Here is a 72,089-nt window from a genome sequence, read left to right on the forward strand (position 1 = left end):
ATGTTTAAAAATAATGTCTGTAAAGGTTGTACAGTTTCATAGTCAGAGGGCTGTCTTGAGAAGTCGACATGGACAATTAACCTCTTCAGGTCAACTTCTTCAACCTTGTCTTCTTCTGATTCTCCCCTGTCCCACATCTTTGATGTAACATCTCTCCCTCCCCTTTCCTTTGGTTAGAATCAATAGTGGAGAACCTTTGGCCCTCCAGATGTAGCTGAACTACGACTCCCATCATCCCCAGCAAGCATGACCAGTGACCAGCTCCTACATCTGAACAGTACAAACCTAGGTTTGAGCAGTGCAGAAGTGGGTTCCTCCTGCTTTTCACACATGCCCCAAATCTTCTCTCAAAGCTGTATTTTTGGAACTTGCTTTCCCAGAAATTTGCGGACAGTTCAGTTGCTATTGTTTTGGAGATGAGGTTGATCACAGTCTACACACCCTTCTTTGAAGGGAGCCTAACTTGTGGAACCCAATAGCAAGTTATTAATACATTTTTTTTGTATTTTTTCGTTCTATCACCCAGACTTGAATTCTGCTTCGCTTACTCGTTTGGCTGGTTCTCATTCCCTGAAGTATTCCCTCTGGGGAAGGGATGGTTGTTTTACAGGGCTGTAACAAGAACACGCATGGCAGAATAAATTTCCTAGCTCATCAGTGTCTATTTTATGGTGGCCTAAATGTGCAGTCGCTGCCATTGTGGAAGCTGCAGCACCAAGCCGAGCTGGGAAGTCTATGAAGTTTCCCTCCTGTCCTGACTCTACTTCCAGGCTTGGCCATATATCCACTTTAGCTCATTATGTCCTAAGTGTCTCTGATATAGTGCACCCAGGATGGTTGTTAGGGCTATATCTACTGCATAGATCAAGTGAGCACGTTGAACAAACAGATGGTGGTTGGATAAATCAAGGTGTTTTCTTTTTATACTTGATAGGTGAGCTGACAGTGCCATGATAGAAGGCCCGAAAATAGCAACCACTGTTTGTTCTCAAAACTGCTCAGTGTAATTTCTCTTCTGCCACACTGATAAAAGGCAAAACCCTTTCTTCATTCACTTGAGGTAAATCTATTAAAGTAGTTTTCCCATTTGCTATCAGCATCAGTCAGTCAAAGGCACCTCTTGTATTGCTCAGAATAAAGCTTTGGGTTCTTTTACAATCAAGACTCAGATTACCTCAGATTTGTCAAAAGCCAGATACTTTGATCCGAGGCATATTCAAACCAAGTTTCTATTTGGGGGGGTGAATATTTGACGAAGTGCTGCCTTTTCATTTTAAAAAATGCTGTTTGGGGGTGTATGCAAATTCTCTTTTTTTAGCAGTTCTTTGGAAACTCTTTATGGATGACTGGCTAACTTGTGCCACATGATGAAGTGGCTGAGGTAATGGAGAGCTGAAAAGGAAATGTCAGGAATTCGCGCATGCAAATTTCACAAAGGTTACATGGATTCCATGAAGAGCACTATAGCTAAAAAGCCCTCATCGTGTTGTTGTTTTTAGGCCCCATGGGAATAAAAATCCCATTCTTGATCAGACTCAGTTAATGACTGAAAGGGAGAAGGATGGGTGAGGAAAGTCCCTGCAAGAGCATTCTGAAGTAAAAGAGTGATAATTCAGAAGCTTGGAGAGGGTGATTATGCGCCATTGACTGAAAGCAGAGCTTTGGACTGCAGTACCCGATCAGACTATGCGTATAAAAATGGATAGAATTTTGTTTCTAAAGCACAGATATGACATGGCTCTGTCCTTAAAGGCTGATTTTCACACTCACCCAAGTAAGGATACATTCCATGTGGTGGAGGGATGTCACCCCATGGCACATACAGTGTAATAGGATGATAGGAAACTGCCATACCCTGAGTCAGACCATTGGTCCATCTAACTCAGGACTGTTAGTGGTGTCCAAACTTTTTCCAAAGAGGGCCAGATTTGATGAAGTGAAGGGCCGTGAGGGCCGACCAAAGTTGTTAACCTTTTTTTCGGAATGAAGTTCTTGAAGTTTTTTAAGGATTTCACCCCAGGGAATAAACTGCCACAGAGGCCGGATTAAACTGACTGGCAGGCTGGATTAGGCCCCCAAAATGGACTTTGGACATGCCTGGAACATTTCTCCAGGGGTTCAGACAGGAGTCTCCCCCACGTCTACCTGGAGACTCCAAGAATTGGACCTGTGACCTTCTGCAAGCAAAGCAGATGTTCTATTGCTGAGACATGGGCCTTCCCCACTGCAATGTTTGGCATAAAAAGGTAAAGGTAAAGGGACCCCTGACCATTAGGTCCAGTCGTGACCGACTCTGGGGTTGCGGCGCTCATCTCGCTTTATTGGCCGAGGGAGCCGGCGTACAGCTTCCGGGTCATGTGGCCAGCATGACTAAGCCACTTCTCGCGAACCAGAGCAGCGCACGGAAACACCGTTTACGTTCCCGCTGGAGCGGTACCTATTTATCTACTTGCACTTTGACGTGCTTTCAAACTGCTAGGTTGGCAGGAGCTGGAACCAAGCAACGGGAGCTCACCCCGTCGCAGGGATTCGAACCGCCGACCTTCTGATTGGCAAGTCCTAGGCTCTGTGGTTTAACCCACAGCGCCACCTGCGTCCCTTAGTGTTTGGCATAGGGAAGTGTAATTAGTGGCACAGATACCCATGCACAGTCCATTGGCTTATCCACTTTCGTTGTACCATTCTGGTGGTAGGGGCAGCTGCCTTGACCTTCTCAGCCACGTGAGTGTGTGAACTGACCCCGTTGCACGCATATTTCTAGATCTAAGCCATGACTAACAAGCATCTTTTTGAGCTGCCACTGTGGACAGTCCACGGTACGATCTGAATTTGCAGCAATGTAAGCTTAGATAGGATAGGAAAGGAACTGGTACAGTATTAAATCTTTTGCTTTATTATATCATTTTGCCGCAAGCAACTACTGCTAACTTTTATGTAAGGGTCAGATGTAAAGCAGACAAATGCCATCTGCTTGGGAAAATTTGTGTGCCTTGTGATGTTTCTTCCATCTGCAAAACAAAGAAATAAGCTTTCCCCTAGAATGTATTCCCTATATAAAATGGAATTCTTCCTATATGAGATAATATAGATTGCAAGCTTAAATTTAAAACACTTTCCCTTTCAACATAATAAACAAAAAGCAAAGAACAGGAAGAAGCAGGCATGTAACTTTATAGCCTGCAAAATTGATTTCCTCCTAAAGGTTTTTCTTTTGGTGGACAATATGACATTTTGTCATCCTTCAGGAAAAAGAGCAATAAAACTATTCATAACAGGTTATATTTGGCTATGTGATGAAATTGGTTCAAATGTCATTAAATCAGACAATCCTCTATTTGCAAAATTTGGTTTCTTACTAGAGCACCACATCAGGAAGGAAGCTACTAGATATGAATGTCACACCTGGGACTCAGCAAAGAAAAAGTACTTTGTATGTGTTGTATATGCATTATAACACTGTGACACCAGATGGCGCCGTGGAGTTCCGTTTTTGCCAACCTGATTTCTCATTCAAAGTTTACAACATGTTTAACTGAAACACTTCTTTGATGTATCTAGATCCAGCCCTGGATTTAGAAATGCAAATATAACTATCTCATCTATAATGCTTTAAGGCAACCCACAATTTAGATAGATGATGGGGCAGCAACACTTTCAGTTTTGGGGAGGGAGGCTTGGACAACCTCTTTCAAGTGTCTTTAAAGTTTTGTGACTGCAGTGGAAGAGGTGGCAACATTAGTAGAAGACTGATTTCCCCCCTGAACAGAAAGCTTGTGAATGCCAGCCAGAGACTGGAAGAGAAGGTACAGTCATTGATCAGCACTTTGACAGTATTAATAATGCTGACAGGCTAGCATGTATACATTTGCTTAACTGAAAGCCTACTTTATCAAGGATAGAAATCCGAGTGTTGCTATTTATATTAAAGAAAGCATGTAAGTTTATTCCAGAATCCAGAAGACCAGAAATCTTTAAAAAGCAACAAATAAATTGCCATGCCAGGAAACTGGGCAGCCATTCTGGTCAAAGACATTAAGCAGAAACTTCAGGATGAAGGTGAAATAAAAGGCAACGCTAAGCCCCAGTTTAAGAACTATGGAAAGAACTTCAAAGCCAAGCAATTAAAAAGAGCAGAATACAGTGAAAATTAAAACTCAAGCTTGGATTTCAGGAGATGTGGCTTTGGATTCCGCCTCAGTTGCCACTGAAGTGTCATTAAGCAAGGACAAATATTCCTGCTATTGTCTGGGCAGGCTTCCTCTGATCAAGGTCAGGAGTCATAGCACTGGTTGGCCAACAAAAATGAAAGTTAATTGCTGCCATGGCGACCATAGCCTTTTCCCATTGAAACCTGGCACCACCTATGTAGATCTGGTGTTTTGATCTGAAGTAGGAGGAGATTGAGGGAACCTTAATGTAGCTCCATTGTCTTGGGCAGATCACTTCTGCAGGGATGAAAGATCCACGCGCAGAGACAGGAATCTAGATGGATGGCTTCTCTACTTGGTGTTCCTGTTGAAGTTCGGACCAATCCTTTGGAATGGGAAGATAGCATGTATTCTCCTACTTAGAAGAGCTCAGGAAGCTTCATGGTTAACCAAGGAACTGGGAACAAATGAAGAGAGATGGTTAGAGCAATAGCAGCAGAAAACACATCATGAATTCAACTGAATGCGGTTAACTTTTAGGATCTGCCCGAGGAATGCTTGACAGACTTGGTCTTTGTGAATTCCAGAACATCCAAACTGATCCACACCAGGAAGACCAGTTACCCTTTGGATTTTGCAGTGTGGTTATCAACTCAAAAAAATATGAAAATGTGCACAATGAAAAATGCACATTTTAGGATAAAATAAGTGTAGAAATACTGCAAGAATGCATATTTCCAAAAATGCATGTGCAAATATGAATGTTCATGTAGATTAAAAAATAAAATTAAAAAAATCAAATTAATGCAGAAACAGGACAGGGCAAATTTATGAATGTGCATATGGAAAACAGCCACGAGCCATGGCAGTGGGTGGTACTCTGTTAATAAATTCCTTTCAGCACATATTGTACATTTTCCTTTGATCTTAAATAACTGGGCAAAAAAGGGGTGGGATTGAAGAAGCAGAGGAAGAGACGAACAACAATTTTAAAAAATCACAATTATAAAAAAAAATCCAGGATCAGATAACAATGCTGTAAATGCAGAATGATTTAAAATAAAACAGCTAATCATTAGAAATAGCAAAAGCACATAAATGATGTGCTAATTGCATTGATGAAAGACAATAATCGTACAAAATGGTTGTAAAGTCACATTATTAATAGTATCATTAGAGCATAATGAGTATTATATGGTGGTTGATTAATAGCCAGCAAAAAGAAGAAAAAAGCATCTATTTTAATTTAAATCTTTATCCTATCAGTTATTTCGTAGTTCTTATTTGTATTGGTGAATTGCAAAGTATCATTCAGAATTAATTAGATGCTATTTAATTTGGAAATTTTTGTTATCACTATGAATTTTAAATTGCTATTGCCTCTTTTTTCTTTCGGCTTGGCTCAAACACTAATTTAAGACTAGTCTAGTCTTGGAACCATTGGGAATCCTTCCAATGCCTTCATCCTAGGACTGATGGGAACTTGTCGGAACCAGTTACAGCAGTTACAGCAGAAATATAAACATGGTTCCCTTGTTTTGGTGTGTGAGTTTGCAGTCTGTGGTCCATACACCAGCATTTTTAATGGCAATGCACCTCAAATATAGAGGTGTTTCTCCATCCATACTAGTAGGCAGTGCTTGGTGGGACTTCGGTGTTACTAGTCTATCCAATCAGCTCTGCCCATTGAAACCAGTCCCATTTGTTCCCAGCCAAGAAGGAACTAGGCAGAGGTGGAGATGGAAACACCACAGCAACAAAAGAGGGGAACTCCTCATTGTGTGGTGGGAACACACAGAGAGGGAAGAACAGGTTGCACAAAATAATTGGGAGCTGGGGAAGGAATCCAGAGACCCTTAGGACAAGAAGAAAAATCCTACACTCTCTTGTCCCCACTCAACTTCCGAATGGGATAACATTTTTAAAGCCTCCAGTGTTTCTCACTGAGGTGACATAGCTACAAATTTGAGAAGCAGCAAGGAAAAAGATGTACACCCAGATACATACATAAACCTCATTTGGTTAACATTTACTGGAAAGCAGGGTGTGTGATGCTCACACCAGCCAGACCTGTTCACATGCTTCTCTCTCCAGACCAACCTCAGCCTGACTTCCTGTTGCCCCCACCCCATGCAGCTCATCAAAGAAGAGAGCCCACCAGGGGCAAAGTTACAGCTTACCAAAAGGGTGAGAGAAGAGGCAGGACTGCTGCTCAGTCAAATACATCAGTCTGGTTAAAACAAAGCAGAGCCAGCCTGCAAGGTAATTCTTTTTATTACAGCTATTTTGAATTAGTTCAGATCAGTAGCAGGGGTGTGTGTGTGGTTAAAATAAAAGAGGCAAACCTACATCCTTCCTCTGGTCAGAAACAAAGCAGGCATAGGGTGTGGTACTATCACACAAATGTTAGCAGAACCCCCTACACACACACACACACACACACACACACACACGGTGCTCAAGCAGTTTCACAGCCAAGAAACATGAGGTTTTGCCTGGATATACTTCTCCTATCTGGACTTCCTGAGATTAGGAAAATCGCATTTTTTTGCTCAAAAACTGTGGGCTGCCCCTTGGATAGGGATGTGTGTGTGTCATATGAACCATGGCAATGAAAGGGGAACACAAACAAGTACAGATTAAACTCCAGTGGGGACAAGCCCAGAGGAAGAACAGGGATCTCTGTGCACTTATTATGCTTATTATTATCTGAATCACAGCAGCACGTCTGATCTCGCCACTGGGGAGGAAACATAGCAAAAAGACAACTCTGCCCAAACAAGTTTGCCATCCAAATATAAAGCAAGAGACAATTGGTGGTAGGAATCCACAGTGATAGGAATGGGCAGGAAGAGGCGAGGAATTGGCACAACACCGTCAGCTCCAGCTCCTTACTTGTTGCTTAGCAGAGGTAAGCTGGCACCAAGAGCCTCATCATGCAATGCTTTCATAAGGCAACAGCAAATTACTGCCTGCCCTGAAGGAGCATGGAGATGAAAAGGAATTGTGACTAACAGTGTGAGTCTCACTTAAAGGCCCATGGAATTATTCCTCAGGGAAAGAAGTTCCAATGTGCTGACTATAATGTGCTTTCAATTAAAAGGTTGGGTTGGGTTGGGTTGGGTTGGGTTGGAAGTGTCCTTCCAGATCTGAAAAGAACTAGGATCCTCAGTTTTTCTGTCCTATAACAATATTATGAAGACTGAGCCTGCCCAAAGAATCCTCAGTTATTAGGCAGAAATCAGGAAGGCGCTGAAGCTTTTTGCTCTCCCTAGAACTATAGCAAGCAGCTACAGAACTACGGTCTAAAACCCATCCACCTTTTGTCTCTTCAATCTGTGGATGGGATGAAAGAAACAAGAAAGGGCATCTCTCCAAGTCACAGAAAGGAAACCAACCGTAGGAGCTACAACAAAGGTTACTACCAACTACTGCAGATGATCATAAATAAGTAGCGCTAAAATGGTAATCCTTGTTTCCACACTTACTTCCATAAAATATGGTGGTTATCCCAATTTCAGGTATCAACATTTCCTTTAGTTGTGAATTTTCATCTGGCAAGCCTATCGGTTACAGATGCTGCAGAGAGCAGTTCTCCAGAGTTGGATCTCTAATAATGCAGCAGGGTAGGAGAACCTTCTCATACTGTTGCAAGAATTTTTGAAGAAGCATATGTCAGGGGTCAGCTACTGGCTGACCTTTCACTCAGCCCCCGAGTATCTCAAATGCAAAAAGAGAAGTGAGCAACTTGTGTGACAAAGTATCAGGAGCTAACAGGGCTAGAACTGATATGCTTCTGTTTTCTGCATTGCTGCTCAGTGTGGTATATTTTACTGGAAATCTTATCGGAAATTAAGTATTCTCACCTCTGAACAGACCCCACCCATCCAAGTTAGCCATTGAGCCCTCCTGGACATAAAGCGTATGAAAAACTCCCTATTCAGAGTGAGGCCTTATTTTAACAATAAATACCTCCTGGCTCTTATGTATTCTTGCCTCAGGTTCCCAGCTTTGTCCTCCAACCAGATTTCCTGGCTCAATTCCTGATTCTTCCTGGCTCCTGGCTCACCTCTGACAGGTAACATCTGCCTTCAGCTCATCTCTCACCAGTGGGACTTGGCAGCTGATTACTGGAGTTTCAACCTGTTGTCCCAACCTTGTGAGTGTCCTGCTAGTGGTTGGTTGGTCATTAATATCCTGCCCTTATTTTGATGAAAACAGTTATCATAATTCAACAGCAAACTGAAAGATGCCCTTTCCTTCTAATTGTTGACATTCTTCAGTGACTGCACCAGGAGATGCCAGATGGAAGGGTTCTGTTGGTCCCTCCCTCTGATGCTTCAACTGATGCTTTCTGTGCAAGCAGTAGGGATGACATATGGCCATCTGCCCTGGACTCCTCGCTCTGCAAATGGCACTTGATATTTTGCAGTGGCCATAGCTGGGACAGGATGATAAATGGAGGATGACCCTGGTTCCCCCCCCCTGCTGCTTCCAGTTGATAGATGGGGCAGGTGTTGATGGCATATAGATGAAGTGAGTAAATATCCCCGGGGTGCTTAGTGACCATCCTAAACTAGCTCATAGGATTCAATATGCCCTAATAGTAAATGAAGCTTATGAGATGGAAGGGCAGGTTGTTAGGAAATATTTGAAAGTCCTGATGTTGAAGGAATATGCACGAGAGCCATTCAATATGAATGTGGAACTCTCTGAGCCTTTACAGGCGACCCTGGGTAATAACCACTAAAGGGTAACTAAACAAGAGGTGTGTGTGAGTGTTGTTCTTTCCCTTTTACAATTTCATGCTATAAAAAGGGAAGTTATAATTGTGCTCATCTGGCAGATGTATAAACTAAGATAGATTTCAAAAAATTATCTTGCAGAGAAGAAGTTTGAAGCCTGCTTGTGCTCTATTCATTTCCCCGGCAGTTAAATATTTACTGCTACTGGACAATGCAAAATGTTTTCAAAAGTAAGGAATATTTTGAGACTTGAAATATCAGTGTCAGTGCAGGGTGTGTGTGTGTGTGTGTGCTAGAGAGAGAGAGAGAGAGAGAAGCGGTGCGGGGGGGAGAGGACTTAGACTTAAATGTACTGGCAATTCAACAACAAAATCCTTTGCATTTCCCTGAAAAGCCCGACTATTATCATCATCATTTTTATTTCATTACTCTGCCCCTTGTTACTTGTGATCAATTCAAATAACTTTAAGTCTGGAGAAATGAGTGTGAGACCAAAAGAGGGGATGAGCTGTCCTGTTTTGGCTTTTGGCAGTGCGACATAAAAGATAACCAGCTGTCCTATCACTGGGGAGTTGTTACTAATTTATCATTGGATGTGGTTGAAATGCTTAGAAATATTTGGCTATGTTTTTAATCAGCTTGCATTTTAGACCTTTAAAGTACAAATATGGATTTCAAACATGTCAAGGGAACAAATTAACTCCGAAAAATGGCCATTCTTTCCAAGGTTGCACCTGCCATGAAATTGCTCCAAGTTTGCATTTCCCCCTCCGGTCTCCAGCGTGTCATTATGGCAGATTGATCTCCGTCCTCTCCCTAGCAGCTCCCCATTAGATGGTTTTTATATGGAAATTAATAGAAGGCTGAAAACATTGCTTTTTCAGCTGCAATAGCAGAAGTCACTTTTGATTAAGCATTTCAAATTCAGCAGGCTGGAGTGATCTCTTAGCTTTATTTTGCTATTGTATTATCACTAGTGTCAAGTTTTGTTTCTGGAGCCATTTCTTTGGCATGGCTGCTCTATCTGTCCCTAATGGGAATTTCACTCATACCTGCCTGTGTTTATTTTTCTATAGGACTTGCTCTCATTTCAACAGAGGCCAGCCACCTGGTTTTCTGTAGAAAATTCAAGAGAAAACTGATGTATTCAGTGCTTCCTAATGGCGATTCCATGTTTTCCTTAGTTTACATGAAGGTACAAAATTGAGGTTGCAAGTATAGGACTATAAAAAGGTTATTCTGTTAAAGGCATCGGGTCTCAGACCTAAACACCAGCACACACACACACACACACACACACACACACAAACCACCACTAACATACCATATTGGCCTGAATATAAGCCTCACTTTACCCCCCAAATTCCGACCGTGAAAAGTTAAAGTGCGGCTTATATTCCTGACATTATGGTTTGCAGCCAGGAGTGTGGCAAAGCAGCGCCCACCCCACGCATAGTGCCCCGTCCTCTCCCCCAAGGCTGGGAAGGGAGAGAGCGAGGAAAGGCCGCTGCCAACACAACGCGGCTCCCCCCCCCCAGTATGCAGCCAGGAGCAGCAAGGAAGGGAATGGCTTATATTCAGGTATTTTCCTTTCCTCCCCCCCTCCCCAATTTTAAAGGTGCAGCTTATATTCAGCTGAGGTTTATATTGAATTAATGGTATTTCCTGCAGAATCTGGGAGAGTGCAATGGTATATATAAAGATAGGGCTGAGCACCCGACTGTCAACCTCTAAATCTCGGTTGTAGCAATGGCAGTATGTACCAATACTATATATTACATATGCATGTGGTCTGGATCATACACATATGCAGATCTGCCCAATTGCATTTCCAGTCACAATCATCTTTGAATTCACATGTGCCCACGGTCATCTAAAAATGCTCCCAAGTGAAGGAAAAGCACAAGCTTATACATCTACATGGGATTGTTGCTGTTGTTATAATCTCAGTAGATTTCAGCCCCCAGCGCACTCCCAATGATTTCATAGGAGCACACTGCCTTTCAAATGTCTTTGCTCTTGAGATGACAATCTATGCCATTCCCACACTTCATAATACTTACCAGAGATGGTGTTTGTGTGTGTGTGGAGAATGTCTCATTCAGGCTTAGTGGTATAGGCAGCCTTCAACATTTCTCTCTCTGTGTAGTGTGTCCAAGACATCTGGAAATCATGAGATGCACAATGGAGCATTGGTGATTGCCTTTACAGTGAAACATATTTGAGCTTCCCATAGTTGTGCCTGTTGGAATATTCCGTTCCACCTTAAGGACAGACGTGTGGAATTGTTGTATGTCACATGTCTGTTTACACTCCAGCACAGCTTGCTGGGAACTTCCATTTGTGTATAGCTTTTGCTTAAATGTCTCGCTTTGGACATGAAGGAGATCAGACATGTCTCCTTTTGTCCTGATGTGTGCCGAATAAACTGCTTGTCAATATGCTCACACAACTTCTCCTGCCGCTTCGGTTGTGTAGCGTTTACTCTGCTGAGTAGCGTGCCCCAGCTTTTGAAGCTCGGGTTGCAGATGCTGCACCAAGGACTGGAGATCTCCCGGCACACTGGCCGGTGGGCTGGAGCCAGCTGGGGACCTGCCAATTGCCCCCCTTTCCTTGGTTGCAGGTCAACAGTGCCCATGTTGTGTCCCATTCCCCTATAGTTTGTATATTCTACTATAATTCTTCACACCCATTTGGAAGGGCTGTGGCTCAGTGGTAGGGCCTCAAGAACATCATAATATTAGAAGAGCCCCCTGGATCAGGGAAACTGAAGGTGGAGGCAGATTGCCTTCTCCTTCAACCATTTTTCTAATCATATTTTAAAGCCATCTAGGTTGGTAGCCATCACTGCCCCCGAGGAGAGCAAGTGCCATAGTTTAACTATGCACCTTGCATGCAAAGCTCCCAGATTCAGTTCCCACTGAAATGGGATGGAAATGTCCCTGGTCAAAAACCCTGGGGAGCCAATCAGTCTAGGACTGATCAATAGTTTGACTCAGTAAAAAGGAAATTGTTATGTACTAAGCATACCTTATTGTGCTTCATGATCCCAGGATCACCCTGGATTGAAGTTCCCCCAAACATGCTGGGGGACATACTTAGTTTTAGTCTTAGTTACTTTGTATTCTCTCTTTCTCTGTGCAGAGACAAACTGCACTCCACAAGTCAACTGCGCATGGTGCTCCCACTGCCAACAAAGGAGTGGAAATGCCCACCGGGAATTATATCTTGCCGCAGTAGGCAATAGTAGAGAACCATACATTTTCAAATTAAACAAGAAGATTATTTTAAAATATTGAGCTTTTAAATATAATAATGTATTCTAATACAAAGATAAATCACAACCATTCAGTTTCCCCATTAGCATTAATATTTGATGTCACATCGAATACTTATCCTCTCTCTCACTGCAATCATCTTGCTTCCTACCTGCCTAATTTCATTGAATTTCTGCATGTCAGCTGAAAAGCAGCAGAAGTACAAAGTAGCTTTTCTGCATGGAGTCCATATTAAAGAAGAGACTCAATATTAATCAAAGCTGTGATAGAACTGAGAGGGTAAGATAACTATAAAATGCATGGCCAGTCACAGGACTGAAGGATTATATTCTGGCTACTTTATCAATGAGCTAGTTTTTCTTAGAAATTATGAACAGGGCAGTTTGGAAAACAGGAGAAGTTTCTTTTAAGCTGATTCCACAGTTAATCAAGTTGTAATTGAGAACAATGAACTTTTCTACCATCTTGGCTGGAATGAGGAAGGTGCTGTGGCAAATGTAAATGGCATCATTTAAACTACTTTTTCTGGAGAAAGCAGGACAAAGGTTGGCCGAAGCTAGGATGTATGAAACAAGAACCCCACAGTGCCCCCAGATACCACAAGGAAGATGCAAGATACAATGGGTGACAGGGTTTATGGGCCACAGTTTGTTTTCACTGGCATTGTGCTTAACTGTTTAACTGCCAGCTTCACTGTCACTCACTGTAAATATAATTGCTTCCCCAAGTGATAGCTGGTAGATATCATCATACACATTTTTGTTAGGGTGATCCCATCCCATCTCCAAGCAGCAGATCAAGAACAGAACTTGTCATTGCTCTTCATCGCAACACACCAATTTTCACAATGGACCAAAGTTCTGAATAACTTGGAATTCACCTAGTTTGCCCTAAATCTAATTGGCTATGTAAATTGTAACATCATCCAAATCACCATGTGATATGTGATTGGCTGATTGAGAACCAGTGAGATGTAGTGGCTAGAATGTTGGACTATCTCCCAAGATGCCAACATTCAGATCCTTATTCAGCTATGAAGCTCACTGAGTGCTCTTGTGCCCGTCACGATCTCTCAGCTTAATCTAACACACAGGATTGTTAAGAAGCTGAAATGGGGAGGGTGGAATAGACATCACTTTGAGCTCCTTAGAGGAAAGGGGGGATATCAATGGCAATGGCAATAATGATAATAAGCAGCTGGAAAAATCAATGGCACTGAATATAATCATAAAAGAAGATGGGGTCAAAAAAGAATATTCTGATCTCTCTCCACCTCTCTCCCTCTTTCTCTTTCTTTCTTTCTTTCTTTCATTCACACAACAACAGTACTATTTTGTGCCTGAAAATGGGATATGTGGAATAGTTGGCACAACCTTAGTGAGAAGATTAGTGACATTTTCTTTTAGTGACAGAATTGGATCAAGAAGATGTGATATTCTAGTGCAGTGGTAGCCAACTTGGTCCCCTCCCAATGTGGTGGACTACAACACCTAACATCCATCATGACTCACCCCAGTGATCAAGGCTAATGGGCTCTTTGGTCTAAAACAGGCTTCCTCAACCTCGGCCCTCCAGATGTTTTGAGACTACAATTCCCAGCATCCCTGACCACTGGTCCTGCTAGCTAGGGATCATGGGAGTTGTAGGCCAAAACATCTAGAGGGCCAAGGTTGAGGAAACCTGTCTAAAACATCTGGAGGCCACCACATAGGCTAACCCTGCTGTAGTGACACAAAGCAGTATGAAGACACACCATACTGATATGTGATGTAAAGGGTATATTAAGCCAGAAACATTGGGTTCAGTTCAGTGCCAAGATGCTTGCCAGACAGAGCTGAATAATTTGACATGCATTCTGGAAAGTGTAGTAGCAACCATTGTTGAGAAGGCATGCCTGACTGATGTAGTCACACACACACGCACACGCACACACACGCACACAAATGATGTTAAGCCATTATTTGGAGAAGTCATAAAATTACTATTTGAATATCCATCCATCAACCAGGCAGCTGCAAAAGCCAACCTATACATCATGGAGAGGTTGCAATTATGGTGACTGGATGTGCAGATATCTGAATTTCATAGCATCTCTATAGGGATTGGCTCGAGAGGGTGAAAGGGCAATTTGGGAATGGCTTTTTGAACATTTTGGCAAGACATTAGCCTGGCTAAATATCTGGTTGGTGTTTTTCTCTGCCTGACAAAGAGAGGAAAATGTCAACAGTGATGTTTAATGATTTGGGAAGGAACAATACAAGAAACAGACAGGAAAGGAACCTGGCAAATCTGGTCTGAAGGCAGTCAACTGCCACCTGCTATTATGCTGTAAATGAAAACAGGAAGACAATAATAACAAAGCACTGGATGGATGCAGAGAAAATAGAGCATAATTGTCAGGGGAGCACATGGCTGGGAAAATGAACAGACAATGAGAAGAGAAGAGATTCCCAGATTGTCACATAGCTCAAAAGCAGAAGCAAACAGCCTCATGATGGCCACTGATTTTATTACTGTGGTCTTTTTCACAGATCCACAAAAGTAGCATTCTCCATTCACTGGTGTAGCTAAGAATATAATCCCAATACCCTGAAATATGTTGAATTCATTGTAGAATTTTCTGCAGGTGCAATCCTTCCTACCTACCTCTAAGCAGAAAAACTGTGAAAATAATATGGCAGTAATGATTTAAGGGAGAGGAAACATAAGATTATTTATTTAAAAAACCACTTACAGCACAATCTGAGGCATGTTTTCTCAGAGGTACATTAAATCCTACTGCTCAGTGGGACTTACTCCCAGCTATATGCGTAATAGGGACATGGGTGGTGCTGTGGTCTAAATCACTGAACCTCTTGGGCCTGCTGATCAGAAGGTCGGCGGTTCAAATCCCCACAGCAGGGTGAGCTCCCATTGCTCAGTTCCAGCTCCTGCCAACGTAGCAGTTTGAAACCACACCAAAAAGTGCATGTAGATAAATAGGTACCGCTCTAGCAGGAAGGTAAACAGTGTTTCCATGTGTTGCTCTGGTTTCGTTGTTCCATTGCATCAGAAGTGGCTTAGTCTTGCTGGCCACATGACCCAGAAACACTGAGGACAAACGCCAGCTGCCTCAGCCTGTAAAGCAAGATGAGCGCCGCAACCCCAGAGTCATCTGCAACTGGACTTAACAGTCAGGAGTCCTTTACCTTTACCTTTTTATGTGTGTAATAGCCTTGCAACTTCAAAGGCTGAACTCTTAAGTATGTGGTAATAGCAAAGCTTCTTTGAGACTGGTATGGACTATCATATCATTAAGATTTGTTGGAATCCTTGAGGAGAAATTCATCATAATGAACCAGAGAAAGACTGTTTTGGAGACCTAATTACAACAATAACCAAAGAGCTATTTTGAACTTTTTGAGTGGGAAAAAGGAGAATATGAGATGCCTGGGAGGGAAGATTGAGGAAAATACCATCTAGCCGAATAAGAATTTTCTGGACATTAATACAGCTAGAAGTATTCTGGAGTGCAAACCTTGCATATTTTGAACAACTGTTAAATACATAATTGGTAGACAGAAAGTTGGAAAACCTTTTTTATTTTATTTCACCTCTCTTTTTATCTTGTGACTTTTAATTATTGCTAGTTTTCTGTTAATTCTGTTAATTCTATCTATATGTATGTTTTGCTTTTTGAAGCCTACTATCTTTGATGCAGATACCTGCAGGAAGGTGATGGATGGAAGACAAAGGTTCCTGGATGAGAAGCAGGATAGAAAGGATCCCTCAGGGTGGGAGGCTGGGCGAAGGGGGGAAGCTCCCAAGTGAGATGAAGGGGGTTCACTCTTCTGTGTGTGGAATAAGGGTTAAGATATAATTGTGTTAACAGCTTCATGTCTCTTCTCTTCTTTCTGGTCTCTTTCTTATCTCTCTTTAGATTACTTTGACATTTATTGCATTTTGTGTTGAAAACTTTCAATAAAAATGATTATTAAAAAAGAGACTGGTAAGATTTTTAGCAAAATGATTCAAAAGTGGATGTACAATGCTGATTTGATGATCAGAAACCAAGTGAAGGTTGCACATATTTGGGGTTCAAAATTGATGAAATTAGCTTATTAAATAGAATCATAAATTGTAGAGTTGGAAGGGATCCTGAGGGTCATCTAGTCCAACCTCTTGCAATGCAAGAATCCAACTAAAGCATCCATGACAGATGACCACCCCACCTCTGCTTAAAAGCCTCCAATGAAGGAGAGTCCACAACTTTCCGAGGGAGTCCGTTCCACTATCAAACAGCTCGTAATGTAAGAAAGTCCTTCCTGATGTTTAGTCGGAATCTCCTTTCTTGTAACTTTAATCCATTGTGTTGAATCCTACCCCCTGAAGCAGGAGAAAACATTTAAAAGGCTGTCATCTTCCATGTGACAGCTGTTTAAAAGTTTGAAGATGGCTATCATATTTCCTCTCAAGTCTTCTCTTTCCCAGGCTAAACATTACCTAGCTCCCTCAACCATTCCTCATAAAACATGGTTTCCAGACCATCTTGGTTGCCCGTCTTTGCACATGTTCCAGCTTGTCAATAGCCTTCTTAAATCACAGTACCCAGAATAGTAGTAGTAGTAGTAGTAGTAAGGTAAAGGTAAAGGGACCCCTGACCATTAGGTCCAGTTGTGGCCGACTCTGGGGTTGCGGCGCTCAGCTCGCTTTATTGGCCAAGGGAGCCAACATGACTAAGCCGCTTCTGGTGAACCAGAGCAGCGCACAGAAACACTGTTTACCTTCCCGCCAGAGTGGTACCTATTTATCTACTTGCACTTTGACGTGCTTTCGAACTGCCAGGTTGACAGGAGCTGGGACCGAGCAACGGGAGCTCACCCCGTCGTGGAGATTCGAAGTGCTGACCTTCCGATTGGCAAGTCCTAGGCTCTGTGGTTTAACCCACAGCACCACCCGCGTCCCTTCAGTAGTAGTAGTAGTAGTAGTAGTAGTAGTAGATGATTAATTAAATTTTCAGGACTCACGGCCAAGACATGGCTTCTCCCTTCTCTTTTGGCTAATTCTTTAAACCACGTCTTTAAAGCGCATCTTGCAAATCCACTCTTCATTTGTACATATAAATGGTCCCAGACTAGCACCAAGGAAAGTGCTGTAGGGAAAACATGTATTAACTAATAACCACATTATTCAGCATTCAATACTCAAATCAATGAGATTATTTCATTCATTCATTTATATATATATATATATATATATATATATATATATATATATATATATATGCAGGTTTTGGTGTCTTCGGGTGTCTTCCCGTGTAAGAGTCGGGGTGTCTGTGCGACGTTTCGACGAGGTCGAAACGTCGCACAGACACCCCGACTCTTACACGGGAAGACACCCGAAGACACCAAAACCTGCATTCCTGTACCCGTGAAAATCTACGAAAGCAAATATATATATATATATATATATATATATATATATATATATATATATGCAGGTTTTGGTGTCTTCGGGTGTCTTCCCGTGTAAGAGTCGGGGTGTCTGTGCGACGTTTCGACGAGACCTCGTCGAAACGTCGCCCAGACACCCCGACTCTTACACGGGAAGACATCCGAAGACACCAAAACCTGCATTCCTGTACCCGTGAAAATCTACGAAAGCATATATATATATATATATATATATATATTTATGCAGGTTTTGGTGTCTTCGGGTGTCTTCCCGTGTAAGAGTCGGGGTGTCTGTGCGACGTTTCGACGAGGTCTCACTCGTCATCTTCAGGCTGGTGCTTTCGGCTTCTTGTTACTGGAACAGAGCAGAATCTGGTGTTTGAGTTCCTATAAATACTGTTGAGGGGTGTGGTGTATAGCCTCCAACGTTCTGGGCAGAGAGGAAGTTCCTAGATTAGTGTGCCTTTTCTTCTTTTGTTCCTTAATTACTTGAGGGATATCTTGGGTGATTTCATGAGTGATATTCTGAATACCACTGGGTGGGTCATTAAGTGTAGATTAGTTGCTAAAGCTTTCGTGTCTTGACCTCTTGAGCTTGTGAAGAGTTTTTCTTGTGTTCTGCGATACGTGCATTTATTCGTCTGTTTGTTTGTCCAATGTACGTGGCTGGGCAGACTTTGCAGGGTATTCCCGATGACCTACTTGTGAGCTTCGATGTTGTATCTCTCTTCACTCAAGTGCCCATTAATGAAGCCTTGACAGCCATTCAAAACAAATACAACCCCCCCAAATACATCCTGGACCTGACCAACCACTGCCTAACCAACACGTACTTCATCCACAATGGACAAAGATACAAACAGATAGAAGGAGCACCTATGGGATCACCCCTCTCACCGGTCATCGCAAATTTGTACATGGAACACTTTGAAACCAATGCTTTAGACAAGTCAGAACACAAACCCAAACTTTGGCTCAGATATGTTGACGACACCTTTGTAATTTGGCCACACGGGAAAGAAAAACTAGATAGCTTCCTCACACATCTCAACAGCCTACACCCCAAAATACAATTCACTATGGAAATAGAAGACAACAACCAACTCCCCTTTCTTGACGTCCTAATCTACAAAAAACCTGATGGCTCCCTAGGACACACTATCTACCGGAAAAAAACACACACCAACCGCTACTTACATGCACAATCACACCACCACCCTGCACAAATAAACTCCGTAGCCAAGACTCTCATCTCCAGAACCAAACGCCTGGCTGACAAAGACCACTTGACAACTGAGTTACAGAATCTCTCAAATGTGTTAATCGCCAATGGATACCAGAAAAACAGGGTTACGAAGCTAATCCAAAAAGAAACACCCCCCAAAAACCAAGACACAGAAGAAAACAATGGCATGGCCCTCCTTCCTTATATCAAGGGCACTACAGACAAAATTAGCAAAATCCTCCATAAACACAATATCAAAACAGCCTTCTGCACCAACCAAAAAATAGCCAATATCCTCAGAAACCCAAAAGACAAAATCCAGCTGGAAAACCAAGGGGTCTATGAAATACCCTGCAAAGTCTGCCCAGCCACGTACATTGGACAAACAAACAGACGAATAAATGCACGTATCGCAGAACACAAGAATGCCGTCAAAAAAGAAGAAAAAACTTCCTCTCTTTTCCAACACATGAAAGAAACAGGACACGAAATTAATTTTGCAGATTCCAAATTGCTCTTTAACATGGAACATCACCACAAGAGAATAATCATGGAAGCCATCGAGATAGAGAAACACCCTCACAACATGAACAAGCGTGACGACACGTCCCGCCTGCCAGACATCTGGAAATTAGCCCTCCCCACAAAAACCGACACCAGAACCAGAGGCACACAGAACGCCGTCACCAATCAACCACACCAGACCCAAACCCAGACCCTCTCCACAGACATATTACAGACTCCATCCAGTAGCCAAACTATAGTGGCACCTCCGGATGCTGCACCCCCCTGCAATCCCTACACAGATCTGGCTGGCACAAGGCACAAAACCACAGCTCGCCCCTATACACGAAGCCAAGCCAGAGCACAACTAAATGCAGCACAGCCATCTTCTCAGAAAAACTCTTCACAAGCTCAAGAGGTCAAGACACGAAAGCTTTAGCAACTAATCTACACTTAATGACCCACCCAGTGGTATTCAGAATATCACTCATGAAATCACCCAAGATATCCCTCAAGTAATTAAGGAACAAAAGAAGAAAAGGCACACTAATCTAGGAACTTCCTCTCTGCCCAGAACGTTGGAGGCTATACACCACACCCCTCAACAGTATTTATAGGAACTCAAACACCAGATTCTGCTCTGTTCCAGTAACAAGAAGCCGAAAGCACCAGCCTGAAGATGACGAGTGAGACCTCGTCGAAACGTCGCACAGACACCCCGACTCTTACACGGGAAGACACCCGAAGACACCAAAACCTGCATTCCTGTACCCGTGAAAATCTACGAAAGCATATATATATATATATATATATATATATATATATATAGTATTGATATGTTCCTGCATTTCCCATCCCCTTTAGTTCATTTGTCGAAACTAAATGGGCATAGAACTGCTATTCATTTAGAGCAGTTCAGTTAAAATTATTTTAAAATGATCTTATACTATAAACATATCTCATAAAATTAATGCTGCCTAGGCACTTTATGACCTTCATCTCTTCACAAGCCATTGATTAGCCAGATGCCAGGAATAGTATATTCTCTTTATTGCATTTTGGGTTTATTGTAGAGGCACCATTATCAATTCACTTGCAAGCGCCTGGCTATGCCTGTTTCTTCTTCGCTGTTGTTCCTTACGTGTGTCTTGTTAATTCTGCAATTGATCCCCCTATAGATGTTTCATGGGGCCTCATAGTAATAACCTTAAAATATATGCTCATGTTCTCTGGGAATACATTTTTCTTTAGCTAATTTCATTAAGCCGTTTTCATGTTTCCTTTACTATGTACCAAACAACATTAAACAACAGTACAGAAGCACGGGGATGGAAATTCTATCTGCAAGAAAATCAATAGAAACACTCACATTGGCTTTTGAGAAAGTTGAATTACATTTGGGATATTTCCACAGCGGAAGGTTGTCTGTGGTATAGACTTGTCCCTTGTGCACTCATAACAGCACCACAATATACAAAAAAACCCCACAAATGTTAACATTGGTAATGATGACCAAATTCTCTGTTAATTGGGTGGATTGGTTCCATAAGAGCATTTTGCTGCACAAATTGAAACCTTCCTAAATGGTCAGACCTATGTAGCAGGAAAGACACAGAGCACATTCATTCAGACAAAGCAGGACTTAAAATATGAATTTCAGATAGGAAGGAGTTTGAAAATCACATGGGTGGGTTGAGGTGTGGGCAGAGTAGCAATCAGGCCCTGTTGTATCCCAGATTGGTGGTCTGTTAGTGTCAGAGTTGGTTCTGACAGACTCAGTATGGTGTGAATTTCTCTCTCTCTCTCATGCAAAAGAGACTTAATTTTCTGTCCCTTTCTTAGGGCACATGAGAATTTCTTTACAATTATAATTTCAATGGGTGCAAAATTTACCTTACCTTATAGCTGTAAAGTGGTTGTGTGTGGAGGGTAGATTTTTTTGCATTTCCTTTAAACCAGGCATGTCCAAAATCCGTTTTGGGGGCCTAATTCAGCCCACTGGTCAGTTTAATCTGGCCCCTGCAGCAGTCTATATCCTGGGGTAAAATCCTAAAAACAACTTCAATCTTTAAAAAAGCTCAACAACTTCAATCCTAACAAAAGGTCAACAACTTTGGTCGGCCCTCACACATGTTCACTTCACTTCATCAAATCCGTCCCTCTTTGAAAAAAGTTTGGGCCCCACTGCTTTAAACAGTTCTCCAGTGCTCTGCAGCCTCCTTGGCTGCATATGCATCCATATCTGAAAAAGCCCCACGGGAGGGAGGGTCAGGGTTACCTCCTGAACTCTTCCCCTGAGTTTTGAATAAAACACAGGAAGCCAGGGAGGCTGGCTACCAAGCATCTGATACCAGTGCACTTGCTGGTTTGTTTGTTTGTTTGTTTGTTTGTTTGTTTGTTGTTTCTTTTAATGCTTAAAAAAACCCCAACTTTTCACATGGATTTCCTTAAAGTTAAAAATACTTATTCATTAAAAAGAATGTAAACAGTTGTTAGGCACACAGTAGACAGCTTCCTCACTTTCCTGTACTTGCTGGAAATCCCAACTGAGGACGTGATAGGACATCAGAAAATGAGGGCACCCAGGGAGGCTGCAGAATGCAGACCAATGGAGAGATGATTTGTAGAATGAAAGAGGGATACTCACAAACACCCCGTGGCCACCTAGAAAGCAAATTAAGTGCAAACAACCCCACCCTTGGGAATATCACAAATTTTGTAACTTCCACTTGATGTTTTCTAAGTGCATTTCTTTCCATTCTCTTTCACAAAGGGGGGCAGTAATAGTTTAATCCAAGTCAATCCAATATTAACCTAGGAGAGCTCACTCATCACTAGTGTCATACGTTTAAATAACTAAATAACACCATGGATTTTTTTTTGTGTGTGTGTTCTTTCCTTCTTTCTAACTAACTAACAATGGTATTAGGAAATTAGCGTGGCCCAAGTCTTTAGGCAAACATCATAACTGGGGAAGTATGCAATTTATCAGAACTTGTTGTACATTGATAAAAGTCGTAACAGGGGCACAAACTCCATTAAAATGTAAGAGAGCTAATTAAAAATATTTATTTAATGCAGCCAATGCTAGTGGAAAGGAAGATTATCAGCTATTTCAGACATTACTCACTGTGGGTTTATAAAACAAGCATTAAATTTGAGAAGATAGCCACATTCTATTTTAATTATGGTATTCTTTTGAGAACCAGTCAACTAGTTAGCCTGTTTCCCACCTTTGGTTTTGGACTGGAAAAATAGTGTTAATTGCAAATGACCTGTTGACTGAAGTGAATTATTTATGATGCAACAGCAATAAGATTGTCTGGCTGGGTAGAAATGATACACTCGGCACTGGGTTGTCTCTCTTCAAGGACTACACCTTGCCAACCTTTTTCCAACATAGCCTCTGCTGGTGGAAAGCAAGATTATCAGCCTTTTCTTGTTTCAGTCACCCTTTTGTTCACATGAGCAAGGTAATTAAGGAGAGGTCATGGGTTAGGCATTTTTATTTATAATCTGAATGAACATACCCTCCAATATTATTTGGCAAATCAGCACACAGCCAGTGGAAGGAAATGAAGGCTACAGTCCAGTCAAGCAGAACCCAGATCTTGTTGCTCCCAAAGACCAACATAAAGGCAAGTGTAGCACGGTGGTAACCCCAAGCTACTGCTGCAGCAGTCCTCTGTGGTTTCTGTCCTCCATTCCATTCTGCCTAAATCTATGACAAAATTAAGAACACCAAACAAAACTATATACTGGGGAAAGGTTATCTAGTCTGAGGCATTCATTTAACACATTTGAATATATGTTCTGCAAAGGAGAGCAAGTTGGAAATATCAGGTTACATGACTGGTGTGAGTACCTGAAATTCAAAACCACAAATAAATTTTCTTACTGATATACCAGTAGTCTTCTACCCAGCATTGCTTGGGAGTTCCAAGAAACTAAAATATCAGTGCACTTTCTGAAATCAATGCAGTCTTCAGTCTACCGTCTTGATTCAAAATGTCTAGTCCTTGACCTCAGGAACCATCATGCAAAATTTGGTTATGGCATCATAAGAGGTATATGCACAGAGAGCAAACTAACAACTTTCCAAAATATGTAGTCGTTTCAATCATTTGCTTAGAATTTGCCTTTCAGAGCAAGTACTATAAAACTTGAATTGTTTAGCTGATCAGTGTCTAATACCTGAGGGGCAGAGGTGGTTTATAAACATATTTGCTTTCCCAGTTCCTTGTGTATCTGCAACCAGAAAACAAGATACAGTGGTGCCTCGCAAACCGAAAAGAATCCATTCTGTGATTCTCTTCGTCTAGCGGTTTTTTCGTCTTGCGAAGCAAGCCCATTGACGGATTAGCGGATTAGCACTATTAGCACTATTAGCAGTTATTAGCGGCTTTTAGCGGCTTATCTGCTGATCGGATCAGCTGATAAGTGGCTTAGCGGCTTAGAAAAAAGGGGGGAGGGGAAAAACCAGCAGGAACTCGCAAGACATTTACAGATAGGTAGCCGTGTTGGTCTGCCATAGTCAAAATAAAAAAATTCCTTCCAGTAGCACCTTAAAGACCAACTAAGTTAGTTCTTGGTATGAGCTTTCGTGTGCATGCACACTTCTTCAGATACACAGTGTATCTGAAGAAGTGTGCATGCACACGAAAGCTCATACCAAGAACTAACTTCGCAAGACATTGTCGTCTTGCAAAGCAAGCCCATAGGAAATTCGTTTTGTGAAGCACCTCCAAAACGGAAAACACTTTCGTCTAGCGAGTTTTCCGTCTTGCGAGGCATTCATCTTGTGGGGCACCACTGTACTTCCACAGTGGCAACTCAGGTAGGGAAGCCACACCCTATGTGGGACTAACATTGGGCTGATGCAGCAGCCATTTCCTTTGAGATCTGCCATGGTCCAGAGACTGACAAACACCATAGCAAATGGATCATCTGAGGGGGAAATAACTTTGTCCATCAGTACTAATTGTCCTGCCCTAGCTTGACTCAAAGCCCCGGGGGAAGGCTGGGTTGAAGCACTGGCACTTATTGGAAGCGCAGGGTCATGTCCAATAGAGCCATGTCTATTTGGCCAATTGAGCCATGTCCTTTCAGGACCCTGGACAGGTCACTGTGGCAGGTTCTGGCTCACATTCATGCAAAGGATAGCTGTGTCTGTAGCCTTCTGAAGGCAAGCTAATCTGGAGCTGGGGTTAACCCTGTTCCTTTTGAGAAGGTGCCTGTTTCCTAAAAGGCCCATGCTTGATTTTGCAGCTGCTGGCTCCTGTGGTGTGGAAGTGGTGACAACTGCATTGGTAGGGTGCCCTCAAACTTGGAGTGAGGTAAGGCCCTACTGTCTGGAAGTAATTTAACTTTAAAATATTGAAATGCATCAATACCTACATCTCTGGATAAAGGTAAAGGGACCCCTGACCATTAGGTCCAGTCGCGGACAACTCTGGGGTTGCAGCACTCATCTCGCTTTATCGGCTGAGGGAGCCGGCGTACAGCTCATGTGTACAGGTCATGTGGCCAGCATGACTATGCCGCTTCTGCCGAACCAGAGCAGCACACGGAAACGCCGTTTACCTTCCCGCCGGAGCAGTACCTATTTATCTACTTTCACTTTGACGTGCTTTTCATAGAATCATAGAATCATAGAGTTGGAATAGACCACAAGGGCCATCGAGTCCAACCCCCTGCCAAGCAGGAAACACCATCAGAGCACTCCTGACATATGGTTGTCAAGCCTCTGCTTAAAGACCTCCAAAGAAGGAGACTCCACCACACTCCTTGGCAGCAAATTCCACTGTCAAACAGCTCTTACTGTCAGGAAGTTCTTTCTAATGTTTGGCAGCAAATTCCACTGTCAAACAGCTCTTACTGTCAGGAAGTTCTTTCTAATGTTTAGGTGGAATCTTCTTTCTTGTAGTTTGGATCCATTGCTCCGTGTCCGCTTCTCTGGGGCAGCAGAAAACAACCTTTCTCCCTCCTCTATATGACATCCTTTTATATATTTGAACATGGCTATCATATCACCCCTTAACCTCCTCTTCTCCAGGCTAAACATGCCCAGCTCCCTTAGCCGTTCCTCATAAGGCATCGTTTCCAGGCCTTTGACCATTTTGTGTTTTTTTTTAAAATGATATTTATTAAAATTTCAGAGAAAAGAATTACATAAAAACAAGAAATACAAAAATAAAAGACAAGAATAAAAATACAAGAAAAATATAAGATACAAAATAAAAAATAAAAAATAAAAACACTTAAAAAGGAAAAGAAAAAAATGAATCAATCTTTCCATGCCTTACATTCATATCCTTGTTTCCCTGACCTCCTCATACCTCCCTTTTTTGTGTTCCAATTCAATTAGTTAATTCAGCAATTTCTTTCCCTCTTTGTTTTCTCCTAATCCTTTAACTTAATATAGTATAACTTTAAATTTTCACCTGTTATCAATCCATTTTTACATACACCTTTATAGCATTACTGCTTAAACCACTTAACATCATTCTAACATCATTCTAACATTCATTAATTTTACAATATTTCTGTAGATAATCTTTAAATTTCTTCCAATCTTCTTTCACCAACTCTTCTCCCTGGTCTCGGATTCTGCCAGGCATTTCCGCCGGCCTTTGACCATTTTGGTTGCCCTCCTCTGGACACGTTCCAGTTTGTCAGTGTCCTTCTTGAACTGTGGTGCCCAGAACTGGACACAGTACTCCAGCTGAGGTCTGACCAGAGCGGAATACAGTGGCACTATTACTTCCCTTGATCTAGATGCTATACTCCTATTGATGCAGCCCAGAATTGCATTGGCTTTTTTAGCTGCCGTGTCACACTGTTGGCTCACGTCAAGTTTGTGGTCAACCAAGACTCCTAGATCCTTTTCACATGTACTGCTCTCAAGCCAGGTGTCACCCATCTTGCATTTGTGCCTCTCATTTTTTTTGCCCAAGTGCAATACTTTACATTTCTCCCTGTTTAAATTCATCTTGTTTGTTTTGGCCCAGTTCTCTAATCTGTCAAGGTCGTTTTGAAGTGTGATCCTGTCCTCTGGGGTGTTAGCCACCCCTCCCAGTTTGGTGTCATCTGCAAATTTGATCAGGATGCCCTTGAGTCCATCATCCAAGTCGTTGATAAAGATGTTGAATAAGACCGGGCCCAAGACAGAACCCTGTGGCACCCCACTAGTCACTCTTCTCCAGGATGAAGAGGAACCATTGATGAGCACCCTTTGGGTTCGGTCAATCAGCCAGTTACAAATCCACTGAGTGGTAGCATAGTCAAGACCACATTTTACCAGCTTCTTTACAAGAATATCATGGGGCACCTTGTCGAATGCCTTGCTGAAATCAAGGTAGGCTACATCCACTGCGTTCCCTTCATCTACCAGGCTTGTAATTCTGTCAAAAAACGAGATCAGGTTAGTCTGACATGACTTATTTTTCAGAAATCCATGCTGACTATTGGTGATCACAGCATTCCTTTCTAGGTGCTCACAGACTGTTTGCTTAATGATCTGCTCCAGAATCTTCCCTGGTATTGATGTCAGACTGACTGGGCGATAATTATTTGGGTCCTCTCTTTTCCCCTTTTTGAAAATAGGGACAACATTTGCCCTCCTCCAGTCTGCCAGGACTTCGCCTGTTCTCCAGGAATCCTCAAAGATGACTGCCAGTGGTTCTGAGATCACATCTGCCAGTTCTTTTAATACTCTTGGATGCAGTTCATCTGGCCCTGGAGACTTGAATACATCTAAACTAGCCAAGTATTCTTGTACTGTCTCCTTAGTTATTCTGGGCTGTGTTTCCTCTGCTGAATCATTTGCTCCAAATTCTTCAGATCGGGCATTGTTTTCTTTATTGGAGAAGACTGAGGCAAAGAAGGCATTGAGGAGTTCATCCCTTTCTGTGTCCCCTGTTTGCATTTCACCATCTTCTCCTCTGAGTGACCCCACTGTTTCTTTGTTCTTCCTTTTGCTATGGACATACCCATAAAAGCCTTTTTTGTTGCTTTTAACCTCTCTAGCAAGCCTGAGTTCATTCTGTGCTTTAGCTTTTCTGACTTTGTGTCTACATGTGCTGGCTATTTGTTTGAATTCCTCGTTGGTGGTTTCCCCCCTTTTCCATTTTTTGTACACATCCTTTTTTAATCTTAACTCAGTTAAAAGTTCTTTAGATAGCCACCCTGGCTTCTTTAGGCACCTTCCATGTTTCCGTCTCATTGGTATTGCCTGAAGTTGTGCTTTTACTATCTCCCTCTTAACAAACTCCCAGCCATCATGAACTCCCTTTCTTTTTAGTATTACTGTCCATGGGATCTCACCCAGCACTTCCCTAAGTTTTATGAAGTCGGCTATCTTAAAGTCAAGAAATTGAGTCCTAGTATGCTTGGCTGCTCCTTTCCGCTGTATAGTAAACTTCAGAAGAGCATGATCACTCGCGCCTAATGATCCTTCCACTTCTACCCCACTAACCAGGTCATCAACATTAGTTAGGACCAGATCTAAAATGGCTGTTCCTCTTGTTGCTTCTCCCACTTTCTGGACAATGAAGTTGACTGCAAGGCCAGTCTGCAAGGCCAGTGAGGAATCTGTTTGACCTTATGCTCTTGGCTGAGTTTGACATCCAACAAATGGACAACCAACAACCTAGCTTTTGAACTGCTAGGTTGGCAGGAGCAGGGACCAAGCAACAGGAGCTCACCCTGTTGCGAGGATTCAAACCGCCAACCTTCTGATCGCCAAGCCCTAGGCTCTGTGGTTTAACCCACAGCGCCACCCACTTCCCAGCACCACCCGCTGGATAGGCTTGCCTAAGCAAAAATGTTTCAAGCAGGCACCAAAAACAGTACAGCAAATGTGCCAACAAACAGGGAGTTTGAAAGTGTAGGTGCTGCCATACCAAAAGATCAATTATAAAAAACCTCTGCACATGCTTATTGGTTCCCTTTATTTTTATTGCAATGAATGATAGTCCTGACACTATTTTTCTAGAAAAAGAGGAACCAGAATTGACTACGAATGCCTCCCTTGTTCTCTTATAATAGTAATGGCACCCACCTGAGAGATGCCGGAACTTAGTTCCAGCCAGTTCCTGCTGACCCTGGAAAATGGTATCAAGAAACTTGTCTACTGCTCCTTTCTCACGAGATGTTCTCACCTGGCCAGAAGAATACCTGGTAAAAAATGAACTCAGCAGGAAGAATCACACAGCAGGAGAAAATTGTTTTAAAATCCAATTGTCACACACCACTAGCTGAGGTATTTTTTCCAGCTCTAGGATAATGTCATCCCTTTCTTTAAATGAGCTGAAACTAATTAATGACCTTGATTAAATTATCTTCTGCCTCAGAGCCACTGGAGTTTTTCTGAGATACAAAACACACATTCTAACTGACCCGGGTGAACAGGTAGACCTTTCTGGTTGAGGTTTCTCCCAATTGCTCCTCTCTTCATCCCCCACATCCTAGAAATTCTATAAGTGAAGCATTTGAAATGATTTATACAGCTTATGATGGTAATAGTGTTTATATAATACTCTGGCAGTGTTAAAAGTATTCCATATTCTTTGTCTCATTACAACATTCCTGTAAGGTAGCGCACTAATTTTTTTCCAAATTCAAACAAGGAGCTTAGGCCAGGCTTCCTGAATTTTGGCCCTCCAGATGTTTTTGGCCTACAACTCCCATGATCCTTAGCTAGCAGGACCGGTGGTGAGGGGTGCTGGGAATTGTAGTCTCAAACATCTGGAGGGTCGAGGTTGAGAAAGCCTGGCTTAGGCAGAGGGTATAGTTGCTTACTTGAGATCATCTTATGAATTCAAGGCTGCTGTGGAATTTGCAAATCACATTTCACATTCTTAGCTACTGCATTATAATAGGCTTCAACAAACACAGCAAAATTGTTATGGTTATGTGGCGATGAAGTGATATGGCAATTATGTATTAGCCCATCAGTTAGGACGGATAATTTATGGGCTAAAAGATGATCAAATGGCCAACTTCCTTACCCTAGATTGGGGTGAAGAACTGATCCACCCTCCACAGGCCACTCTTTTTTTACAGGTGGGCAAACCTGTTCACGAGTCAATCACCTGACATCATAAAAATATAAATAGAACTTAAGGCTGAGTCATGACCATCAGCCAAGACTGGTTAATCAGTTGGTCCATCAGTAAGAGATAGCTTCTACTTATCTCACAGTGGAACAAGATGCTTTAATAAATATGCTTAGAGGGAATCTACAACTAAAATGAGGAAGGAAGGATAAAGTTATACCATAAATATATAACACATAATTTGTTCTGATAGTTGGTTTGAAAATTAGCTTTAGGGGCACCCTTCTTTGCTTCCTTAATGATGTGCAACATAATAGCCTCAACTGTAATAAAGACGAATTACTTTTTCATAAAATAATGAAACTCCAGTAAACATTCAAGGTTTATCGCTTAATTTATCCCCCAGCACTTCCAGTGAGGGATTTTTTTTTAATTCTCCTTTTTTAATATTCCTAGTCATTAGATTTCAATAACTAACTCGGTAGCTACGTGCGTCTCATTTCCCTGGACAAGCAAAATAGGCTGTAACTTCTTCTCAGTTTGAGTACTAATGCTGTAATTTAGAACTTCTGTCAAGATGAAAGATCTTCCAGGGGATTTACCGAAGACCCATAGCAACACTTGAGCACAGGGCTGGATAATGAAGTTTTCATTATTAAATAAAGATATTTTAGGAATGTCATAACCCATAAATCCATTCTCCTAGAATATATCACTACATTAGTTTGTTTATTTCAAACTCTGAGACGCCTGCCCCCGCCCCTTAATATTTAGCTACTCCTTTGCACTCTCTGAAGTTGCCATGGAGATGATTTCAAGTGTCTCTTTTGGCAGCCCTGATGCTGAAATCTGATTGGATGGAGAACCCTAAATGCCTGTCAAGGAAGGCAGGGCAACCAACTCCTTTGTTGGCAGACATTCTAAGGCCCTGCAATTTAATGTTACCTTAAGGAAATGCTAATGTGAATCATAGAGGTTGGAAAGCTGAAGAATTATGAAGAGAGGTTTTTTTTTTTTTCCCTCCCCTTCAAAGTGAATTTAGTGCTGCTGAATGGTACCAGACTGGGTGCCCTGGGGCTCAACTCTTCCATTAATTTACAAGGCACGTAGGCTGTCAGAAGCCACAAGAAAAATCCCCCATCTACCACCACACACGGAAAGCTGCTACCTATGATGTGTTCCTGTGTTATGATTGTGTCCTTGGATAGCATGATATGGGAGCAGCTGCATACAGGCAGACTGGAGCAAACAAATGTTAAAACAGAGTCATTCTGGAACCGAATTTCCTAAATAATCAGTGGCTTTGTTATTATGGAGTTTGTACAGGGTTCTTTAGCAGCTGGGACCGTAAGAAATGGTCTATAGCAGTCTATCCAGGTAGGTAGGCAGGAAGGAGGAAGAAATGAGACTGATCTGTTGCATTCCCAAAAAGAAGAAAAGGCATTGACTGCTGAATTTGGGATACCTGGGTACATCAAGGGTATGTGTACATCCAAATCCCACAGGCACTCCAGATGGCAAAAATGGACACGGACTTGCATTGCACTAAAATGCTAATTTAGAAATAATTACTATTAGAAATGCAATACATAGTACGAAATCCTGTGACCAGCTGAGACCCTACCTGCCCACAGACTGTCTTGCCAGAGTAGTGCATGCTCTAGTTTTCTCCCGCTTGGACTACTGCAATGTGCTCTATGTGGCGCTACCTTTGAAGGTGACCCAGAAACTACAATTAATCCAGAATGTGGCAGCTAGACCAGGACTGGGAGTGGCCATCAAGACCATATAACACTGGTCCTGAAAAACCTGCATTGGCTCCCAGTATAATTCAAAGTATTGGTGCTGCCCTTTAAAGCCCTAGATGGCCTCGGCCCAGTATACCTGAAGAAGTGTCTCCACCCCCACCATTCAGCCAGCTCTGAGGGCCTCCTGGTGGTTCCCTCGCTGCAAGTAGTGAGGTTACAGGGAACCAGGCAAAGGGCCTTTTTGGTAGCGGCACCATCAGATGTCAAGGAAATAAACAACTATCTGACTTTTAGGAGACATTTGAAGGCAACCCTGTTTGGAGAAGTTTTTATTGTTTGGTGTTTTATTGTGTTTTTAATATTCTGTTGGGAGCCGCCCAGAGTGACTGGGGAAACCTATTATTATTATTATTATTATTATTATTATTATTATTATTATTATTATTAGTTTGCCTGCTCAGTCTGCTATCCAGAGCGTTGATGGACATCCTCAAGAACCCTGTTCTCCCTTCTGATGGTTCTTTATTGTTCAACTGGACTTAAACAGGACTTCTCTTCAAATAGAAGGCTCATTCAAATAGAAGACCAACAGCCCTTCAAACAGAACACAGTCCCCTGCTTATTAGGGCATGTGACCACCCTACCACTAGCCTTGCTTCCGATGTTTCATGTGCCACTGGCCCCACCCCCTCACTGAACATTCAGTGTGACGCCTGCAAGGGGGCAGCTGGATTGGTTCTGGCACCACTTCTGTCCTCATTGACTTAAAAATGTTTCTTAATTAATTTTAAAATGGGGACAGCAGTCAGTGGAATGCCTACCAGATGAAACAGGAACCCTGCAGTCCATTACAACTGGTGGTAGTGTTGATCAGAATAAGCTAAGGCTGCTATCGTTCTTTGCATAATTCTAAACCCCATCCCAAAGTCTGAAATCCATCATTTGCACAATGATCAGGTATAAATGACCCCCTGGACGATTACATCCAGTCAAAGGCAACTATGGGGTGTGGAACTCATCTAACTTTAGGCTGAGAGAGCTGGCATTTGTCCACAGACAGCCTTCCAATTCTGGCTCAATGAGTGCCAGTTTACCTTTCCGCCACAGCAGCACCTAGGTATACTGGGTGCTAGACTGCACATGCCTATATGAGACTAAATCCCATGGAAGGCAATGGGGCTTGATTACATAAGTAGGCACAACTTTCATAGATGGAGTAGTAGATTGAAGCTATGACAACCTTAGGAAAAGCCTTTCTGTGTGTTGATTAATTGAGAAGAGAAGGGCAATGTCAAAGAAATAATTCCAACTCTGGGGTGGGGACCTATTTCAGCCTAAGGGTTGCATTCCCTTGTGAGGAATTTTCTGGGGGCTGTATTGCAGTGGTAGGTAAGCCCAGAGCCAAAAGTGAGCCTAGCACCTGTGCACAGCAGGCTACATTCTAGCCCCACAAAAGTCAAAGGGGGGGTATGCACACATCTCCCCATCCATCATCCAGCCCAGCAAAAGGCATTATCACAGTGCAAGGATACAGTCTAGCTAGGCAAAAGCACTTGAGGAAGGTAATGTTTGATGTTTTACTATATTTTTATATATGTTGTAAGCTGCCTAGAGTGGCAGGGGAAACCCAGCCAGATGGGAGGGATATAAATAATAAAATTATTCTTATTATTATGGAGCAGAGCCAGTGAGGTGTGTGGCTTGGGGACTATCAGATACAGAAATCTGGAGGGGCACATTCAGTCCCAAACCCTGAGACTCCTCCTACCTGTTCTAGATCCTTCATTGTGTCCTGCCTTGCAACTGATTGCTACCATGAGGGGCTCTGACAAGGGAGGGGAAATGGAGCCAGCAAGTGAGGGCTTCATATATCCCTTTGTCTTCTCCACTCTGCCTGCCAATGCACGTAATACACGCAACTTTCTGTTGAACTAACTAGCAAATCTCTGGGTTGGGTATCATTATTTTTTCATACCTTATACGATATTTGAATAAATTGCTTGTAAGTGTTATTTCCTTATGTGAGCATTCTGGGATAGGGCAGGTTTAAAAAAGTCAAATACCGGTAAGTTAAATGCAAACTGAAATAAGGAAAAGTAGCAGGCTGGAGCTTGTGCTGGAGCTTATGCAACTACTCCTGGCTTCCACCCCCTCTCCAGCCCGGTGCTGTTGCTCCAACACTACACTGTCCTTCTTCCTGTATCTTTCATTCATGTATCTGCCATTCTCCTAATTTTTTTCAGGACTAGGAGTGGGCTCTGATCTAGCAACAAGACTGTGTTCTAAACAAGTGGATCTCTTGCAGTGACATCCTAGCCATTAAAGTAGGCAAAGGAGCTGAGGCAGTCTGCACATGCTAAGTTCAGTGAGTATTTGATTGCTTGTGATGTCAAAATTATATTCTACCACTATGCAAAGGTCCATACTGTATCCATACCCAGAAGGAGATATCAGATTGAGGAGGAGAATTCTGAAATGCATCGCTTTGGACGACCAGCTAGAGGGAAATTTTTTTGAATAGTCCCCTGTGCTGAAAATATATGTGCGCAGTAAACTGGCATAGAAGTGGGAGGGAGGGAGGAGATGATCCCTAATAGATTGTCTACATTAGAATTGCTCACTGGAGCACCACAAAGTTTCATGCCTCAAATCTGGAGGACTGCAGAGATGGTATTGGCAGTTGCCTCCTGTGCCATCCCACCCCTTCCAGTTAAGGCCACCCTTTTATTTAGCAATTGTACTCCACCCACCAATTGCTCCAAGAGACCGCCTACATCTCAAACCCACACACTGGTTCTATGAAGAGATTGTTTGACAATCCTCCCCCCTGCCCCACCCCCACACAAACAATCTGAAATGCCTCTCTTGTCGATATATATATGTCCATGGTTGGATTTATGCCTTCCTCTCCCAGCAGCAAAGGAAAAGCAACACAAACTACACAAATGGGAGTAACAGCAGAAGTATATTTTCAATGACAAGATAATGAGGCAATTGTGATCTGCATGGTCTTTCTTCGGTCTGAACTGATGTGCTATTTACCTCTCAGAAGGTGTGGGCTTTTGAAAACAGAAAGCTTCTGTCATTTATTTGCTTCCACAAGAAGGACAAAAGTGAGTTTTCTACAATAGATATCTCAGTTCTGGAATTAAATTAGATGCAGTGAGGCCCAACATAGGATGGTGCTTAAAATGCCAGATCAAGTCTGGGTGGCGACAAATCCCCACCTAGCCACTTTAAGTTTGCTGTGTGATCTTGGGAGTGCCGTTATCTCTTGACCTAGTCTACCTTATCAAGTTGTCGTGAGGGCAAAGTGGGGACACCATATGCATTGCATTGAGCTCACTGAAGGAAAGTCAGAATATAAATATAACAAAAAAAAATCAATGGATAATAGTGATATGCAAGCATCGTCTAATGCTTCTGTTATTGCAGTCATGCACAGCAGGAGGAGCTGGTGATCAATATCAGTTTCATGACCTGGATGCTACTAATGCTAAACTGACTGTGGAGGACTGGGAGAATGGATGAAATGCAAGAACTATGTGTACATTTGTTCCATTTGCAGGCAGAAGGAAGGACGTTCCCTTGAAAGATTACAGAGATTTTCGTGGAATAGAAATACATGGCAAGTGGGAGGGAGAGGGAGAGAGAGAGAGAAGAAGAAGGAGAGGGATGTGCAGCTGACATCTGTGAAGTCATCCATTGCCTCCCCCAAAACATCTGGGGAAGAAAATTATGAATTGCGCTTCTAAAAAAAGGGACGATGATGTTCACTCATCATTAGTACTGTATATTTATTTTTAGAGTGGAAAACAAACTGCAAACACTATCAGCCCTTCCATTAATTGAAAATAAATTTTCCTCACCCAGCACTAAACAAATGGAAAAGTTTGGCAAGATAGTGTTAATGCTGCCTGTAATAGTTTGCTAAGATTCAACTAATTAAAAAAAATCTCATTTGAAGATAGTTAATGGATTCTGCAATTCTACAAAGCATTAGGAAGACAATATTTATCTGAACTTCGGGGGCTTGCACTGATTACTACTCAATTAGTTGTGATTCAATTCACTGAAGAAAAATGGTCATTTCATTAGCACAAAGAAATAACCATTGGCCAAAAAATATATTTCCTGCAATTGCTATGGCAACTGGGATAACACTGTGCTGAGCTTGGAATTTTAATTCTGCCTGGATTTGTAATTGTGACCATGCTGGATCATCCTTGAATGACTGCCTGATGTTGGAAAATGACTGGGTGAGGGTGAACAAACTGAAAGTAAATCCAGAAAAGATAAAGCTGTTCATGGTAGGTGGTCAACTGTTCCAAGGTGAATCTACAGAGATATAAATGGGACTTCCATTGGGGACTTCCATGCTTGTCCTTCAGAATAGTGGGGCTTATCCTACTGCAGTGGTGACAGTAGAACAGCTGGCTGGCAGTTGCTACGCCCACCTCCATTCCTCAGTGTCATTTGGGAAGATTGTGGAGGGAAAAACACAGTTCCCTCATCCCACTAAAAAGTAGCAGATGCTGAAGGAGGTTATGTTTTATTGTATCTGACATTTCTTCCTACTATTGTGCAGAGCTTGGAATTGCTATGTCTGGGGTATGGTAGATAAATAATATGGTGGCTACCAGGTGGAAAGAGCTGAGGAGCTCTACACACTCCCTCACGGACAGCAGCAAAATTAAGGCAAAACAAAAAAAAAACCACCCCTCATGAATGGGAGTGCAAAGAGCTGCCACGGCTTTCCTAGCCTGCTGTGAAGTCCAACACACTTGCCCTTTTATGATCTACCCAACCAGGAGCCAGGGCTGAGAAGCAGGTTAGTAGGAAGTCTCACATACAAGGCCTTCTGCTTTGTTAGTCCAGTGGACAGGGCAGGGACCAGCTGCAACCATGGGACCATAATGAAATGAATGAACCAACCAACAAATGAATGAAAATGAATGAGAACACAAGTGAGCAAAAGGGAGGAAGGGGGAGAAAGAAGAAGAGGAAGACTGCAGAAACCCCTTCCCCAGAAGCTGCCTGGGGGAAAGCCCTACATCTATGCTAAGGGTCAATCCTGCTTGACACAGCTTTATAAGCCAGGACTTTAGTAGTCCAGACTAACTGCTCAGTCCCCTTGTGCCTTTAACAACTAGAGGTGAATCCTTAGTCTTAAAGTAAGTTCTTTTCAGCTACTTCAGGCTCCCCCTTTTCTGTATGCCCCACATCACTTCAGTGGCAGCCTCCATAGGCCCAGGGCAGTTCAAGTATTATGCCAGGTGAAGGAGGGGCTGGAGAAGGTTAATAAGGGTCCACTGCTTGATATTTTCTCCAGGCAGCCCTGGTTTGGCTCTGGGAACATTTACCATAATTCTCTCACTACTGAATTTCAGGGACATTTGTGGACTTTGTTTACCCATATTCTATCTGGAGAAGATCCTAAAGTCTTGGTGTGGAGCAACACTGGGAATAGAGATGTGTGCACATTCTGAATGCTTTTGACTGTCATAAATTTTCTTTGCGATTGAACTTAACACAATGAAAGCAATGGAACCTGGGGCTTTTTATGTCTCCCCCCCCCACACACACAATACCCTACCAGCAGCAACAAAACAAGTATGCCTGTAATGATGAAATAACAAAGCAATTGTTATTTGCATGAATCACTTAAAAAGAAAGGAAATATAATTCTAGAGAGGTCATTACTCAGGAATCTGTTTTCTCCATTCTGCCTCCCTGAATTCTAGGTCTCACCCTTCTTTGAAAGAAGATGAATTGTGGCAAAACTTTTGTATCTGGAGAAGGTCACAGGATGAATGGCTGCAGAAGGAGAAAATATCTCAGGCATGGTAAAGTTAGGTAGGGTTTGCCAACCATTTGGGTCCATGGGCACATTTCTAAACTAAAGAAAGTGTTGTGAATCTCTCACATACCACCACCACCAGCAGCAGCATTAAAATACATTATATACTGCCTTTCATTTCGAGAACAAATGCCAAGGTGTTTCACAAACAAAAAAGCCCAAAGCAAAATGACAAGGATGAAACCAATTGTAAAAAGAAAGCTACATAGTACAACAATTTCATCAAAACAATGTAACACAATTTCATCAAAACAATGTAACACCCATAAACAAGGTAATTAAAACAGAATAAAAGTTAAAACAATTAAACAGGAGGTTCAAGTTAGAACACCATGGGAATGCTTGTCTAAACAGGTATGTTTTCAAGAGCAAAAGGAATGCCAATATTGATGGGACCCATTGCATTTCAGCAGGGAGAGCATTCCACCATACTTGTGTCACCAGTGAGAAAGCCTAGCTCCATGCTATTACATGTTGTTATTCACCAGGCTGTGGCAAAACTATACCTCTTAATGTCCTTAACTGACAAAGGAGGGAAAGATGACTTTTTTGGTACCCAGAGTTGTTTAAAGCTTTGTAACAGGGACTTAAAGCCAGTTCAATGGTTAATAGACAGCCAGGACAGATCCCTTAGCTAGAGTGATATGCGCCCAATACGAAACACCACTCACCACCTAGGCCACAGCATTTTGCACCAGCTGCAGCCTCTGGATCAGCTGTCAGGGAAGCCCAACTTAGAGCACATTGCAATGATCTTAAACATGTGTTATTGTAGCCAAATTACCCCTGTCCAAAACACAGCACAGTTCACCCACCAGCCAAAGCTGATGATAGGCACTCTTCACCACAGAGACCAACTGGGTCTCCATGGACAAAGATGGATCCAAGAACATTCCCAAACTGTGTACAGTGGTACCTCTGATAACAAACTTAATTCATTCCAGAGGTCCGTTCTTAACCAGAAACTGTTCTTAACCTGAGGTACCACTTTAGCTAATGGGGCCTCCCACTGCCGCCACGCCACCAGCGTGTGAATTCTGTTCTCATCCTGAGGTAAAGTTCTTAACCCAAGGTACTACTTCTAGGTTAGCGGAGTCTGTAACCCAAAGTGTTTGTAACCTGAGGTGTTTGTAACCCGAGGTACCACTGTACCTGTTTCTTCAGGGTGAGTGCAGCCCTATTTAGAACAGGCAAATGCTCCAATTGTTGAACCTGGGAACCAGATGCCCACATTGTAAGTGGTTTAATACATCTAATTTTTCAAATAGAAGTACGGTTTATTGTCATTAAAAATGTTTCTGTCCCACCATTTTGCCTCAATTAGAGTTGCCAAAGGCAGCTTCCAACAACTAATCAATTGAGACAGCAATTTAAACACACTTCTTTGTGAGCCTATAACACTGCCTCCTTTCTGCTTTACCAATAGAGTCATGCTTGCTTTTGTTTCAAAAGAAAGAGGAACAAGAGGCATCTCATAACCTATATTGCTGCACCCACTACCAGAGAGAAGGGTTTTCTCCTCCCTTAGGGTCAACGAAAGGAGAAGAGGTTGGCTTAGCAGTCATTTGGTAAGGTAGAGGAGTCTCCTTTGCATACACAGGCTGTCCAAAACAAGTCTGAGGAGCTATTGGTGGGCAGGACTTCTGCCATATCCAGGGCTTATTTTCAGCTGTAACTCACTGGAATTCAGTTCCAGCACCTCTCAGGTGGGCACCATTGCCATTATAAAAGAACAAGGTGAATGTTCAGGGTGAGTTCCAGCACCTCTTTTTCTACAAAAATAGCACCGGCCATATCTAAGTCTTTCTTTTTCTTTGTAGTAATAGAAGGAGCTAGTTTCTAGTTGTGGGTTTGGTTAGCATAACTTCAGAAACAGAACTCCTTCAATATTCCTGCACACTGGGGATAGCTAGCACATTCAGTTATGGCTTGGACGATGAACATGTAACTAACGTGTTCCCTTTGGTGTAAATGAGAACCAGCCACCAATATTATGGTTTGGGACCAACTCATTCTAGCAATAATTACTTCATTAATCTTCTCAGCATCCTGGGGAGGTAGATGTTGTTATCCAATTTTTCAAATGGCATAGAAATCTTGTTACAGATTGAAAAATGACTGTTCAAAGGATCTGCCACCACACAGACATTCTCTGCAAATTTTATAATGCAGTGTTTTTCACTGTCAACCCTTCAGAAGCTGGGGGTCAAGATGTGAGCGCCTTGGCACAGGGTAAGATTTTATATAGTGAGGTCAGTAGCAGCTTCGTCTCTCTTCCCCATCAATTGAATCCATTTTTTTCTCAATTACTCACTGGCCAAATTGCCTCTCTTTTGGTCTCAAAGTGAGGAAAGATACCACACAGGTGGTTTGTTTGTTTTTTAAAGCATTTTCTTTAATTCTTGTTACATATCAGACCTCAATGCTAGACTTTAAAGAGGAGCCACCAGTCTTCTACTGTGCATTGCACTCATGCTAGAAGAAGAAGAAGTTTGGATTTGATATCCCGCCTTTCACTCCCTTTAAGGAGTCTCAAAGCGGCTAACATTCTCCTTTCCCTTCCTCCCCCACAACAAACACTCTGTGAGGTGAGTGGGGCTGAGAGACTTCAAAGAAATGTGACTAGCCCAAGGTCACCCAGCAGCTGCATGTGGAGGAGCGGAGACGCGAACCCGGTTCCCCAGATTACGAGACTACCGCTCTTAACCACTACACCACACTGGCTCTCACACTGCTAGATCCTTGATTCAAAAGGGTAACTCAGTAGCCTGTGATGTGGCACACCATAATCGTATCAGGACCTCATTTCTACTTTATCTGTCAGTGAATGAAGAGACCTGGTGGCTTCCCATCTTTTAAATTTCACAATGATTATAGTAACTGGCTGCCTTGTCAGCACCTTAGCCCTGTTCAGTACTTGATGACTACAATATCAAGTGGTTGCTTGCATGTGTGAATGACCCATCACCAATAATGGGGGAGAAATTTGATCTATTGCACATTTAAAGCTGAACCTAACTAATTCACACTTTCTGAAACAATACACTAAACTGAGCCACTCTTTGAAATGTTCTTCTCTGAATTTTGCAGTGCGATAAATGTCTATATTAGGGGGAGATACACAAAATTCATACAGTTGTGAAAATAACTGACACAATGCATTATTTTAGGGGACTTTATTTGCCAAAATATCTATATTAGGTGAAATAAACACTATGGGGCAAACCTATGGCAAGATCCACTAGGATGAGCAGCTTAGGATGTAGCAGTTTAGCCAGCATTAAGTCCCCAACCCCAGCTCAGCCAAAGATACACCAGTGTAACGTGTTCATCCTGACTCAGCTGCCTCAGCTAAAGCTGGATGAGCCAAGGCTGGTCTAAGTCCCCAAAAGGGACATTCCAGAAATGGGACCAGAGAGAGGGGACTTAGGCTGGATCCTAAACACATTCAGCTTGGTCACATGACTTGGCAACCCAGTTTAAGACACTATTTTAACAGCTTGTTTTCCCTCAACATGTTTAGGCAGAGAAGCAGCAGCCCCACCGGCAAACAAGGTTTGGATCTGGTGTAACTTTATGTCAGCTTAATTTACTCTGTATGAAGGTCCTCTGCTTCCCCCACAGTTCAAGGTCATGTGTGTATTTCCCTGCTTTATTTGATTGCTGTATTTATGTTCTGTACCTGATGGTTTTATTGTACCACTGTATATTTGTTGTATACTTAAAGGTGTTGTTTAAGTAACTGTTAGTAAATAATAATACTGAACAATGATCAGTGATCCTTTCCGGTATGAGCTTAAATTAGGCCTGAACATGGAGGGACACAATTACCACAATTACAAGCTGCACCACAAGAGAAAAAAAGGGGCTGGAATAATTTCATGGCAATGTGTTGTTATAAAATTGAAAACTCACCCTGAGGCTGCTTAAACTCACCTTTATGCACACATAGTGTATACCCTTTGGTAAATATGTTTAGGATTGAAGCATAAATCACTTCTCAATTCATTTTTGAAACTTACCATACGGTTATATCGAAACCTGCAATGGGTATATGGAGTGAAGAATTTTGCTACATTCCATTAGCTCTGCTGGGTTCAATGGAATAAATGCAGCAAACAATTCACTAGCAGATAAGGGTAATGAGAGACCTTGCAGGGGATGGAAATCTTAGGAATGCACAGAATGGGCAGCAGTTTGCAGTTATTGGTTAAATGAGCCACTGATGCAATTCCAAGCGCTTACTGTTAACTAAGCATTTGTCTCTTTATCGTATTATATTTTTTAGCCAGCTTCCTTTTTCTGTGGAGTTCCCCCCTCCCCAGCAGTTCTAGCTTTGTGTCTGAAGTGCCAACAAAGCTGTTAGTTTGAGCAAATTGTTTTCGGTGACAACCTTTAGATTAAGATCATTTCAGACTTCCAGTAAGGAATACACACACACACACGCGCGCACACACACACACACATTTTGACCTTTGTCTGCCCAAGATAAAGCCAAAGAAGAGATAAAGAAAAAGAGGCAAATTAGAATGGAATGAAATGAAATGTAAGATCTAGATAAATATCAGCATTGAGAGTTTGCTTTCCTGCAGGGTTTTATACACCACCTTACTTTATCTCTAAATGAAGTCCCTGCCCCAATGCTAACCTTACCTCACTTGGGAGTTCCTCCATTTTTAAAATTTATTATTTATTAAATTTATATACCACCCTTGAACTGAAGATCAGAGGGCCGTTTACAATAAAAAAACACACAAAAATACATCACATAGTAACAAACAAAAACAATACCCCTCCGTCAGTTTAAAATGTCATAGAATGTTTAATTACCCAAAGGTCTAGGAGAAGAGGAATGTTTTTACCTGGCACCTAAATATATGTAATGAAGGCGCCAGGTGAGCCTCCCTGCAAAAAGCATTCCACAAACAGGGAGCCACCACAGAAAAGGTCCGTTCTCGTGTTGCTGCCCTCCAGACCTCTCACGGAGGAGGCACACAAATGGCCTCAGATGATAATCACAGGGTCAGGGTCAGCTCATATAGGGAGAGGCAGTCCTTGAGGTATTGCAATTATCACTTCTACTATTTGGGTTCCCCTTTTTCTGAATTTTTTGCCAGCTCTACAATATCCTTTTTGAGGCAAGGTCATCAGAATGGTATATTAGTATTCCAAGCACGGTCTCACCGTAGATTTGTAAGTAAGAATGTGCCAGCCATAGATCTGGTGCATTCACTTCTTTCCTCTGCAATGCTTGCACAGTAGTGTCTAGATATCAATATAGGCAAATGACTAACACAGCTGTCATCCACCAGTACCTAGAGGCTTTGACCTTGAGCAGTATTAGCTCTTGCTACCAGTGCTGCTGACTTATTACTTAGCAGAGGTGATGGTGAGGAGAGGCTACCTTGTGCCTGCATTATGACTGCATGTTACCATATATTGATGTTTGATTCACAATTGTATTGCATTATTGGACCTGTATTTCTAGAGAACAGATGCTTGTTACACAGGTCTTTGCAAGCTAGTGAGGATCATCAGGCAGTGTCTAGCCATGAAGGCAGGATCCAGCCCCTGCTTTGTAGGCCATAATATGCACAGTTTAAATGTGTCTGGACGAGTCTGGAATGTGTATGTGGGTGTGTTTGATACACACAGTCATACTGGCAATCACAGTTTGTCAACCAATGTTCCCAGTTCCATTTGGCAAGGCTTGGAGATTCGTTGCACAAGCGAAGCAAACTGAAGTTCATTAGATGAAACTACTTTTTCATATTCTTCCTTGGAAGCAAAGTAAAAGAAGTCTAACTAGACACTTCCAGTTCTGTTACAGTAGTATGGGTTTGTTTTACACTATATACTGTACTATGCAGGCAGAAACTTGCCTTGCTCGATGCTGTTTAATTCAAAATTGCTCAAGTGCTATATATTGGGGGTTGTTGTCAAGGTGGCTTGCAAGTTGTTCTTGGAAGCTATTTTTTTATTTGATGTCTTTCATTACTTTTAATTAAAACACTGGAGGCATTTTGGGTTTTGTTTCCTAAAAAGATTGCAGTAGTATTAGTGCTTCAGAACTACCAAGGTTGGGAGCCGAAATTCAGTGTGCATCAGTATGAGTTTCAACACACACAATAAGAGTAGGTATAATATTAGATTCAATTTTGTTTTATTCTGATTCAGATATTGTAACCTTAGGTCTATATAATATGAAACAGATAATTAAGGCAGCAGCTCTAAACACACCTACATTAAAATGAATCACTTTGAAACTGAAGGTGAGAACTTAAGACAGGGGTGGAGAACCTGGACTACAACTCCGTGACTACTGAGAAGGCTGTCTGGGAATGATGGAAGATGTGCTTCCAATACCATCTGAAGGACCACAGGTTTCCCACCCCTGGTTGAAAGCATCTTAGATTCCAAAACTAAATATATAGCAACACAATCCTAAGCATATCTATTCAGAAGTCCCATTGTGTTCATTGGGGTTTACTCTCAGTTATAGGATCGCTGCATAAGTTCCTGTTCTGCCACGGATATTCCATCATCAATCATCCAAGTGATGAAGACTATGAAGTGTTCTCTTAGAAAGTCTGGATCCACTTTGTAAATTTGCATACTAGCATGGGTTATCTCCAATTGTCTTCTTGCTCAAAAATGGTTGTGAAGAGAGCATAACAGTGTCCACAACTACACTGATAAGGAGCAAGTGGAGAAAAGGCAACATGGATTCTTCTGTAAGAGTTGGAACACATGGTTCCCTTTTTGGAGCTGTTATTAGTGTAGGAACCAAGGAAAGACCATGTAGCAGGAGGAAATGCAGCATACTTTAGGGCATGGCTGACCAACCTCTGGGCTAAAGCTCCCATCTTCCTTGACTATTGGCCTTGCTAGCTGGGGTAGATGAGAGCTGGAGTGAAACCACATCTGGAGGCACACAGTTCCCCAATTCAGAGGACTTGAAATGCCAGGGCCCAGAAGTACTTAGGCTCTAGACAGCTCCTGCCAGCCCGAATACACCATATAGTAGGCTGGATGGACCAATGCCTTGATTCAGTCTGTAGGGCAGTTTCATATAATCAGAATATATGAAGATAATATGGGCTATGGAAATATATCCACAATGAATGTGGATACAACTGAGAAGAGGGCATGGACTTGCCTTGACAGACAGAGAAATCACAATTACATCTGTCATAGGGATCAGCATGGCACACGATTTAGGGAGGGGAATGGCACATGAAGCAGGAATTGAGAAAGAGGAACAAAAGATACAAAAGCGGGAATAGAAGAAAAGAAGAAATCAGCATAGGGTGAGTCAATCGACAAACCGTCATTATAAAGCAACCCACTATTTACATCTCCTAGCCTTACCCCCACCTCAGCATTTGAAATATAAGGGTTGCCTATTTTTATCCCAGCCTTAAAAAATAGACCCTCAAGGTGGCTCACAATAGTTTAAGTACAACAAAATCAAACCATTCAGAATAACCTTTAAAAGACAAAAAAAGAGAACTAAGCAGTAGCCAGTAGCAGCACAGCAGAGAGACCAAATTGCTCTTGTAGCAGTATCCATGTGAAGCTCCCTATGTACTCAAGAAATGCAAAATAAATGTTAAGTACCATTATTACTGAGGTAGCAATTATTGTTGAACTTTTTGTTTGCAGATGACAGTAAAACTCTTGATTTTAAAATGCCATAATGGTTTAAGAAGGCAGCTTGCCAGAGGCTTTCTCTATTATATTTCAGTGCATTAAGCAGCAAGAGGAAGCAAACACTCACATTTAGAAAGTGTTGCCATGAAATGGTGGCAGAGCCCGTCTGCTGCTCTTCAGTAACTGCAGCAGGGGTCCACAGAAACCTCTCTCACTGCCACCAAATTTGAGTTTTGCCTCAAGTCAAATAAAGTTTCAACAGATATTTGGCAGCTGCTCCAGTCATGCAGCTACTAGCCACTCGTTCCATAACCTAGTCACTCCGTCAAATGCTTTTGACAAGCTGGATCTTGAGAAAATGTAAAATCAACAACATTCACATATGTATTCCCGTAAGCTTTCAGCAATGGATTCTGTACTGACACCAACGCCAGCTTGGTGAATGCTAGAAATGATACTAAGTTTCTTTCTGCAGCAGTTGTGATCTGTTGCAACAGGAGCAACAAAGACTAACAATCCTTATGCCATTAATAAATGTGCTAATCTTTAAAGTACTGCGTTGTATTTATTCTGCCATAGCTTGGGACTGGTATTTGTGCTTTGATTCAAGACATCCTAGCTGCATTGTAGGGTTTCTAGTCTAAAACTGATGGCAGAGCCCATTGTGCAGTACAACTGCAACAGTAAGATTCACATGTGAGGCTGTCTGGAACTGATGGAAAACTGAACATGGGGTATAATGGTAAATCTGAGAGCTAGTAGTACTTGCAATCACACTGTGATATAATTATACATGAGATGATGATGATGATGATGATGATGATATTAACTATTAGCAGCAGAAGTAGTAGCAGCATTAAAAACAGAAGCCACATTAGACACTAGCTCAAATGCATTTGCAAGAATAATAATAATAATAATAATAATAATAATAATAATACAGTGGTGCCTCGCAAGACGAAATTAATTTGTTCCGCAAGTCTCTTCGTCTTGCGATGCACGGTTTCCCATAGGAATGCATTGAAAATCAATTAATGTGTTCCTAGGGAAACCGCCTTCAGACCAGGTCCGGGGACAAGGGCTTTTCTTCCCACCCCCAGCATTTTAAAAAAACCCTGGGACAGCGGAGGACTTCTCCGCTGTCCGGGGCAATTTAAAAGCCCCTGGGAAGGCAGGCAGGGGGGACAAAGACTTTCGCCCCCTGCCCGCCTTCAGAAGGTGTCCCCGCCCCCCCTCCTCGCTTCGGAACAGCGTTCCGAAGCGGGGCGGCTGGGGCAGGTGTCCCCGCCCCCCCTCCCCGCTTCGGAACAGCGTTCCGAAGTGGGGCGGCTGGGGCAGGTGTCCCCGCCCCCCCTCCCCGCTTCGGAACAGCGTTCCGAAGTGGGGCGGCTGGGGCAGGTGTCCCCGCTCCCCCTCCCCGCTTCGGAACAGCGTTCCGAAGCGGGGCGGCTGGGGCAGGTGTTCCCGCCCCCCCCTTCGGAACAGCGTTTTAAAATGCTGGGGGTCGGCAGCGCTTCGCTCCTGACCCCCAGCATTTTAAAACCTTCCCGGGACACGGGGAGATTTTAAAATGCTGGGGGTCGGCAGCGAACGCTTCGCTCCCGAACCCCAGCATTTTAAAACCTTCCCGGGACATGGGGAGATTTTAAAATGCTGGGGGTCGGCAGCGCTTCGCTCCCGACCCCCAGCATTTTAATACCTCCCCGGGACACGGGGAGATTTTAAAATGCTGGGGGTCGGCAGCGAACGCTTCGCTCCCGACCCCCAGCATTTTAAAACCTCCCCGGGACAGGGGGAGATTTTAAAATGCTGGGGGTCGGCAGCGAACGCTTCGCTCCCGACCCCCAGCATTTTAAAATCTCCCCGGGACAGAGATTTCTCTGCTGTCCCTTGGAGATTTTAAAATGCTGGGGGTCGGCAGAGAACGCTTCGCTCCTGCCCGCCAGCATTTTAAGATCGCCCGGGGCAGGCGGGGGGGAAGGCCGGCGGGTGGGAGCAAAGACTTTTGCCCCCCGCCGGCCTTCAGAAGAGGTCCTCTTCTGAAGGCCGGCTGTGGGCGAACGTCTTTGCTCCTGACCTCCAGCATTTCCCTATGGGCTTTCGTCTTGCGATGCAAGCCCATAGGGAAATTCGTCTTGCGAAGCGCCTCCAAAACAGAAAACCCTTTCGTCTTGCGGGTTTTCCGTCTTGCGAGGCATTCGTCTTGCGGGGTACCACTGTAATGTAATGCTGAAGTGTCCATTTTTACCTTCAAGGAAGCTACACTTATATAGCAATAAATAATACAGAAGGGGGAAGTGAAACATCTTTTCAATAGTTAGGAATAAATCTTAAATCTTTAATATCTCTTGCAGTCTCATTTTAATCACATCATAAAATATTACATGTTATGAGTAGTGGTGCAAGGGTCAGGTTCCTAATTTCTGGTCCGTTTTGAGAAGCTGGCTGTGGCTCAGCATTTGTGGATTTGGGGGCTGCTGGCTTTTGAATTAGATTTTCTGCGAAAATTCACATCCAAATTCTGATCAAATATTGTGGACCCAGCATATTTCCAAAGCATACTCTGGAAATTCTGGTGACTATACCAAAATATGCCACTTATTATATTGGTCATGTGTAGGAATGGGTGAGAAATCTGATTCAGTACACATTTAAAGTCAAATCTATTGAGCTTCCGCTTTCCACAACAGTGCACAAACTGAAACACAGATAACCTTCAATATTTGCGCTTATCTGAATTTTGCATGCAATCATCTAACTCACAATGTTTACAACAATGCATATTTCAGGGGGAAGTGTGCACAAAAATGAGTATATTAATGAAAATAACTTACAAAAATATATATTAGGGATGAAATGCAAAAATGTGTACATTAGTCAAAGCTGCATATCTCAGGATTTTTCATGAGCGTTTTTTCCTTTTAAAAATCCACAAATCACTGTCAAAATTTATCACTGCTGAAATGTGGAGAACAGACTTTCAGGTGAGGGAAAATGAGAAATGGAGAGAATCAAAATGGACAGATCCTTCTATTCCTAGTCATGTGCAAAATCTGCATAGACTGAACCAAGCCCTAACTGTCCACCCCTAACCACTGTTGCCTCACTCAAGGTACAAAAGATATCTAAATTTAAGATGTCAAGTAACTCATTTTTAGTACTATTTGGACCTGTCCCTGCATTTCTGCTTCCACTCTGCCTTTAGCCATCCCAGTCCATAATAGTGTCCCCTTAGCTTCCCTAGCCTTGATTTTTCAGTTTGATTTTTCTCCCCTGACCCAACAGTAGCATAGACTCAGGGCTCTTCCCTGAAGGCTGATTCTCTATCGCCAAGTGGTGAGTGGAATTCTATTGCCATTTCTCTTAGCAGCCTCTCGCCCCAGGCTCTAACACATATATCCTCAACTTCCTTTTGCTCGACAGTTGTACTAGGGAAAAAAGTTGATAAAAGCAGTTCTAAGCCTTTGAAGATAATTCATACATTGGTTAACAGCTGTAATAAAAGGAGCAAAAATTACAGCACAGCTCCCGGCACCTAACATTAAAGACCATTGCATTTTATAAAGCCAATAAATCAAACATTTTTAGACTACAACTTCTGGTTAAAATCAAGATAATTGGTGCATCGCCCGTTCTCATAATGACAGCAAAAGATGGGCCCTTGAAAGAATTATGATTTTCTGAACCTGTACTTAAAAAATAAAAAACAACAACCCCAAACTGAGCAAATATGTGTAACTTCCTCAGGCTCAATATATTAGGTACTGCTCCTGTCCAAGCAAGATTCACTGAAATTTGACATTGCTAGAGCTCTCTTGTCTTATGGATACTCACAGCAGGTGATGTTTCAGCTGTGTTAGTTTAATGTGAACTTAAGTCTCATCCAGCCTAGCAATGCATCTGTAGAAATTATCAGGTCACTTAATCCCCTGTGCAGGGCAGACTATGGGCAGATTCAGGAAACAGTGTGAGTTCGGTTTAGAGAAGGACAAGACCTTTGTCAGCTGGTCTACAAGAGTAGTTAGTCAGGTGACTGCCTGACTGCAAATGAAGTACCAACTGAAGCCTAGAAGTATACCAGATCTGCCGTTTTAGCAATAGCAAGGCTACAGCTCGATGAGGCTGTGAATTCTCTCTACTCCAGGTAGTCTCGATAGCAGACTGCCCGGTGTGCAGTTGTTCTCAAGTGCTTTTTCTCCCCTCAAGTCACTGTGTTGACTGAGCGAATTAATGAATGAATGATTAGGAGCTAAGTACAAAGCTATCGTGAAACAGCATAACATTCACTTAAATAAACTAAAGGTGCTCTCAGACATGCTAAGGCAGCCCAGAAAACTCATGTTGTTATCAGATGCAGAATGTTTGGACAGTTCTTTTCAAACCAATCATATACAGTGGTATCTCGGGTTAAGTACTTAATTCGTTCCAGAGGTCCGTTCTTAACCTGAAACTGTTCTTAACCTGAAGCACCACTTTAGCTAATGGGGCCTCCTGCTGCTGCACCGCCGGAGCAAGATTTCTGTTCTCATCCTGAAGCAAAGTTCTTAACCCAAGGTACTATTTCTGGGTTAGCGGAGTCTGCAACCTGAAGCGTATGTAACCTGAAGCGTATGTAACCCGAGGTACCACTGTAAATGAAGTTACATCTGCATTGACCAGAGGTCACATAATCACACGTCCAGTGAAACAGTCAGCTGCACCATTGTGAAACTTTTCTGTTGCCTGGATTTTATAGTCAGCTGCTGAGGCCCTGCTCTCTGGTTTGCCAGTAAGAGGTTGATGGTTACCAGTGATGGTTACCAGTGGTGGCCCCACACATGTCAAATTCTCTTCCCCGTGGCATATGAGTCACTTCATCTTTGGAAGCTTTTTTAAAAACAAACAAACATTAATTTCTAGTGATATTAACCGGGTCTGTTCTATTAGTAAGGTGTAATGTGGTTTTAATTGCATGATAATTTTGTTATGTTTCATGACTATTATTACTGTATATTTACAAAATCTTACATCATCTTGAAAGATTTGACTGAGCCTTCCAAGCCAGTCTGTAAAGCAAGTTACAAATAATTAGTTGTAGCAAACACCATGAAGCTGGCTTAGAGAATTAGCTTAGCTGGGCAGAAGTTTTTATTTATGTGGCAAAACCCTTTCATATGAAAGGGTTGGTAGGGATGTAACTCCCAGCTGGTGAGCACTGAGACAATTTAACCATAAACCTGATGTGTGATAAATAGTATCCTGTCAGCAGATTACTGATAAAGAAGGGAGTGGTTGTGCTACAGATGAAAGAAAGTAAGATTATAACCAGTTGGAAGTCTGTAAAATACTGTGCTTATCTCTGTTGTATAAAAGGGATTTTTTTTTTTAATGTGGGACTATAACACAAACAATTACATACTGATATAATAAATACTCAAGGCCTCAACCATTTTCAGATTACAGTTGCAATAAAGGTATGCAAATTTAATTACTGTTTCAGATCATAAAGCTCTGGGTATTCAAACTCTGGTTACTCTGTGCAGTCACCTCTTCTCAGAGGGACATAAAGCAAGCTCAGGGAGACCAGTCAAGAAGAAGAAGAAGAGTTTTGGATTTGATATCCCGCCTTTCACTCCCCTTCAGGAGTCTCAAAGCGGCTAACAATCTCCGTTCCCTTCCTCCCCCACAACAAACACTCTGTGAGGTGAGTGGGGCTGAGAGACTTCAAAGAAGTGTGACTGGCCCAAGGTCACCCAGCAGCTGCATGTGGAGGAGCGGAGACACGAACCCGGTTACCCAGATTACGTGACTACCGCTCTTAACCACTACACCACACTGGCTACATTATCATGGAGCTTCCTCAGAGGCCTAATCTTCCCTATATATTTAAAGCCCTTGAAGCAATCATGGTTTATCCCAATGAGTCCTGGAAACTGTAGTTTGTGAAGCACTGCAAGCTGTTAGGAAGTCACTTTTCCCCTCACAGAGCTAAATTTTTCATAGCACCTCAACAGTTAATACTTCTCCCTACTGAACTCTGGAATTGTAGCTCTGTGATGAGAAGAAGAATACAGTGGTACCTCGGGTTAAGTACTTAATTCGTTCCGGAGGTCTGTTCTTAACCCGGAACTATTCTTAACCTGAAGCACCACTTTAGCTAATGGGGCCTCCTACTGCCGCCACACCACCAGAGCACGATTTCTGTTTTCATCCTGAAGCAAAGTTCTTAACCCGAGGTACTATTTCTGGGTTAGCGGAGTCTGTAACCTGAAGCGTATGTAACCTGAAGCGTATGTAGTCCGAGGTACCACTGTAGTTTAATTATTGATTATAATACAATCATATAAGATTAGTATGAGAGATTTGGGCAGACACATTAAAATTGACTTCTGCTCCTGCTCTGCTCATCATTTTTTGGGCCGAAGTAAATGGTTTTATGGTATTTTTGGCAGTAACATTGCTTTCGCTGAACCTCAAAAGGAAGGAAGTTTCACGACTGGTGCTTAATGTGTGCAACCAGGTTAATTCAGAATGTGCTCACGTCATCACTTCACCTCCCTACCAGTTCTGCTCCCTGTACCTTCCTACCACAGGAGCACTGGATGCTGGTATATTAGGGTGAGTGGGGCACTGTTCCGCCAACCTCACTCTGCCCCTGGCCACTCCCCACTTGTTTGCCTTCAGGCTTACAACCAGTCCAGGGGATGGCACTGTCTGTCAGCTTCCTCCTCCTTAATCCCATTGTTCAGAGGTGGATTTGGGAAGCACGACTATTTCGGTCACACTGCGCACTGAGCCTCTGGGGCACTGCAGGGGGTGCCACAACCAGCTTGAGAGGTGGGAGGGCACTGAATTTTGCGATTGCACAGGGCACTGCTGAAATTTGGGAACCCAAGGTCCACCATGGCAGTGTAGGCCTTGTAAAACTCAGCAGGGAGAGGGATGGGAGTAGAAGATGGGAGCAGAATTAGTTGACTGCTGATAATTGACTTTGGGTCTGCCTGCTGTTGTCCCTTCCACCTTCTGCCCAACCAGTCCCAATGGTAGGTGTTGATCAAAAGGAGTTTTCTTAATCTAGCCATAGATGCCAGAGTTCATTCCTTCTCTGTGATATGTTCAGGTGGCTGGTACAACTTAAGTTGCCTTTGAGGCTGTACAATGGCTGTGGCATCCTACTACTGAAGGCTTAAAAAACAGAAAAGAAGCTCTCTGAATTGGGATGTATTGCTGGCTTTCTGCAGAAGTGGCCTCTACCAATCAGCTCTTAAGGAGAGGACTGTGATTAGAGCAGTTCATCAAAGAGCAGTTCATCAAAGACATTATTTTAAAAAGTGTTATAATGGTGACATAACATTCAAAGTGGGGTGGGTCATTTCAATCATGTGGACTGTTTTTTCCCGTCTTCCCATCATTGTTATTGTGGTTTTATAAGGTGCAGTAGATTCCCTTCAACCATAACCAAATTGCCCACACGATAAGTCAAAACTTTTCTTATCTTCTTTTTTCTGAAGATTTGTCTACAGACCAAAAGAGAAAGATGGAAAATGATTTCCCAATACTGTGCAAACCACTTCATTTAAATTCCATATGTTGCTCCGAAAATCAATGATACGGCAAAAGAAAAAATCAGATTGTTAGAGCGAATCTTGTTTTATACCTGTTTTGTTTAATAATAAGGCTTTATTAATGCACTTGATTTAACCAAGTGATCCAACCACTAAACTGTGTTTATAGTGTGATACTAAATAACATCAAACACGCTTCATGGTGAGCTACCTTAATTGAGTTCATAAAATGTGCTCTGACTTCATTACGATTTGTAAATTGCTTAGATGCACATGATGCAACGATAACCAAATATTTTCCCTAATCATTTGAAATAAATATAGCCTATGTGGTTCATTTCAAAAGAGAGTTAGCTCAGCTGCATTTTCTAGGTCATTTAGTTCCTCGCCTTTTGGGTTACCAGGGTGTGAAGGAGATTTCAATATATTTTAAGGAGCTTCTTGCACTTGGCTCACAAACTGTATGCTTTTGGACTTGGGAATGGGGTGAAATAGCTCATAGAAAGACTGAGGTACCCTGTAAGCCTTCTTGTCGTTTGTGGGCCTAAAAAGAAGAAAGAAAAAATATTGGTGGGCGAAGCAAAGCTTTCCCTTACCCTATCCAGGTAAGCTGCAGAAACACTGGTGCCAGTCTGTACCGCACATCAGCTGTTACTGGCAGGTTGGTTAAAGCATACCTATTCACAAGGGCATCCACCAGGCTTACCAGAAATGCATGACACTGCTGCTGCTGTTTTTGTAATATTTATTTATACACTGCCTTTTTCCATGACAGGACTCAAGGTGGCTTACAGGTAAAAATAAGAGCCGCTGAAAACAAGAGGGGTATCATTAAAAAGCAATGAAACATTGATAGAATTAAAACTATAGACATATGAAATCTATTAAAACCATAACAATAATTACAATAAAAACAGCACAGTGCCAGCCCATTTTATGCAACTGAAGTACTCGAAGCATCCTGAGTGAGGAAGAAGGGTGAAAAAACTTCTCACACCTTTGTGCTGCTGTGCGAGAAGGATGGGAAGCTTCTGCGTTTGATTTCATCGTGACAGTGGTGGTGCGCTGCCACACACATTTACATCCTACACTCTGTAGTCTGATAGGCAATTTTTGCCTCCACCCCTGGTCTGTGCCCCTAGCAGGGGCTGGTTTCACCAACCCCTAGATATGTGTCTGGGCATGAGCGCCAGGAAAAGAATCTCAAGGGGGGGGGACATACAAGTATAGCCCCTCCTAAATGTGTCATGCAAAAAAACCACTGCCAAAAAGCCACCTCTGAAAACTCCTCAAGAGGCAAAATGGGGTTGGTGATTTACCAGAGACCTGTATCAAAAAACAGGGACTGTCCCTGGAATATCAGGGGACATTGGGGGCTTATTGGACGGCGTTCTACTATCCAGAGACATTAATAAGTCTCTTTTCTTCCAAACTGGCAGGTCTCACTAGAACCCTCTGGTCAGTTGTTACTATTGATCCTAGCTTATGAGAGAAGTCATTAACTCCTGGTAACGATTGTTGGCTAAAAGGATTACCACTTAAAACCATGAGAATCAATGGGAAAATCTTTTGGCTAAAGGTTCCATTGATAACTTAAGACTCTCAATACTCTATGGCATTGTTCTCTTCCTTAGCACCTGGCATTTTTCTTTTTAATTGCCCAGTGGAATTAAAACTTCAGAAACAACTTAATTACTAGATTTATGCTTCACAAAAGGTTCCATTCTAATTATAGGTTGCCTTTTTAAAAACAATCTAATTGCAAATAATTGAATCCAAAGAACATTTTAGCATTATAGTTAGAAACAAGGAGTTTGGATGAAGGATGCAAGTTTATTCCACTGCTTTGTGTCGGAGAATGGATGATAATATATTATATAAAAAGAATACATTGGCTCTTCCTGTACGGAACACATCCATTGTATTTCATTCTGTGTCAGAAATGCTGTGTTGTATAAGCAGCCAACAGAATCCAGTGGCTTTTGAGCACAAGTGAGGAAGCATACATGTGCACAGACCTCTCATGTGCAGAGGCCCTCCTATAGGGTGAAGAAAGACCTTCATTTTATGAAGTACTATCTGATAGCTACTGTGCTAAGATCAAGGTGGTGGTAAAGGTAAAGGTAAAGGACCCCTGACAGTTAAGTCTAGTTGCAGATGACTCTGGGCTTGCGGCGCTCATCTCGCTTTACTGGCCGAGGGAGCCAACATTTGTCCACAGACAGTTTTTCCGGATCATGTGGCCAGCATGACTAAGCCACTTCTGGTGAAACCAGAGCAGCGCACGGAAACGCTGTTTACCTTCCCGCCAGAGCGGTACCTATTTATTTACTTGCACTTTGACATGCTTTCAAACTGCTAGGTTGGCAGGAGCTGAGACTGAGCAGCTGGAGCTCACCCCGTTGCAGGGATTCGAACCGCCGACCTTCCAATCGGCAAGCCCTAGGCTCTGGGAATTAGACCACTGCACCACCCACGTCCCTCAAGGTGGTGGTACTGGTGTGCAAAACCATATGCAGCTAAGGAGAAGGAAATCTAAAAGATCACCCATTATGTACTCAACCAATCACTGAGCTCTGCAGGAGAGGGCCATTCTGTACAATATAGGACCTGGGTACTTAGGATGATGGGCACCAACCCTTTAGAATTATGTAATGGTACCCGGGTTAAGTACTTAATTCATTATGGAGGTCTGTTCTTAACCTGAAACTGTTCTTAACCTGAAGCACCACTTTAGCTAATGGGGCCTCCTGCTGCCGCCGCACCGTTGGAGCACGATTTCTGTTCTCATCCTGAAGCAAAGTTCTTAACCCAAGGTACTATTTCTGGGTTAGCCGAGTCTGTAACCTGAAGCGTATGTAACCTGAGGTACCACTGTATATGCTTGCAGATTTAACATACAGAATAAGAAAACAAGAAGAAATGTACGTTTAAAGAAGACTGGAAAATGTTTACTGAATATATGGATGAAAATTGTGTTCATTTAAAAACTCTAGTAGCATTAAGATAAATTCCACAGTGTAATTAAGTTTTGATGGATGTAACAATGGATTGCTGAATGGTTTAGTTCATGTAAAATATGTAGGGATGTAATATATATATACCCATTACATATCAGACAGGTGCCATATCTATTGTCTTTTTGGTACCTATCAAAGGCCTCCTTTTTTCAGCAAGCCTTCTCAGTGGATATTTTTATCCCACATTTTGTATAGGATTTGAATTTGTTTTTATACACAGGCAACTTACCATTTACGCAGGGGTTATGTTCTGAGGCACTGCTTGTTTAAGTGAAATGGCCTGTATTTGGAACATTGTTGAAAAAGCCTGCAAACACCCTTTAAACCTCTGGAAACCATTGAAAGACCTGTTAAAAAACAGAAACCTCACCAAACTCCACCACAATTTCTCCCTCCACACCACCTTGCTCCAACTCCAACTCTCCATAGGCCTCAAAAGTTGGCGCAAGGGCTCCTGGATTGCACTTGCAAAGGCTTGTGGGATTGCTAGCTGCTCTTTTTTGCCATTTCTGTGCTCTTTGAAGGCCATTTTTACCCCTCTTTGCGCCACTTCTGGGTTTGCAGCAATGCAAAGGTGCATGGTCACGCTTGCCTCGAACACGCGTAAATGGGGAGTTGTCTGTATGAAATGGTTTAATACATGCTTTATGCTTAAATCACTTAGATATGTTTTATAGCAACCAATTCATAAATTTAAGGAAATGAATGTGAATGAATAAATAAAAAACAGAAAACAGTGAAGCTTTTGTCTGCACTCAAGTCTCATTCAACTGTGCAAGGTAGCTTTGGAGCTTGGCTAGTCATTGACCTTTGTGACGAATGCTTATTATTTCTAAAACTGTGAAAGCACTTTTTTTTAATAGGCAGGATATGCAATCTAAGTAGTGCCGGGGCTGAGCAAGGAGCCACTAGTCAGGATCGAGGAAAAATTTATTCTGTCTTCCCAATGTTTCCTTACGATGTTCTTGTGTTTTATGTGATCTTTCACACAACATAAAAGTTATTGCATGTGAGGACCCCCCAAAACCACCCTCAAATGAAGACACAATAGACACAGATTTTAGTTTAAAGTTTTTGTCATTAAATTTTGGCCACAATTTTATTGATTATAGCATGTGAGTGGTTGCTTAGGCATTGGTTCCATACTACCTGAACCTACACAGTGGAAGGAACAGGACTGACATTGGGCACCACCTTATGTAAGTAACGGAAAGCCTTCTGGGGGAGCCAGAACTCCTTCGATCTCACAGCTCACCCCAGATGCTCCCAGGGGTTCTGGCGTGGCCCTAGCCCCTTGACAGGGTTCGGACAAAAGCAAGGTGAGCCCCTGGATTCCTTTAACGGAATTCCCTAGCAGCAGTGATGGAGGGGCAGGCACAGCCAACCACGTCCCCTCCCCAAAACATTGAACCAAATGCCTAACCATCAACCTTACAAAGTTGTGACGATTTGCTACACGGTAGGCAAAAACCAAGTGGCACCAGCCAATCAGCCAGATGGACAAAATTCCTATCGGGCCCCTGCTCCAAAACAGATGCCCCCCTAGACAGGCATAGCAAGGCCATAAGAACCACCCTAAATATAGGGAGAGGAGGGCTGGTGATCCGCTGCACGTTGCAAGAAAGTGAAACTCTCCTGAGAAGCCCCTCAGCAGCCAATAGCCAACCCAACTGACCACATTTCTGTCCCAGCAACAAAGGGGCAACCAATGGGGTGTTGTGGCCATCCAAACAGTCCTGCCCCACAACAGGGAGGCAGTTTCTGGTGATCTCACTGCAACACATGCCATCCATGATGGAGGACCCGACTTACTAAAAATCTAGTGGAACCCAGCAGAAGTTTAGTTGATCGTTTCCATGTGAACTGTTTCCAGAAAAAAATCCATTTGCAACCATGTTAACTCAGAAAAGCATGATGATCATTATTATCATGATCACATTTACCATGATGGTACCCAAGTTTTTTGGAAGAGCTCAGTGCAGATTTATCATCATTACCACCTTTCCCCAGATTTCTCCCAAGTTATTTGGGAGTGGGGAAGTACAGAGGCATTGTCATCATCATCATCATTATCGTCATCATAATTATCAAGTTTTTCCTTATTGCTGCCAAGAGGTTCTTTTTTTTGGGGGGGATCCATTTCGGAGGCATTGCTATTATTATCTCTTTCATGCTCATAGCAGGGATTCTTCCCAAGCTGAGAATAGGGGGGCACAGTCAAAGGCAGAAACTTTTAAAATATATCCATATATTCCTAACTTTAACATAGACATGTTTATTAAGGTAAACATATAAGGCCGCCCAACTGGACCTCAAAGACCATAAATCCACCACTGGAGGTCTTTGAAGATGGTTCAGAAACCTGTACACAATTCAGCAGTCAGGCTATAACACCATATCCTCCAACATTTATCCAATGAAAATAGGGACATCCCATTCCATGATTATTTTACTATTTATATGCCACCACATCTTACTGGGTTCTCCCAGCCACTCTGGACAGCTTCCAACATATATAAAAACATAAGAAAACATTAAATATTTTTTTAAAAATCTTTCATGTACATCGGATTTCCTTCCGATGGCTTGTAGGTCAGATAACTCCATACCCTCCAACATTTATCCAATGAAAATAGGGACATCCTAAGAAAAAGCGGGACATTCCGGGATCAAATCAGAAACTGGGATGGCTTCTCTAAATCAGGGACGTCCCTAGAAAAAAGGGACATTTGGAGGGTCTGTAACATTGGTGCTGGTCTATCTCCTATTGTGAGAAAGACCACTGATAGACACAGCAACAGATGGAGGAAGCTAATGGTGGCTGAGTTCGGAAGGAGACAGTGAGTTGTTGTTAGGCATTGAGAGGACACTGGCAGAGAAATATAAAACAGTAGAGAATACAGTAGAGAATACAGAAGCATCAAGAGGAAGCATGAGATGATGTGTCAAGCTCTATGCCTTTCCAAATGTGTTAACAAACTGTGTGTAGCAGAGGGGAATGATGATAGGTGTGTGCAGAAAGTCAGAGAAAGAGATAATATTAAGAAGCTGGGACAGGACAATGGATACTGCTGGGCTTAAAGCAGTGGGGAGCACCTTTGAGTGCTGGGGAATGAGAGGTGTGTACAGCACCCTGATAGGAGGTGTGGAAAACCATTTGCTGCTCTGCCTGAGGCAGCAAACTGTCTTGGGCCAACCCTGACTGGAACCCCTTCAGAGCTTTGTAACTGAGCAAAGCGATTCAAATCAATGAGATCCTGTTCACTTTTAAATATGAAAGAAGATACAGAAACTGGGGGGACATGACAATGTAGCTCCACATGATACAGAAAGATTTTGCTGTGTGGGATCAATAGACTACACATCAGCTGGCAACACCCAGAACAACTTGGAATATTAATGCACTTTCTAAACCACATAACGTTGAAAACAACAAAGGATCAGTTTCACACCTACAGAGAAGACACAAAAATGTGCCAGCAGCAAAGGAGTCGGCATTGTCAAAAAGCAACCCAGGTGGCACTTTTGTTGCAGCAGGATTTGGAAGTGAGTGCTGCTCAAAAATTGCTGAGAGCTTCCTGGTGGAAGCTAGAGACAGGCAAGAATAGGCCCAGCAAGAGGCAAAGAATCTGGGTAGGAGGAAAGACATGTCAGAACAGGAGTAAGCCCAGGGCTTGTGATGAGCCATGGAGATGTGCTGAATTTATGTGCATTCCATTTCAAATATGAACAGCTTGTTGTTGTTTAGTCGTTTAGTCGTGTCCGACTCTTCGTGACCCCATGGACCAGAGCACGCCAGGCACTTCTGTCCTCCACTGCCTCCCGCAGTTTGATCAAACTCATGCTAGTAGCTTCAAGAACACCATCCAACCATCTCATTCTCTGTCGTCCCCTTCTCCTTGTGCCCTCCATCTTTCCCAACATCAGGGTCTTTTCCAGGGAGTCTTCTCTTCTCATGAGGTGGGCAAAGTATTGGAGCCTCAGCTTCACGATCTGTCCTTCCAGTGAGCACTCAGGGCTGATTTCCTTCAGAATGGATACGTTTGATCTTCTTGCAGTCCATGGGACTCTCAAGAGTCTCCTCCAGCACCATAATTCAAAAGCATCAATTCTTCGGCGATCAGCCTTCTTTATGGTCCAGCTCTCACTTCCATACATCACTACTGGGAAAACCATGGCTTTTACTATACGGACCTTTGTTGGCAAGGTGATGTCTCTGCTTTTTAAGATGTTGTCTAGGTTTGCCATCGCCTTTCTCCCAAGGAGCAGGCGTCTTTTAATTTCGTGACTGCTGTCACCATCTGCACTGATCATGGAGCCCAAGAAAGTAAAATCTCTCACTGCCTCCATTTCTTCCCCATCTATTTGCCAGGAGGTGATGGGCCCAGTGGCCATGATCTTCGTTTTTTTGATGTTGAGCTTCAGACCATATTTTGCGCTCTCCTCTTTCACCCTCATTAAAAGGTTCTTTAATTCCTCTTCACTTTCTGCCATCAAGGTTGTGTCATCTGCATATCTGAGGTTGTTGATATTTCTTCCGGCAATCTTAATTCCGGCTTGGGATTCATCCAGCCCAGCCTTTCGCATGATGAATTCTGCATATAAGTTAAATAAGCAGGGAGACAATATACAGCCTTGCCGTACTCCTTTCCCAATTTGGAACCAATCAGTTGTTCCATATCCAGTTCTAACTGTAGCTTCTTGTCCCACATAGAGATTTCGCAGGAGACAGATGAGGTGATCAGGCACTCCCATTTCTTTAAGAACTTGCCATAGTTTGCTGTGGTCAACACAGTCAAAGGCTTTTGCATAGTCAATGAAGCAGAAGTAGATGTCTTTCTGGAACTCTCTAGCTTTCTCCATAATCCAGCGCATGTTTGCAATTTGGTCTCTGGTTCCTCTGCCTCTTCTAAATCCAGCTTGCACTTCTGGGAGTTCTCGGTCCACATACTGCTTGAGCCTTCCTTGTAGAATTTTAAGCATAACCTTGCTAGCATGTGAAATGAGTGAAATTGTGCGGTAGTTGGAGCATTCTTTGGCACTGCCTTTCTTTGGGATTGGGATGTAGACTGATCTTCTCCAATCCTCTGGCCACTGCAGAGTTTTCCAAACTTGCTGGCATATTGAGTGTAGCACCTTAACAGCATCATCTTTTAAAATTTTAAACAGTTCAGCTGGAATACCATCACTTCCACTGGCCTTGTTATTTGCAGTGCTTTCTAAGGCCCATTTGACTTCACTCTCCAGGATGTCTGGCTCAAGGTCAGCAACCACACTACCTGGCGTGTCCGAGACATCCATATCTTTCTGGTATAATTCCTCTGTGTATTCTTGCCACCTCTTCTTGATGTCTTCTGCTTCAGTTAGATCTTTACCACTTTTGTCCTTTATTATGGTAATCTTTGTACAAAATGTTCCTTTCATATTTCCGATTTTCTTGAACAGATCTCTGGTTCTTCCCATTCTGTTGCTTTCCTCTATTTCTTTGCATTGCTCGTTTAAGAAGGCCTTCTTGTCTCTCCTTGCTATTCCTTGGAAATCTGTATTCAATTTCCTGTATCTTTCACTATCTCCCTCGCATTTTGCTTGCCTTCTCTCCCCCGCTATTTGTAAGGCCTCGTTGGACAGCCACTTTGCTTTCTTGCATTTCTTTTTCATTGGGATGGTTTTAGTTGCTGCCTTCTGTATAATGTTGCGAGCCTCCACCCATAGTTCTTCAGGCACTCTGTCCAGCAAATCTAAATCCTTAAACCTGTTCCTCACTTCCACTGTGTATGAACAGCTAGAACAATGTTAAACATTTCACAGTTTTACAGATAAGATACACTCACACTTGGTGTTATGTGTGTGTGTTGTGGGGAGGTTGCATATATTCCCCAGCATCTTCAAAGCTGGGTGGAAATATTGTTTTGAATTCTGATCAGTGGCTGTATGCGTTTCAAGTTGAGAGAGAGAGAGAGTGCGCGCACACACACAAACACACACTTAAGGCAGTGCATATGTTACTCAGGGCAGTACATGTTCTTCTATTTATCCCACCTTATCCTCACAACAATCGTTTGAGACTACTTCAGCCTGTGACTTTCCCAAGACTCCTTTGACTTAGCAGAGGGTTGAATCCAGGTCTCCCTAGTATGAGTCAACTTCATAAACCAAGGTTTGAAGAGGATTTGCTTCATTAAATCATGGTTAAGACTAATGACAGGTTTTTTCTTCAGGTTTGGAGAAACAAGAAACTGAGGTTAGTCGAAGCAGAAAGCAAAAACTTCCAATCTACTATTTGCAGCTTTTACTGACAAAATGAAGGTGTTGGGAACGGCAGCCAATGAGATGGCTGTTTCTTTCTGTAGCTGAAAACATACATAGTCATGCTCATCTGTTACCAACGAGTAATTATTTCAGCATATATTTTCAGCATTTACATGATCAGTTTGTGTACACTGTTTTATGTTCTCTATCTTCAGAGCTCAAAACAAAATTCCAGCTCCTCTCTTTAACCTTGCTTGTCGTATGAACAGCTGCAAGGTTAGTGTTGGGGGGGGGGTGTATCAAAGATCATTGATTTTCCAAAATAGTGCTCATTATCCATGATTTGGTGCCTTATTATGCTGGTCACAATGAATGTAACACCACAGAGATCAGCCAAGTTCACCCTCATATCCAATTAATGTAAGTAAGGGGAGAATCTAGCCTGACATTTCTAATATTAAACTAAATTGGAAAAACACACTTCTCACCCCCCCCAAAAAAAAACTCCAAACCTTTCAAGCTCCTGATGTATGAAAAGAAGGAAGAAGGAAGGTCAGCCTCACAGTTGTTTTAGCTTACCATTATTCTTTTGTCTTGACAAACATCTCTCTCTCTATTTTAAGGGAGAAAAGCAGTTTATTCCTATGTTGTGTGGGCAGTCAGTCATAGAAAAGGGGAAAGGAGAGGTAGGAGGTGAAAAGTAGCAAGGAGAGAGGCTGGATGGAAAGAAGTAATAATAATGGGGAAAATGTCACATTAAAATTTCAGAGCTGCAGCAGCAGCAGCTGCCTCAGCCTGGGGGGTGAAAGAAGCCAGACAATAGCAAAAGGAAGCATGTAGCATCTTGCTAGCATTCCTGTGGTCGGAACAAGCCTATGCAGCCGCTGGAAAATTCCACCCTTCTGCAAATCTTGTCTGTGATTATTGTGGGCTTTACTTCTTTTCTTCTTTTAAAGAAACTTATATATGGCCACAGACCTTTCCTGCTGCAATTACATTAGACCCTTAAGAAGCTTTTAGGTATTACAGGAGCACTGGGAGATCTCCAGTTCTTTGGGGAAATTATGATTGGCAAAATGGGATTCTCATGTAATAAATACATGAAAAACTATGAAGTCACAGTAAGGCTTCAGTTACAGGTAGAGCTGATTATTGCCTCAAAGAAGCAGGAACTTCGTACCAGGAATTTCTAATGTTTTCTTTCTTTTCTTTTTTAGTCCACTGCTACTATTCACCACTCTGCTGCTTTGCAGGATATATTCGAAAGAAGTAAAGGCTCAGGAGTAAACCCTACACAAATCCAGAGTGGAGTCGCTAAGAAGGGTGGCTGGGGCTTTGTATGCCTCCTTCTGGCAAATCCTGCAGCCAAGCTGATGCCAAAGGCATTGCTCTGCTTTCCTTTGGATCACATCAGCAAGGCTGAGAAGGGGGTCTCACCTCCGTACACACTGCCCAGGCTTGTGTCTCGGGGAGGCCACTTCGGAGTAATGCCAACCCAGTTGTTTGGCCTCACCCTCGGAGGTTCACTCCATTGTCTCTCAAGACAGATGGATGTCAACAACTGTTCACCAGAATTGTTCTGAAATGATTACTGCAAAAGAGTCTTAACATCCTCTAAACAATAATTCACAATGTTCTCTCTAATAGGTGGTTGGTTGTGTGCTTACAGTATTGCAGTCGATATGGAGGCATTGCAACACAAATGGGAGATACCCACATGCTCAGGTGAGCCCCAAAGTATGTAGAAGCACAAAACATTTGTTTGTTCTAAACAAAAGTGGACAAACGCACGCAGAATGGGACATAACCTTCTCATTAATCTCTAGAACTCACAGCAAATGGAGTGTCATTTAGAAAGGAAAGGCAGATGGGGAGGAGACTGAACTGACCAGCCTGAGCCCTAGCATAGAGTATCCATGAGTATCCACTCCACTCAGGTCCTTTTTCTTCATGAGGACATAAGTGGATAGAAGGCAACTCAGAACTTCTGGGTGGAAGGCTTGGCCACTGGTCAGGGATGATTGGAGTTGCAGTTCCAATAACATCTAAAGGACACTTGGTTTCCTACTCCTAATTTAAGCATTCAATTTCACCACTCAGAGCAGCAAAACAAAATAGAGAAGTGAACCCCTTTAACAAGGCTTAATATATGGTTGGCATTTGGGATCAGGTGCAAGAATTATCAGGGGATTATAATATTATTATTTCTTCTCTCCCACCCTTTCTCTTATGAGAGCTGAGAGCAGCTAACAGCAAAGCTAGACCATTAAAAACAACATAAAAGCACAGTACAAAGTATAGCTGACAAGTCAGCATTAAATTATACAAATACCAATGGTGTTACTCTTATGCTTCAAAGCCGTGTTGGATCAAATAAGTATTGAGTTGCCAACTGGATGCATATAATGGGACAATCTGATCTCATCTCGCTGGGAGTTATGGCCCATACGTACTTTCAACTTCAGATATCGCTCTGTTACCATTTCCCCATGTTCCTATCCACTTTCCCATATCTCCCTATACTGTATCAGACACATGTTCTCTCTTTGGTGGGGGTGGGGCCGGCACAAACCAGCAATAGGTGGGCCTAGAGCCAAAGTAGCAGGACTGGAATCAAAAGTGGGTGGGACCAGCCCCTTTTCTTTCTTTTTCTGCCACTCCTCTTAAACAACTTCCTGCTCTGTTTCTGACACCTTGTTTCATCCTCCTTGCCACACACATGGCATTAGGTCCTCAGGGTGTCCAGCCTTGACTTTTATAGAAAAGTTGGAGCTGTGTTTTGACTTCCAATAGATTCCCTCTAGAGGGAAGAAAACCCAACAACACTATTGAGTATTATGGGAGGAAACACTTATAGTCTTGTATCAAACGTAATTGCTCAAGAGAAACCTGCAAGCGAGTCTTTTTAAAGGATAGGGAAAATTGTTCAGCAGCATTTATCATCAAAGCCTCCGATTATAGCAGAGAAATGTTCAGCTTCCACAAGTAGAATCAGTTTCAAGATGAATCTGTTCCTTGCAACAGGATTAAAAAGATTTTTAGGACATTGTGACTTTATGGATGGGGCCTAATGATGCACTGTGAGACAAATTGGCATGTGGACTTTACAAATGAGAGTATACAAAAGATATTTTTTAGCTGAGGAAAACACTTACACAGTCCTGCTGTTGAAAATGCTGTAGCAATCAGAACTGTGGCAAGGGATTACTGTAAAATTCCCAAGCAGTACTAAAGGAGCAAAATAGTATTCTTATTTTTTAAAAAATAAAAATTACAAAATAAAAGAAGAGGCAATCCATCTGGGACATGGTCCTTTATTATCACTGTGGAAAGAGATCACATGTTCCTGCTGAGTGCAGGTTTAAACATACATGAAGCTGGGAGTGAAATAAAAGGGGCAATATTCAAAACTCAGGAACTCAGAATGGTCAAATTCATAGCACCAGCAAGAAAAAAATGGAGTACCTATTCCTTTGCACAGATAGTATTAACTCAAGACTATATGAGTAGGATAACCAAGCCATGGCTTAACGTGAACACATGAGTTTGCGGAAGAGAAGATTACAGTGTATTTGTTCCTCCTGGTCATTCTGCTGCTGTGCTGAGCTAAACCATGGGTTTGCTTAGTACATCATCTGAACCTGGGCTCATGGTTTAGCTCTCTCCAGATGAATCATGACCAGGAAAGCTAGACCATGAGCCCAGATTCTGATGATGTACTGAGTTTTGTTTTTAAAGAAAAATGAGCAGATCTTCAGAAGGTTGGTATATCATTAGAAAGGGGTTTAGCACGTATGAGGATGTGACTGAGTAAATAGACCTTCCTTCAACTGGAAATCTATAGAGATGCTGCAGCAACACCAACAGTATCCTATTAAAAGTGAGAGGGGGAAAAAACTTGTTTAAACTATATTGAAACAGATTTCAGAAGCTTTAAATGCAGGGGCAGGAGCCATAAAACTTCTAGAAACCAAAGTAACATGCTGTGAAAAGCACTGCTCAAGTTTAATAGTGTCAGACCTGTTCCTTGTTGCCTTTGCCCAGAGGTAGATTGCCAACTGCACCATTTGGAAAATCTGGCACATTCTCAAAAAGAGGCTAAGTGAACATCTTTGATTGTCCCATCAATAAGTGGGACCGTAAAGCTGTGTGGAGATTAGTGTTATCATAAACCTAGTCCTGAAGGTTGAAAATGATCTTTTACAGCAACCTGATGATATATTTGCCACATTAACAACAGGTGGCAAACAGTTCAACAAGATTTATTAGTCACAGACCACTCTGCAAATGGAAGTGGAAGAAGATGCTAAGGCATACCTCACATTCAACATCTCCAAAGGCCTGAATCAGTACAAAAGGCTTGTGTTTGGTACCACATCACTTTCTGATATCTGGCAAGAGGTAGTGGATCTGATTCTGCAAGGGAACCCCAGAACACAGTGTTAGGTGAAAGGGTTGAATAATACTGAAAGCCTTGGTTGTCCAGGCAGGTGCATTATGTGACCCATGCGAGCAGCAAATAACCAGACTGTAGAATGGTAGCGGGTTAAAATCAGGCCAAATCTTTACTGGCAGCAGCAGGCAGGGGGGGGGGGGGTTAGCATGGCATTGGGTCCAGGATCAGTTCATCATTCCACAAGCCCCATGTTGATGGACTAGATCCCCTGTTACATGGGAGTCGGCCAGTATTGAACCTTGCCGTGATGCAAGCCAGGCAAGCAATGTCTCACTGAGCAACTAGGGTGCACATTCCAACCAGGCAGATACCCTTACATGAGCTTGGGGTATCAGGTTGAGGGGGGGGAATCATTTCCAGCCCTGTCAACCAGCAACCCAAAATTGCTCAGTGAAGGATCTAACCCGAGGGTGGGTGGGCAGGAAGCTCTTGAGGCAAAATGGCCCAAACCTCCAGGGGAAGCAGCCTTATATAGGCTTTCCTCTCCTCCCCCTGTGCAAGGGCTCATGGGACAGCTTTTTCCCATGAGCCCATGCAGACAGGATGTTGGGCAAATTGCCTAGTACTTTGCTGCAACTTATGGGCCACAGCGCCACCTGGCAAAGGCTTATTGGGCATGGAATGAGGCATATAGTACTGAAACATTTAGAAGAATATAGCTTATGAGACAACAGCAAAAAAATCTGATTGCCCCCAAAGTTTCATTAGCTAGTTATACATAGTACTATGTTGGCTTAACATGCCAATAGGAAATACCAAGCAAGAGCAAATTCCACTTCATTCTGAACTGCAACCATAAATGATACTACCTCATGGTGACCAACCCACATCATTCCTCTGCTCACATAGAGCAGTGAAATATGACCTGTGGGCAATCAGCCTGCTTTCCCACCCCTACCCCAATCTTACAAAATGGAAACTGAAAACTGTGTTGAGAGTGACCTTTATAGACTCCACCGTGTGAATGGAGAGGTTGTGGTTGGGGAGAATCTTTGCAGCTTGCAGGCCTAATGTTAAACTGGTACATTAGAGAGGATTTTGTCAAGATTAGTATTTTTTTTCCTGCGAAGTCAATCACCCTAGAGACTCTTTTCTTTTTCAAGGAAAGAGCCTTTCAGAAGGAAGCCTGTAACAAGCAGGCTGGAACTTTACCCTTTGGGGATTAGTACGATTTAGATCTTTGAGAACTGAAGCCAAATCCTAAAGGGGGAAACAAGTTGAGGCCCACTTTTTTAACACTCCTAGTTGTGTGAATAATCCTGCTTCCACAGTTGTGTCCAACTGCTTGATTCAGGGCTATAGGCATGAGTAAGAGCTGGCTCACTTTAAACTCCTCCTAAGCCTATGGGAGCATGCTGTGTAAATCAACAAGGAAGGAGGGGAACGAGTATTTGCAAATGTTAATATATGATGATAGTAAAATATGTTGTAAGTATGACAGATAAGATCAAACAACAGACATAAAACAGTTAAATCCCAATACTGCTAGCAGTTTGGGGAGAGCCCAGAGGCTTCAGTGCTAGAACAAAAATGTAAAATCTCTCAGCAGTGTGACTTATTTTCAAGATAAAAGAAAACAAAGCATTTCCCAGTGTTCTTTCGTTGAAGAAAAAGGGGAATGAATAAAACCCTACCTGAGGATAACATACAACCATCCAAAAGGCTATTGAAGACTAAAACTAGATGTGACAGACCAAATACTGATACAATGGTCTGTTGCCATCCCTTCTAACTAGGCCGTCATTCTGATTGCTATCCCAGGTCTCAAACAACTTGTACTTAACAGAGATGTACAGATGGTTCAGATATTTGCAAATTGCTCTACATGGAGTATTCGCACTCATGCCCTGTGGAGAAAATAATGTTTGGCCCACATTACCTAAAGCTGAGGTAGCCAACTTCGTCCCACCCAAATGTTATTGGGCTACAATGCCCAACATCCCAGACCGTTGGCTATGCTGGCCAGTTGGAAGTTGTGGTTTGATAACACCTGAAGAACACCATGTTAACTAACTCTGATCTATAGATATTAATGTCGTGTCCTGACAAGAATATGCATGAGTAACAAGGCTAAAATGTGTCACCATGATTGCATGTATTAATTGTGATAGGCATTGGTTGTAGGTATGGACATGCCATGTCAGATGTCTCTAGGGTGCCTCAGGCCTCTCCACATGGAGCAGTTTACAAAATATAAACACAGTTGGACATCAGCGTCAACCAGCATACATTCCAGGGTTCATGGACCATTAATGTAAGTCCTCCTCTTGCTGCTCCGTAGGCTCACATGCTCCATTGGTGGAGCCTGAGAGCTCCATTACATGTAACTGAAAACAGCACACCCGTGGTAAATTTTCTACTCAACAGGTGTAATTTTTCAGTGGCAAATTACCTGTGGTGTGCTTGGTCAGATCCAGCATGAGTCTTACACCTACATTTGAATACAGGGGGTATCTTGACATACAAACTAGCTCTTGATGTCCCAATCAATTGGATGGTGGAAAGGTGCATGCTGGGATCTCAGTGATCCCATCCTGCATCCCCCCTTGCCCCCTAGCTAATTAGTACTACTAATTGTACTCCAGCTCTTTGGAGAGCTCTAGAGAAATGCAGAGAAAGGTGCGGAAGGCAATATAAATCCCATAGGATTTAAGTGCTGGCCATCTTACAGTGGGTCACAGGGAAGTCCTATGTAAGACATGTGTGGCTTTCATGTGTTGTCTGAGAAATCAACAGAGCAGTTTACCTGTTTCCAGGTTGATCTCTCCAAAGGCTATGTGGCCTCCCTGACCTCATTAACTTAGGACATTCTATGTAAAGTTGGTGGCAAAAATGCCTAAAGGTTAGAGCTATGCCTCCCTGGTAGAGTTGGTGCATGTAACAAGCTTGAGGATTGGAAGTACACACCGGATCAAGGAATGGAGCTTTTTCCACACTGATGGTGATCCCCACAGTGAATGTAACATGTAGACCAGTTTGTATATGTTTTAATTTGCTTTAAAAACTTTAAAATTTTACTTTTCAACATTCCTGTAAGATTATCATGAGAACCGATGAAAGCTGACATTAATTAAACAGCCCCCTCAAAGCCATGGAAGGATGAGTAGAAAAGCATGATGTTACAACTAGTCATCTGAGTTCATCCTAGTTTGGCAATTTAAAGCCAGTGGTTATTTCACCCCCTGCCCATCTCCACCCTGCCCAAAGTTATGAGATACTTCAGGTGAAATAGCTTCAGTTCACCCTGCAGTGGAAAAATGAAACATTTCAGAAACATGAAAAGGTTTCTGTTTTGTTTGTTTTTAAAGAAAAATGGGCAGAACTTCAAAACAGGAGGTGTCCTAATTTTTCTTTCAGGAGGATGGTCCACCCCTGTCCTTAAAGATATGAATCAAAGCAATACTTTGAAGGTGTGACTAATGGGTTGCTACTTATATAGCAAACTATGCATTCCTTTGTTGTTCAGGGAAACCTCATTCCACACCCTCTAATAACTGCATCTCCCAAGGTAACTGTAAGCAGAGACTGGGGTTAGATTCATGAGATTGCACAAAGTGTTCATAATGGATGCCTACTTGATTGGCACTGGAGACAAAACCTTATACCTCTAGAGCTAGTCTACCTATTCTGACAGGCTCACATGCATTAGTCAAAGAATAGAACACTTATAACTTGCTAACCCCTTTCACCAGTCAACCTTTCTGCTGTCAGTGCCAGCCCTGTCTATCTAGGCATGTCCTAAGCACTTCTATCTTCACAAAAGGGGTGAGGGACTGGAATGAAGGTTGACTTCAAGAAGACCGACTCCCACATGTGTGTATGTAGGATTTCAACCTTCGTTACTTTCCCCCACACACTCATTTCAGCTCTAGCATGTAAATAGCCTTACGTGTTGACACTATTCACACAAGAGAGCTATATGATTGTCTCATCTGATGTAGCCATTCCCATGTTGTGGGTGCTCCTGAGAACCTTTATTGCAGGCTCCCCTGAGGGTCTAGTTAGAGACAACAAGGCCATCCATTTTATTTGGTGCTAACTTCCTAACTCTCATAAGTTTAGAGAGAAATATGTGGTGGGATGGCTAAAAGATCCAATACAGATTTTAGGAAATAAAAAGAGGCTCATCCCTAAGTAGTCACTTTTGTTTCTGCCTGAGGAAAAAATGCAATAAAGTACTAGCCTTCCCTTGCCACGTGTGTATGTTTAAACTTTAACTCTCTCTCTCTCTCTCTCTCTCCCCCCCCCACATATATATATATATATATATATATATATATATATATATGCTTTCGTAGATTTTCACGGGTACAGGAATGCAGGTTTTGGTGTCTTCGGGTGTCTTCCCGTGTAAGAGTCGGGGTGTCTGTGCGACGTTTCGGCGAGGTCTCACTCGTCATCTTCAGGCTGGTGCTTTCGGCTTCTTGTTACTGGAACAGAACTCTGTTCCAGTAACAAGAAGCCGAAAGCACCAGCCTGAAGATGACGAGTGAGACCTCGTCGAAACGTCGCACAGACACCCCGACTCTTACACGGGAAGACACCCGAAGACACCAAAACCTGCATATATATATATATATATATATATATATATATATATATATATATATGCTTTCGTAGATTTTCACGGGTACAGGAATGCAGGTTTTGGTGTCTTCGGGTGTCTTCCCGTGTAAGAGTCGGGGTGTCTGGGCGACGTTTCGACGAGGTCTCACTCGTCATCTTCAGGCTGGTGCTTTCGGCTTCTTGTTACTGGAACAGAGCAGAATCTGGTGTTTGAGTTCCTATAAATACTGTTGAGGGGTGTGGTGTATAGCCTCCAACGTTCTGGGCAGAGAGGAAGTTCCTAGATTAGTGTGCCTTTTCTTCTTTTGTTCCTTAATTACTTGAGGGATATCTTGAGTGATTTCATGAGTGATATTCTGAATACCACTGGGTGGGTCATTAAGTGTAGATTAGTTGCTAAAGCTATCGTGTCTTGACCTCTTGAGCTTGTGAAGAGTTTTTCTGAGAAGATGGCTGTGCTGCATTTAGTTGTGCTCTGGCTTGGCTTCGTGTATAGGGGCGAGCTGTGATTTTGTGCCTTGTGCCAGCCAGATCTGTGTAGGGATTGCAGGGGGGTGCAGCATTCGGAGGTGCCACTAAAGTTTGGCTACTGGATGGAGTCTGTAATATGTCTGTGGAGAGGGTCTGGGTTTGGGTCTGGTGTGGTTGATTGGTGACGGCGTTCTGTGTGCCTCTGGTTCTGGTGTTGGTTTTTGTGGGGAGGGCTAATTTCCAGATGTCTGGCAGGCGGGACGTGTCGTCACGCTTGTTCATGTTGTGAGGGTGTTTCTCTATCTCGATGGCTTCCATGATTATTCTCTTGTGGTGATGTTCCATGTTAAAGAGCAATTTGGAATCTGCAAAATTAATTTCGTGTCCTGTTTCTTTCATGTGTTGGAAAAGAGAGGAAGTTTTTTCTTCTTTTTTGACGGCATTCTTGTGTTCTGCGATACGTGCATTTATTCGTCTGTTTGTTTGTCCAATGTACGTGGCTGGGCAGACTTTGCAGGGTATTTCATAGACCCCTTGGTTTTCCAGCTGGATTTTGTATTTTGGGTTTCTGAGGATGTTGGCTATTTTTTGGTTGGTGCAGAAGGCTGTTTTGATATTGTGTTTATGGAGGATTTTGCTGATTTTGTCTGTAGTGCCTTTGATATAAGGAAGGAGGGCCATGCCATTGTTTTCTTCTGTGTCTTGGTTTTTGGGGGGTGTTTCTTTTTGGATTAGCTTCGTAACCTTGTTTTTCTGGTATCCATTGGCGATTAACACATTTGAGAGATTCTGTAACTCAGTTGTCAAGTGGTCTTTGTCAGCCAGGCGTTTGGTTCTGGAGATGAGAGTCTTGGCTACGGAGTTTATTTGTGCAGGGTGGTGGTGTGATTGTGCATGTAAGTAGCGGTTGGTGTGTGTTTTTTTCCGGTAGATAGTGTGTCCTAGGGAGCCATCAGGTTTTTTGTAGATTAGGACGTCAAGAAAGGGGAGTTGGTTGTTGTCTTCTATTTCCATAGTGAATTGTATTTTGGGGTGTAGGCTGTTGAGATGTGTGAGGAAGCTATCTAGTTTTTCTTTCCCGTGTGGCCAAATTACAAAGGTGTCGTCAACATATCTGAGCCAAAGTTTGGGT

General features: G+C 42.6%; 1 long non-coding RNA gene across 2 annotated transcripts; it reads left to right on the forward strand.

The window, feature by feature from the left end:
- Window positions 1-5,297: 5,297 nt before the first annotated feature.
- On the forward strand, window positions 5,298-36,773 carry LOC309535370. 2 transcript variants are annotated; one of them, XR_014221224.1, is made up of 6 exons: window positions 5,298-6,410; window positions 6,869-7,059; window positions 8,150-8,307; window positions 24,601-24,668; window positions 33,382-33,503; window positions 34,707-36,773. It is a non-coding gene; the product is annotated as an uncharacterized lncRNA (long non-coding RNA). The 2 variants fall into 2 exon arrangements; XR_014221225.1 differs by lacking the exon at window positions 6,869-7,059.
- Window positions 36,774-72,089: the final 35,316 nt, after the last annotated feature.

Source organism: Podarcis vaucheri (genome assembly GCF_965113315.1).
Source record: "Podarcis vaucheri genome assembly, chromosome: 6".
Classification (NCBI taxonomy): Eukaryota; Metazoa; Chordata; class Lepidosauria; order Squamata; family Lacertidae; genus Podarcis; species Podarcis vaucheri.